This window comes from Nelumbo lutea, chromosome 3 (genome assembly GCF_056320005.1).
Source record: "Nelumbo lutea isolate HS-2025 chromosome 3, American lotus-T2T, whole genome shotgun sequence".
In the NCBI taxonomy this organism is placed as follows: domain Eukaryota; kingdom Viridiplantae; phylum Streptophyta; class Magnoliopsida; order Proteales; family Nelumbonaceae; genus Nelumbo; species Nelumbo lutea.
Genome location: NC_142686.1, coordinates 101748706 through 101820794, shown reverse-complemented (window position 1 = coordinate 101820794; position 72089 = coordinate 101748706). Strand labels below are relative to the sequence as shown.

Sequence of the window (72089 nt, the reverse complement as noted above, 5' to 3'; positions counted from 1 at the left end):
TACGGGGGGTCTAGGAAAAGAGGCAAAATCAATCTTCATGGGGCTCCCCGCACCCACCTTCAACATGCTCGGCAATCCTGGTTGGCTCGACCTCCATGGCGTCCTCAACAACAACAACCTCATTGGTCTCTACGACCTCATCGACTGTAGCCCTCTCCACTCCTCCCTCGCCAAATTCATCATCACTTGCTTCCTCCGAGTTTGGGTCATGTTCAGCCTCCGTGGCCATGGCATTAGTGACTCCAATAGTGGTAATGGTGTGGAGGTCAAGGTTGGGGAACTTGTGCCTGGTCAACCACTGACGCAGCTTGAAGCCCTTCCAATAAGCGCATGTGCCAATGTCCATTCTCATCTTACGAAATGTCTCCAAACTCTTGTACTCAGTGACAACGGCCTCCCTAGAACCCTTAATCTCTTCGCAAAGGCGGTCTCATGCTCCTTCAAAGTCTTCTTTAGCTCATCAGCTTCCTTCATCAAATGCTCGATCAAGTCCGGATGTGTGTGTGTGCTACACATTGTTTTTACTATCTCATATATGGTTTTTATGATAAATTTTAATGGTTCTTTCCCTAATTGAGATGAATTTTAGGAAAATAGGACTTTGGAACAGTTTGGGGTTGATAGAGCATGAAGACATGGTGATATTGCTGCAAAGAAGCACTTCAGCCTAGGAGAATGGAGGCACAACTGCATGTTATCTGGGAGGCTCCAGGAGGCGATTAATTTTAGCAGAGTTCGAAGAGGAGTATGACTCTAAAGCTGCAAGAAAGAGTATAAAAGAAAAAGAAAAGAAAGAAATTAGGGTTCAACTTCTTGTCACAAGAACAAAAGGAGAAGTGCTGGGAGTAAAATCACAAGGCTGTCGAAGGAGAACTAGAGAGGAGATCGAGATTTCATGCAGAAGTTTTAGGTTGTCTTCTTCTTTAATTCAACGATTCCGGTAACCTAGGTTCAACTAGTGTTTTCTTTTTGTTTGAATCTTTTATTCTTTCTACCATGCGAACCATAGGGTTTAGGTAATCGGACTAGCTATTCAAGGGAATGAATTGAATGTATCTTAGAGATAGTTTACATGATTCGGTTGGCATTCATTCAACAAGAACTGATATCATTCGATTTTCTCATCTTTAATGCATCTACAGCAATTAAATTCTTGATAGAGATATAAGGGTTATTACTTGTAGATAGATTGGCATATGCTCGAAAAAGACTATTCATAACAATAAGGAAATTGCCAACCCATAACTGAAATCAACTTCGGTTGGATAGTTTAATGAGATAATTAATGAACTGATTATGCGATCAATTGAGTTTTCATGAATTGCTGTCTCCATTCAGTTAGGGTGGTTTAATTCGAGAGCACCTAGAATATTTAGCGTGGCTCATTGTGACACTAGCAAGTGCACTAGCTGCTCAAGTAATAGAGTAGTGAGTAGAGTATCATTCCCACGAGGACTTATGTAGCAACTACTAGTAATAAATCAGTCCACTGTTATCTGATCAGCCGAAATGTAAAACTAATGAAAAACTAAAATTAAAGCTACAAAGTTATTTCTAACACATTGGACCAAACACCTTGTATGCAAGTGAGGAAACAGGCTAAAGATGCATGGAAAAATAAATTCAGCAACTAATTTTCTAGGCAATTCAAGTAGAATAAGATTCAGCCTTGGTTTGGTGAAATCCCAAAGCAATGAACAGCCTCTCTTGAGTACATGTTCAATCTATGCATGAGTGATGGTTCTTCTATCTCTAACAAGAATCTAATCCCCATGCATACATTCAGATCTAGCAATTCTAGGGCTTCATTTCAGCTGGATGATCATCAACTCAGCTAAATGAACACCAACCGAATTGTGCAAGTTACTTCTAACCTTGCACTCAATTCGGCTCTTGATTGGAAAATCTGAATTCTTAGAGTCTTTCTCAAGCACTCCAGGAATTCCAAGAAAGATGAACAATTCGGCCAGACTGAATTAAAGCTACCAGAATTCTTTCTCAAGTAATTCAGGTATTATAATTTCACGATCTGAAATCACATATCTGATTTTAAAGAATAGCAGTTCTGATCTCACTATTTCATGATCCAAATTTACAGATCTGATATTGGAAAATAGCAATTTAGACCTTGTAAATTCATGATCTAAAATTTTAGATCTGAGATTTCAGACTAGTAGTTCAGCTAACAATCAACAATTAAAATTCCAAACAAGAAACTTCAAGATTGAATCTACTTTACTCGAATAAACTTAAAAAACAAATTACATAATTGAATTTACATAAAACAAGCTTTGATTACAACAAGAAAGGAAAATTTGATGGAGAAATTAAATAAATCTTAGCTGAATTCGATTACCAAATGGTGCAGAAATCAGGTGAAGATGGAACCTTGATCTCCAATTGTTTTCTCCCCCTTCGAATTCAGTTTCTTCTTCTCTTGAAGTTGCTTGTTCCTCCTCTCTTGCGCCCATCTTTCTCTCTTTTTCTCTCTTAGAACAAGAGCTCAAGGAGAGTTTGAAATCAGATGTTGAATCCCTTTTCCATTGGCTCTCTTCTCATTTTATAGCCTTCTCCTCAGCCCCTTTCCTCATCTAGAAAGTTCTCTCATCTAGAAAGTTCTCTCCTCTAGAAAGTTTTCTCATCTAGAAAGTTCTACAATGCGATTTCAGATAATTCGGGCTCAATTTTGACCCCAATTCAGTCCGTATCTATTAAAACTCAAAACATGAAAGTTTTATAATTTTCTTTATCTTTCCAACTCATCTTGAATCATCTCAATCAGAGTCCGGATGAGAAAGTTATGCCCAAATTACTATCTAGGGCCGAAATTGTCCAAAATTACCCAATTAGCCTTATTTTACACTTAACGCCTCCTTTCTCTCTTCTAGAAAGTTTCCTGCCTTTAGGCTCCTTGGGCTGCACTTTGGGCTGCTCTTGATCTGCAAATGGGCCTCTTCATTGCTGGGCCGAATAGGCTCCATTGGAGAGCTTCGGTTGTGCTCTCTCTTTGGGCTTTCCCAAAGAGTGCAGCACGGGCTGCATGGGCCGAATGGCCCTCCTTTGACCTCTCGGCTGGGCCTTGCTCCTAGCTGGGTTGTATCACCTTCTATTTGGCCTCCTTTAGCATGACTTTATGCTCTTTTTCCCTAAACTTGTCTCCTTTGACAATTCCCAGAAATCAAGCTAAATTAGGGTAAGAATTCATACAAATCAGCATCAAAATCATGCATAAACACCAGAATTTATATGTAAATTGTGCACACATCAAACACCCCCACACTTAAGCTTTTGCTTGTCCTCAAGCAAAGACAACCCATAAACTGATCATCCCCCCTTATTCTCACCATTTACCGGATGAATTTTTAGGAGGAGGATGCATTGAGTGGTCGAGAAACTTGTGTAAGTACTCTGCTCCATTCCTATGAACTACCATTCTTATCACATACATAAGATCTAAGGAAATGTAGAATATGAGGTTCTTCATGCGCGAACATTCACTTCCATTCATCATGCAAATCAGCACCTTGACCTCTAAAATTAACCATTACTATGAGCTTGGTTTCAAATCTGTCACTGCATCTATCTGAGTGTTCAACCACATTTTTGGTGTGAGTGCATTTTATGCTCCATCTGGGCATTTTCTCTTTTTTCTTTCAGTGTGAGTGCATTTTATGCTCCATCTCACATGGGGTATTTTCTCTTTTTTCTTTCGGTGTGAGTGCATTTTATCCTCCATCTCACATCTCACACGGGGTATTTTCTTCTTTCTTCTTTTGGTGTGAGTGCATTTTATGCTCCATCTCACATCTCACACGGGGCATTTTTTTTTTTTAGTTATTGAACCTCATGCATTAACAGTTCAGATGTGAACTAGCTCGAATGATCATCAAATAAGTGCATTCTACACATGAGGGTAGCTAGGGACGGTCATGTTGAAAGTCATATTCAGCTCCCTTAACCTCATGCATTGTGCTAAGTTAGATCATTCACAAGAATAAATGAAAACACATACAGTGGTCTCCCTCAACTCATTGTATTCCCTCTTTGAATTCACCTAATAAACAGCAATGTTCTTAAGGGGCTTTCTAGTTTATTTGGTTATGTCATTGCAAGCATATGTGTGTTGGGATGATTGAGGTGCATGGCTACAGCCTCACTCCCCCACACTTAAGATGAACATTGTCCTCAATGTTCCTAGTGTTAGAGAGTAACAAAAAAAAATCCAACAATGAAGGTAATTGCATGAAGAGCATTATCAATCAATGAGAGGGGTTAGAGGACTTCCCTGAAGTTTCTTCTTAATACTGCAATAGCTCTTGTGATGGGAATCCTCTAGCTCCTAAGAATCGTATAAAACTATAGAGAGATATCAGCAATTTATTTAATTAACATCCTACATAAATACTAACTAAACTCAATTGATATGAATAAGAAAAGCAGAAACAAAAACAAGAGAGTTTATGACTAAAAATCTGAATTGGGTTGCCTCCCAACAAGCGCTTGTTTTTTGTCTAAAGCTCAACCTTCTAGTGAGGTGATGACCGTTGGCCTAAAAACATCCACCAACCTCATCATCAATGACACCTTTCGAGCTAAAGCTGTCATGTGTTCTCGAGACACACTCAACAACTTTTCTCTTTGCAAAGGACTCAAATCTGCTGATATAATTACTGATAATGTTGATGGAGCCTCTAAGAAAGCATACTTTAGAGGTGGAGGAGGTTGCTTCAGCTCAAGGGAGGGTGGCTCTTGGGTTGAAGGCTTGTTTATGGGTATTGGCGGGGTATCCAAGCCATCCAACTTGAGACACTCTTTCCCTTGAAAATGTGGATTGGCATTCAAGTATGCTGCCATGCCTTGCATCTTTTCATTCTCTTCCCTTGCAGCTCCTCCCTCTTGTATGCAAAGCTCAAGGATATTGGCTAACTTGTTAACCTTGTTTTCAGCCCTTGCCTTCTTCACTTCAGTACTCCCTGATAGAGTGCCCGGTATGCTTGCTGAAATCAATTGTGCCAACTGCCCGACTTGCTTCTCCAATTTCTTTATTGCTGTTTCGCTATTCTGAAATCTGGTTTCAGCACTAGCTATGAACTTGGTCATCAGCTCCTCTAGGTTAGATTTCTGTTCTGGCTTATGGAAGTTTTGGGGGAAGGGCTTCGACACATGCTGATTTGGCCATGACTGATTCGGGTATCCTCCCCATCTGGAGTTAAAGGCACAAGGGTATTGATTGTATTGCTGCCTTGGAAAGTGGCAAACAAAGTTTACCTGTTCTGGAGGCAGCATAAACTGATGTCCAACTTGGCATGCAGTGCTGATGTGGCCTCCCCCACACCAATCACAAGTCATGGACTGCACATGCATGGCTTCCATCTGCATTTCATCTATTTTCCTGCTGATTGCACCTATTTCTGCAGATAAAGTTGTATATGTGTCCACATTGTGAAGACCTTGCTGCCTTCTAACTTGTGCTCTTTCGGAATGCCATTGATGGTTGGTTGTTGCCATCTCCTCTATCAAAATAGTAAAGAAACTATTGTACACTAAACAATGAATGTAAGCTATCAAACAAGCAGCAATCCTAAGAAAGATGAACTGTTAAACACTAAGAGAGTAGAAATCTACAAAGCAAAGAAAGTTGAATGCTACCTAACAAGAAAAACTTCAAGAAAAAGAACAATCAGCCAGCTGAAAACTAATATAGACAGATCTGAAATTCGATATACAAGATTGAAATCAAGAAGACTGCACACTACCAAACTGATATACAAGATTGAAACAAGAATAGCAGCCTAAGATTTCTGATTTCAGCAATGAAGAGTAATTTACACAGATCTGAACTATAAGAGTTTTATAAAGTACACTGAACTACAAATCAACTATACTACCAAGGCCAAAACAGCGACCAAAGTCTAAAAAGAAAAGCAGCCTATAAAGTTCTATCAAATCGGCAATCTATCAACTCAGGCCTGAAGTCAGAAAGGCATAAAAAAATGTATACAGGTCTGAACTACTACACTAAAGTCAATATACAGAACTCAAATCAGTTAACTACTGAAACTAGAACTGCTATATTTTCTTTTCTTTTTTTTTTCCGGTGTGCTCAGATCTGATTTTTTATTTCAACACTGAAATCTACTGTATACAGATCTGAACTCCCGTGTTTTTATGAGCTATATAGACCCAAAAACCAGCTAAATAGCTAAACTAGCAGCACTAAAACAGTAATCAAAACTAAACAAACCAGCAATAGAAAAAAAAATAGAGTACTAATATCAATAATGAAGAATACTATATGCAGATTTGTACAGAACTGAAATCAGCTAACAGTTAAAGAAATCAGCAATGAAGATCAAAAGAAATTTTTTTTTTTTCTGTGAGCTCAGATCTGATTTTTTTATTTCCATAGTGATAGTTAATATATGCAGATCTGAACTAAAACAGCTGCAAAGAACCAAGCAAATCAGTCATAGGAAGATACAAATATGAACTACACCATAGAAATCAGAAAACACAGATCTGAAACCTACTTTAAATCAGAATTACATCAAATCTATTAAATCAGAAATGGAAGCTATAACAGCAGAAAATCAAATATCAGAAAATACAGATCTGAATCTCACTACAACGGAAAGAGAATTCAGATTAACCAGTGCAGAACTAAAAGAAAGAATTACCTAAATCAGTAATTGAGTGTGTGCAAATCTGAAGAACTACATCTACCAGCTACACTACTGAATTAGAACAGCTATGTATGTTTTTTTTTTTTTTTTGTGTGTGTTCAAATCTGAATTCTGATTTCAACAATGAAAAGTAATGTGTACAGATCTGAACCACACCCTTTTTATCAAATATGCAAGACTAGAATACAGCTACACTACTGAAACTAGAAAAGCAGAATTAATTTTTTTTCTTGTGTGCTCAAATCTACATTCTGATTTCAGCAATGACAGTAAATGCATGCAGATCTGAAACACAATTTTTATGAAGTATACAGAACAAAAGAAAACACAACTCCACTACTGAAACAAGAACATTATTTTATGAAATATGCAAGACTATACTACTGAGACTAAAACAGCAATCATTAATGAAGATCAGAAATCATTTTTTTCAGTGTGCTAAGATCTGATTTTTTATTTTAGCCATGACAGTTAATGTATACAGATCTGATCCACACTATTTTTATTAACTATGCAAACTAGAATGCAGCTCTACTACTAAGACTAAATCAACAATCGAAGATGAAGTAGATCATCAATGGGAAAGAGAACTAACTAGATCAACAATGGAGTTTCATGCATACTAATCTGAATTACAATGCACAAAATTGAAAATCAGATTAATAGTGGCCAATAGTTCCTAATATTGATACAACAAGTCCCCGGCAATGGCGCCAAAAACTTGAAGTGTGGCTCATTGTGACACCACCAAGTGCACTAGCCGCTCAAGTAATAGAGTAGTGAGTAGAGTATCATTCCCACGAGGACTTATGTAGCAACTACTAGTAATAAATCAGTCCACTGTTATCTGATCAGCCGAAATGTAAAACTAATGAAAAACTAAAATTAAAGCTACAAAGTTATTTCTAACACATTGGACCAAACACCTTGTATGCAAGTGAGGAAACAGGCTAAAGATGCATGGAAAAATAAATTCAGCAACTAATTTTCTAGGCAATTCAAGTAGAATAAGATTCAGCCTTGGTTTGGTGAAATCCCAAAGCAATGAACAGCCTCTCTTGAGTACATGTTCAATCTATGCATGAGTGATGGTTCTTCTATCTCTGACAAGAATCTAATCCCCATGCATACATTCAGATCTAGCAATTCTAGGGCTTCATTTCAGCTGGATGATCATCAACTCAGCTAAATGAACACCAACCGAATTGTGCAAGTTACCTCTAACCTTGCACTCAATTCGGCTCTTGATTGGCAAATCTGAATTCTTAGAGTCTTTCTCAAGCACTCTAGGAATTCCAAGAAAGATGAACAATTCGGCCAGACTGAATTAAATCTACCAGAATTCTTTCTCAAGTAATTCAGGTATTATAATTTCACGATCTGAAATCACATATCTGATTTTAAAGAATAGCAGTTCTGATCTCACTATTTCATGATCCAAATTTACAGATCTGAGATTGGAAAATAGCAATTTAGACCTTGTAAATTCATGATCTGAAATTTTAGATCTGAGATTTCAAACTAGTAGTTCAGCTAACAATCAACAATTAAAATTCCAAACAAGAAACTTCAAGATTGAATCTACTTTACTCGAATGAACTTAGAAAACAAATTACATAATTGAATTTACACAAAACAAGCCTTGATTACAGCAAGAAAGGAAAATTTGATGGAGAAATTACATAAATCTTTGCTGAATTCGATATTCAAATGGTGCAGAAATCAAGTGAGGATGAAACATTGATCTCCAATTGCTTTCTCCCCCTTCGAATTCAGCTTCTTCTTTTATTGAAGTTGTTTGTTCCTCCTCTCTTCTCCTCTCTTGCGCCTATCTCTCTCTCTCTCTCTCTTTTTCTCTCTTAAAACAAGAGCTCAAGGAGAGTTTGAAATCAGATGTTGGACCCCTTTTCCCTTGGCTCTCTTCTCCTTTTATAGCCTTCTCCTCAGCCCCTTTCCTCATCTAGAAAGTTCTCTCCTCTAGAAAGTTCTCTCATCTAGAAAGTTCTACAATGCAGTTCTAGATAATTCGGGCTCGATTTTGACCCAGATTCATTCCGTGTCTATCAAAACTCAAAACATGAAAATTCTAGAACTTTCTTTATCTTTCCAACTCATCTTGAATCATCTCAATCAGAGTCCGGATGAGAGAGTTATGCCCAAATTACTATTCGGTGTTGAAATTGTCCAGAATTACCCAATTAGCCTTGTTTTTCACTTACGCCTCATTTCTCTCTTCTAGAAAGTTTCCCGCCTTTAGGCTCCTTGGGGCTGCACTTTGGGCTGCTCTTGATCTGCAAATGGGCCTCCTCATTGCTAGGCCGAATAGGCTCCATTGGAGAGCTTCGGTTGTGCTCTCTCTTTGGGCTTTCCCAAAGAGTGCAGCATGGGCTGCATGGGCCGAATGGCCCTCCTTTGACCTCTCGGCCGGGCCTTGCTCTCAGTTGGGTTGTATCACCTTCTATTTAGCCTCCTTTAGCATGATTTTATGCTCTATTTCCCTAGACTTGTCCCCTTTTACAATTTCCTGAAATCAAGCTAAATTGGGTTAAGAATTCACACAAATCGGCATCAAAACCATGCATAAACATGGGCTGCATGGGCTGAATGGCCCTCCTTTGACCTCTCGGTTGGGCCTTGCTCCCAGCTGGGTTGTATCACCTTCTATTTAGCCTCCTTTAGCATGATTTTGTGCTCTTTTTCCCTTGTCCCCGTTGACAATTTCCTGAAATCAAGCTAAATTGGGTTAAGAATTCACACAAATCAGCATCAAAACCATGCATAAACACTAGAATTTATATGTAAATTGTGCACACATCAGTAATTCATTAATTTTTGGATTATCAAATAACAAAAGGCAGATTAAGTACTAGTTGTTGTTGGATTAATCCTCGTGGGAACGATACTTTACTCATCAGTATATTACTTGATTGGCTAGTACACTTGCTAGTGTAGTTCTAAACGCATCAAGTCCTTCTGAGCCTGTACATCATTCTCGAGCTTATGGATGAGACCGCGAGCCTTGGTTAGTTTGACTTGGGTAGTAGTAGCCCTTTGATTAGTGTCTTCAGCCTTCGCCTTGGTAGCTCGGGCCTTCTTCTGGTGCATCTTGGATTGATAAGCGAGGGAGTGGATCATGGAATTCACTTATGAAAAGGAGAATTAGCTCAAGTACTAAGAAGCAAAGAGAGTTGGAAGAAATCAGGTCAGAGGCATACCACAATACAGCTGCTAGCAGCCTTGCCCAATAGTTGTTCGACAAGCAGCTTGGCATACTTTTGGACCTCAGTGGGGAAGACCGCACCCTACTCTTCAGAAGGCTAGATCGAAGGTTCATGATGCTCGGGACCACCTCAGGACCCTCATTGGAGGAGCCAACTCCGGGTGTAGTGACCTAGCGCACTAGAGATCGGACTTCTTTAGGTGGGGGAGGTGGACTCCTTTTGTGATCTTCCTTGACCAGGTTGATGACCAGAGTCTCCCTGGTGCTAGTGGTTGCGGACTCACTGGTTGGCATACTAGTGGCCTGGCAGGGAGTAGCACTTCGGGACATGGTCCTCTTCTTCATATCCCCAAAGAGCTCGGCAAAAGGGATATTAGACATGGTTCCTACAGAGATTAACCACCAAATTAATCAAAGTAATCAAAAGAGAAAATGTGCATGCCGAGGTGGTGACCTACCTAGAGGACTTATCCCGACCTCAATGAACATCTTTTCGGCCAAGTACTCCTTTGTCGCTCGAGGTCAACCAAAAAGTACACCTCCTCTTGCTGTTCCACATTGAGCTTGTCCTCGGGGTCCTTAATGTAGGTCCTCCAGTGTGTCAGAAAAGGCCACCCCCCTTCAGTAGTAATGGTGAAGTACCTCCTTTTCCAAGTCGGGACCTTGTTTGGGTACTCGTAGAGGATTTTATATCTAGGCCGGTAGGAGATATAATAACTACACTTATCCTCTTGAATAAGGCCGGTGGAATTTTTTTTGACATCACAAAGCGAACTGAAGGTATCTAAGCTCAAGGGTATGCTGAACTCATGGAAAACAGAGATGGTCCCTACTATGGTTCAAACTGAGTTCGAGTACAGTTGGTCCACAATAATGCTGAAGTACTTGAGGACCTCGACAATGAAGGAGTGAAGAGGGAAGTGCAGCCCAGCAATGAGATGTTCCTCGAAGATGGTGATCTCGTCAGGGTCGTGTTGCCAAGGATATTCCTCCAAGGGGATAGAGTACCCGAGGTTGTTAGAAAGTTTATACTTGACGATCAGAGCTTGGAGTCTTTCATGTGACATAATTGAAGGAACAAACCTATCTAGACCCCAGGCACGTTTGGGGGTCAAAGTCTTTTTTGGCAATTCGAAGGACAATGCCCTCCTACCATTTGACTTATGCTCCTGAAATAAGGGGTTATCTTCGGCCGGACTGGAGTCTATAGGGCTTGCCGAAGTGGTAAACTCAAGCACACCGACCTCATGTTCTTGAGCCGAGGAGGTTACTTTGGCTGGACCGGACTCATAGTCTTCCTCAGCTCGACTAGACTTGCTATCACTAAGGAAGCTAAAGCTACTACCACTCATACTGGAACAAGGAAACAAACTAGAGCAAAGAAGGCTTACCCGAAAAGAAGAGAAAGCGACCTCAGACACAAGAGTGGACACCACCAACTTGGAGACCAAAGTGCGATCTCCGAATCACGACAATTCCAAAGCAAGGCGACAAAATGGGACCCCAAGGCCCCTCTTTATAGTCGCAATATCCAATCTTTGACGGTCCAAATCGAACCAATCCAACAGTTTTTGTAGAAACCAGTCATATGCCCCTCGAGGCGAAAACAGCTAAGCGTACGTTTTAACGTTCACGGCGTTTTGGAATCCGCATGAGGTCCACGAATTCCTGGTATGCGATCTGGGTACTCGGTTGAACCAGTCAGGCCGCTGACAACAGACCACCGAGCTCGGTATCGGCCCAAAGGAAGACAAGCCAAAATGACTTAACCTCGTTGTGACCTCCCCACACCAGGTCAAGACCCCTGGCACGGGGAGTGGGGGGCAACTAATGAGGGGTGATTTGGCTCGACCTAATAAGCAATAGAAATGTGGACACAACCTGGTGACTAGACGCATGACTCAGCACCCTTAGCCACCTCGACAGGTTGGGCCACCTCAGGTATCTCGGTCACCTCATATAGAACTGAAGCCCGAATCTCGGGATGACCAAGCCTACCAAAGTGACATGTAGCAAATTTCTAGAAGCCTTTCAGTTGTCTTTGAGCCCTTTGTGATCACGTTGCGTAACCATAGGACTTATCCTCATCTTGCCTTAATCGGATGGATGCAATAGGCCTTATCAGCTAGCACGTTATCCACCTTCTAGAGCGAAACGGACTTCTACGGCTTAGGCTAAGGATCTCGGGAGTGTTTTGTGAGACCCATGGCAGCCCAACTATATAAGGGCATCATCCCCTGAGACCCAGTACGTGCAATTACTTGCATAGGAGTTCTCTCATTATAAACTTTCAGCTCGCAATACATCTGGCACTAACTTAAGCATCGGAATGACCACACCGGGCTAACCATCCTAGATTCTATGATTCCATTGGTCTTGCAATTCGACCTATCTAATTAGGAAGATTTTTGACATATTCATTTCCGATACCCAGTTATAGCTTTGGTCTAATTTTTTCCTCGTAATGGTTGTTTACTTTTCAGAATATTCATCTCTTCATCTCCCTATCTCCAATGTCAAAATCAACAACCAAACCCCATCCGAAAGGAATCTGGACAATAATTCAACAAGTCAGGGCCCACCTTCTGTCCCTCCATCACACACATCCTTATTCTTTTGCCAACCTTTAAAAGTTTGAATCATTCTTCCTGGATGGCACCCTTTTAACTCCTTGTATATTCTTAACTAGTCCATATCTTTTCATTCATTAATGTTCCTTTCTTGAGGCATTGATGAGATATTCTCCAATAAGGAACCTTGATGGACTTTGCGGCCACTCGATCAGACAGAATTTTCTGTGGTTAATTCTTATCCACCCATTGTCCACACTTACCAGTTGAAAGGGACATAGCTCCATCCAATGAAATATACCAATTAATCTGTCTTTATATCATTTTTACTGGCAACTAAACCCATACAATGCACGGAGTTGAATAGAAAATTGATTAGATTTGAATTGATAAATTTGAGTTCTGACATCAATATGGGTATAAATTAAGGTTTATGTCTCTAGGTTGGCCCTTAATCCCATTCAATTCACCTAATTTATATCCCTGCTTTACTAAAGTCAATAGAAGTCAAGAAAGATTTAAGAGGAAATAAGGGATTTAAGAATGATCTTACATGGAGAGAATAATAAAGGAGAGGTAAAGGATTTAGGAACGATCTTATATGGAAAGAGTAATAAAGGATTTTTTTTTCAAAATTATGAGAGTTTTTATTATGATTTTTTTTTAATAATTTAACTTAAAAATAGATAACCACAAGTGTGATTTCTTATTTTTGGGTTTTATTTTCCCAAAACCCACCTATACTATTGCACCCCCTTCTATTTTGATTGATCCCCCCACCAACTTATTAACAGAAAAATTGGTAGTTTGAAGTTAAAAAAAACAGCATGTATTGTTTCTGTTGCTACCAAAATCTACAACAAGGATATGAGTGGAAATATTTGGTGTCAAAGTGGTGTCAATACATCCCTTAGAACATAGTATCTACGATTACATAAAACCTTGAAATACAGTTCCGAAGCTAAGGAACTCAGTATGTGGACAAGTTAGTAGGTGTTTGGCATCAGTGCATTTTACAAGTAGACCCTGATTTATAAGTGTTTCGCTTTACATGTTTTTTTTTAAAAACACACAAAATAAAACACGGAATGCAGGTTGATTGGACATTCAAAGTAATTTAATTTAATATTATAATATATTTATAATGCAATTGTATAATATCTCAGAAAAGTAGCTAGTTTTTTTTTTAAATTTTAACGTGCCAAGACAATTTAAGAAACTTCAACTTGACGTTTCAAAAAACCCCTTATTTCCCGAATTCCAAAACTAGTCATTATAATATATATATTTGAGAAACAGGGTTAATTAAATCTGATGAGATATCAACAAGAATGAAACGTTTATAAAACGCACCCAAACACCCACCTAAAGAGCTTGGTTGGTGAGAAGAGATATGCCGAGGTGTGTGGAGAGCTGTGGCATGGAAGATATGCCGAGTTGTAGCTTCAAAGTGTTCGCTTATTTATGGGAGGAACCTTTGTTTGTCTATGACAGACACGTCATCTGCACATTATCGGTTGGTGGGCCTGCACTAGGCGTGTTAGCATTTCTGTCCTGATCAGCTGTGTAGCAGCCAACGGAAAAACTTTGGCTGTTGGGGCAGCAGCCTTTCTTGTTGAGAGAGTTTTTGGATTGGGCACGTTATCATCAGAGTAGATAAATTAATAATTATCTATTAATTTATTTTGAGTAAAAATAAAAATATACCCGTAAATTGATAAATTATCACAAACATGCCCGTAAATTGATAAATTATCATAAACATGCCCGTAAATTGATAAATTGCCGTAAACATGCCCAACCCAGAAATTCTTTCAAAGGAAAGGCTGTCGGAATGCCTTACATCTGCACGTAGCACATAGTCTAGGCCACGTATGTGCTTGGCTTGGCCACGTATCTACTCAGTCTGAATACGTGCCTTAGTCGAACTGTTAAAATTGTCACCTGGTTAGGATTCTGGGTCCGGTTTAGTGAAGACCCGTTAGACAGTTAAATATCATTGATTTGGTTAAGAATCATTCGACTCGACCGGTTCACTCAATCCAGTGATCAAGTCATGGATTACACACTCAATACATGCAAACATTCTAATGTTATAACTTTACACTCTGATATTCCATTGGGGATTTTTTATTTTTTGATTTTGAATAACCTTTTGAAATGCATCCCAAGATGCCATAAGCATCTTACCTAGCTATTTTCATAATAAAAAAAAAACTCTTTAATCTCAAATTATAATTTTTAATATTTTTATAAACAAAAAATTAAAAACTGAATTTAAAAACATATATTAAATATAAAATAACATATGACATATCTAAAATATATTTATAATTATTTATTGGTAAAATATATAATATATATATATATATATATACTGCCATGGTACAATTTGAACCGTTCGATCCATGATCTAGAGGCAAAAACGGTTCCACATCGGATCGGTTTCTAAAACATTGCATTCGGCCGAATGGAGTAGCCAAGTCAGTTAATGTAAGGTCAATTCGGTCAGAGGGTGGTGCCACGTGTATTACACCCAGATCGTTTAATGAGAACGTAGCAATGTCATCGGATGGAATGAGGTGAAATTCTTATTTTGCCCCCAATCCAGCGCCTCATGGCATCTTCTCAGTGGAGGTAAGATAAGTTTGGCCATATCAGTGTACAAACTTCTGACAGTAGTTCCACAAGTTCCAAAGGTAGGGTTTTGGTGAGCAAGCCGGGAGGGCACGTACAGTATTTATTGTCAAATGTCAATAACAACAAAAGAGTGAACGATTTCTGAGGAGCACAAATTGAACTTTACAAGAAGAATTTTGCCTTTACAGTTTACACTATTCTATTTATCTGTTCCGGTCTTTATCGACGTTTCGAGGGAATCATGCTGAAGCTTTTATGTGGCAGATATTGGGTGTGGGGTTGTGCATTTCTGCCAAGTTGGTAGAGCTCTGTGCCTTGTGGTTTGGCCACCACCATCTGCATCTGCATCTCGTTTTCGAATTTATACTGCAGGGAGTGGATTACTCACTTCCAAATCGAGTAAAAACAAAAATATGTACAATACAAATAGGATAAACTGATGAACTTTTCTGAAGTTGTTAATCGTTGTTGAAATCTATTCTGAAGTTTGGTAATTATAATTATTTCCTCTAAACTTTTTGACTTAATTACAATTTAACCCCTTATATAATACGAAAGTGTTCAAAATGCCTATTAAACGACTTTTGACAAAAATGTTTATTTTCCTTTTTTTTTTGTATAAATCACTACTTCAAGCCCTTCAAATCTCTTTTCTGAAATTGATTTATTTTTCAATTTCTCTTTTTATATCAATCGCTTAAAGGTAAAATTGCATTTTTAAACTCTCTTTTCTTGTTGTTCATAAAATCTGTATTGTTTTTTCTTTAAAAATCAGTCTCAACAGTAGCTACATGAGTATTTTGGACATTTTTCATACCTCTTCTTAGAGGATTCTCATATAAGGGATCTACTTGCAATTAGGGGTGACCATGAGCCTAGTTCTTCATGATCTACTTGAGCTCGGCTCGGCTTGGCTCAGTTTCAACCGAGTTCGAGCCCAGATTACATGCTCGATTAATAAACGAATCGATCTCGAGCCTAATAGAGTTTGACTAAATTATAGAAAATAATATATATAATCAAAATATTATAGTTCTTATTTTTTAATATCAAATAAAAAAAATCTTATTTATATTTAATTTTTAATTTTTATAAAATATTTTTTCTTAAATCGAGCTTAAGCCGAGTCAAGCTCAAGTTTACAAGGTTATGACTCGAGTTGAGCCCAAACTCAAAATTTTAGGTCGAATCGAGTTCGAGCCTTATACTTTCTAAACAAGTTGAGCTCGAACCTCATACTATTCGATTCTATTTGACTTTGAAAGGTAATTACAAGTACCAAACTTAAAAAAAAAAAGTATCAACAACAATTAAAAAACTTGAATTTCAGCGATTTACCTTATAAAATTATTAAAATACAAGTTCTGCATTTTACTTATTAGTTTGGAAGGGAAGGAGTATAAAAATCAAATATATAGTCCTATAATACCAGTGTACATATTTATATTTATATATCTTCAACGCGTTTGGGGCGCAGAAGAGACGTTGGGCCCACGTGAGTTCATTTTCGCTGCATTCCAATTTCCAAATAAAGTCACTTTGTCCAAGTTATCATGAAAAGTTTAAGATTCTCTTGAATGAACGACGTGTGACTCCATCAGCATTATCTCTTTGGAGCTAAGAATCGAACTTTTAATGGTTTATGTCATTCAAGGAATGTCAGTGTAAAATACGAGGTGGGATTTGGGCTGATGTAGGATAAAGTAGGTGAATGGACACGTAGCAATCCAGATGCTTCTCTATCCAATGGATGATTCATGTAAACTGCAGGAATGTTCTTCCACGTGGCAAAACTTGTGAGCCAGCAGTTTTAACAACCCAAGTCAGTATTCTTTTTTCTTGTATCTTCCACTTTAACTCAAAAATAAATATCTTACTCTTGGACTGAACAGGAGACTTGGATGGAGAATCAACAAGCATATATCTGCAGCTTAACTCTTTTTAAGGTTAAACATGTAATAGGATTGGGGTGATCATTTCAGCCGGGCCCATATGCATTTCCTTGAATTTGATTGCTCGATAAAAATAAAACTGTACTTTTTTATTCATTCAAATTATTTTTATTAAGTTATTAATTCTAATTAATATTTGATATAGTAAAATTAGGTGTATCAATTGGATTGGATTTGGTCTAATCTGATCTAATCTAATGTGAATTCATTACAAAATGGACCAGGTTCAATTCAATAAATAATTTAGACCACTTTGAACCAGTCCAATTCAATGTTCAAACCTTCCAATTTGTTCAAATTCATTTTAATTTAGATTGGTTTCAATTCAAACTTGATCTATTGACACCTACATTCTTATCTTATATCAATGGACTAGATATTGTCTTAATCCAACCAAATCCAATATACAAATGGACCAGGTCCAATCCAATCAAATAAATATTTTGGACCAATCCAATGTCTTTTTGGTCTATCCAATCTGTTCAAATTGATTTTAGATGGAATGGGGTCCACTCCAAAACCGGTCCATTGACACCCTTAGGTAAAATCAACCTTTGTGGTGGTTGGACACATGGCAACCATAGGAGCATTACAGCTTGACCCATGAACCGGACCTTGAGGGCATAATGCGACCTCAAGAGGATAGAGTCCAGCCCGGATGGTTATAGGTCACCTCACCTCGCTGAGCATGGTTTTCTATTGATGAGACGAACTCACCCCATATGAGCTAGCTTGGAATACAACTCGAGCTATAAGTATCAGGAAGTATTCTGATACTTCCTGATACTTATACTTCCTGAACTAAATAATAGCTTGGAATACAACTCGAGCTATAAGTATCAAGAAGTATTCTAATCCTCATCAACATTCATTGAATCATATTCTTGACTAGAATACCCTTATTTTTTAAAATTTGATCCCTTTATGATTTTGAGGGCACAAAAAGTAATTTTAATTATTACATTTCTTTCCATTTAATCCCCTCTCATTAAGTCTTATATTTAAGGTATTAACTCCCATTCTTTCATTGAATCCTATATTAATCGATTATATTAAAGAAAGATAAGTGTGGTAAAGATAATTTTTTATTAACAATAGAAATAAAGTACAAATTTCAAATCAAAACAAAAATGGAATTGTTTTCTTAGATGGGATTCAACAATTCAATCTTTTATGTCAAATGTATAAACCCTTGATGTCATAATTAAATAATAATAACTAAAAGAAATAAAAACACACAAAGATACAAAAAATATAGAAGATTTTGAAAACATATTATTTTCTATCATCACCATCAAAAATTGCCACCATAAAAATTGTCATCTACAAGTCACGTGCACACAAAGGTATAAAAATTATAGGTCCAGAACTAGGGGCCAGGCGGCCCAGGCCTAGGCCATGATCACCCTTAACATATCCATAAATAAAAGATATAATGGAAAATATAATTAACATCAAAATTATGGGGTAAGAAAAATTAAAGCAAAACAACATTTGACATTCTCAATTGAGTTAAGCTGTTCAAATATCCATCTCACGCATTGTTATTTGGGATTTGCCTAGCTAGTCTAATCGAAATGCAACTTGCACCCGTGAGAGTGGCCAATTTGAATTAATTTGAACGGTGGGAAAATTTTAGTATATGTTTGACATCAATGCTAAAGTTGCAGCATCGGTGAGAAAACGGTGCTGTTGATGTGTGGCTTGGAGTACCGTTTTCTTAGAAAACGGTGTTTTTTTTATTTGAAGTCATTGCTGCGAGGTAGGACGTTTCTTGGAGCAACAACAACTTTTTCTGTTTGGTAGCAATGCTCGAGGAAACCTTTTATGCACTTCTACGCATTATCCATTGCCACATCACGCCCTGTTGGCAACAACGAGCTGCAGCTCCAAGAAACACCAAATTTGGCATTGCTCCAAGCCATGCCTTCCCGGTTTCCAAGGTGTGGCTTGGAACATTGTTTTCTATGGAAAAACGGTTCCAAACAGATGGTTGTTTTCTGCAGTAACGTTTTTTCCTACATGGCGCTAATGTGGCACCATTTTTTGGAGCAACAACAACGGTTCCAAATAGATGCCTAGTATGTTTGGCATCAATGTTGCAGATGTAACATTGTTTTCTGTTGATGTGTGGGTTGGAAGCACTGTTTTCTGAGAAAACGATGTTTTTTTTTTTTTTGTTTGGAATCACTGCTGCTAGGTAGGTCGTTTCCTGTAGCAACAACAAGTTTTTTTCTGTTTGGTACCAATGTCCCAGGAAACATTTTCAGCACTAGTACCCATTATTCAATGCCATATCATTGCCCTATTGGCAGCAATGAGATACAGTTACAAGAAATGTCAAATTTGTCGTTGCTCCAAGCCATGCCTTTCTGGTTTCTGAAGCATGGCTTGGAGCACCATTTTTTATGGAAAAACAGTTTCAAACAAATGATCATTTCCTAGAGCATGGCGCTGATGTGACACCGTTTTTTTGAACAACGGTAACGATGCCAAAGAGACGCCTAGTAAAAGTTAAGTGCTCTTCAAAAACAATGTTATATAAGAAAGACCTGATTATGCTAATTCTTTGAGTGGATAAGCTCTATGGTGATATTTGTGTCACTTTATATAATACAGTTACATTGTTACTTTCTCCCCCTCCCCCTCTACCTCCACCCAATTTCTCCTATTTTTTTGGGTGTTTGTGTGAGTAGGATTGGGAACACATGCCCATGTAGTCATGAATGTGAGCCCCAAAGCCGAGACAGATTTCCTCATTGTGAACCTGAAAATTTTTTTAGACACCAAATACAAAAAGCTACTGAACCCAATAAGCTTATAGGAAAAGTTCAAAGGATGGTATTATGGGATTTATCTTTCTGCAACTGTCGTCAAGAGTGGAGAGGCTTCTTTTTTGTTACAACCTTTTTATATTATCGTCAGTATCTCTCTATTTATAAATAAATAAATAAAACTTTCAAGTTTCAACGGCTATGGTGCAAAAGAGAAAGTAAAGATATAACAAATTCAAAAAGTTTGCTGTTTCATGGGTGGCGTTTTGCCATTGTCCCTCAATGTGGTACAAAATGGGGGACTAAAGTCCAGAGAACCTCGGTAAAGGAGACTTGATCCATTGGATTTACTGATCTTATTACTGAGATCAATTAACTCTACACAAACTTCTTTTTTTTCTTATACAACCTGTATGGGGGGCGTAGCCGATGGCAATGTATTGTTGGCAAGGTTCAAAATTTTATCACGTATGGTACATAGTACCAAATTCAATGTGCCATATCTATTCGTCGTATCAAGGCCATATCATGCCCATATCATACCCGTATCATTGAGTATCGGTATGTTTTGGCACTATATCGGCCAACGATTTCACTATGGTGGAAATGCAAATAAAAATCTCTTCGAAAGAGGGTTTCTAAACCCATTTCAGAAACCATCTTTCTTTTTCAAACCCTTCAAAAAGCTTTTTTAACTTTTTTAAAGACTCAAATCTTATAAAAATTTGCCAAGACATCTATAAATTTGCAAGATTCAAAAAGTTTTTCAAGGTTATGAAAGAATGAGTAAAACTAAATATGTTTTTTCAAATTTATTTTAATTTTCAGCAAATGTTAGAAAAGATAAGGGGAAAGAAAGTGGTTTGCCCCCTACCCCTTCAGCTGGGGGGCTTCGCCTCCGCTTCGACGAGACCCCCCTTTTAACAACTATTATGCATTTTTATTTTTCTTAATATAAAAGTTTTATTAAAGATAAAAAAAAAAAATGAAATCCCCCCTTCCTCCTTCCTCCTTCCTCCTCTTAAGGAAGCTTACGCCTCTTGCATTATGAACTATGCTTTACGCCTCTAGGTAGTGGAATGCCTCTGTGTTTTAAAACATTAATATTTTTTATTTTTAGAATAAAATATGCAAAATAATTATTTCATCTATTATGTCCATAAATCCATTCAATTTTTTGTTACATATTTACTTTTCTTAATTTTAATTTAATTTTTAGAATAAAACATGCAAAATAATTATTTGAATAAAACTAAATAATTATTTAGCTTTTAGAAAATTAGAATAAAATATGCAAAATAATTACTTGATCTATTTTATCCATAATTAGATAGTATGTTTCTATTCCCAACTTCCCGTTTATTGATTATAATGTGTTTTTTCATAAAACCCACTAAAATGTGTTATTTTTATGCATAAATAGCTCATTTGTCTTACATTTAGTGATATTAATGTTTATTTATGATTTATTAGAGTATTTATAGCATTTCCATGTATTTTCATGTATATCTTAATTTTTTGTCCGTATCCAAGGCGTATCCCGATACAACTCTTAAATTTGTCTTTTCGATAGGCATAACATTTCCAATACTTTGAATCTTGATTGTTGGTACTTGGTATGTAGGTTGAACCGTTGGAGATAGATGTACAGATGTACACCTAAAAATAAATTAATAGTCGATGGCTTCTAATCTTCTATTTACCAAAAAAACCTTGGAAATTATATACTACTTCTGTCTATACAATTTAACAGATTGTATACTTGACAAACAATATATCATTTTATTTCCTAACAGAAGAACAAATTGTGTAAATACATATATACATGCTTAATATATTTATAAGCATTACATATTTACATATGAAAATTTGATACAGGCAGGATCATATAACATACTTATCAGAAAATTAGCTAAAAAAAACTAATAGTGTAAATTTTGGTGAAAACCCATCTGATTGTTTGTAATATTTTTTAGTAATATGCTGGTTGATTGGTTGTAATTTTTTTTCAGTATCACATCTTTCCAGCATTGTATAGTCGAATCCAAATTAATAATATATAATGCTTTAAGTGGCTGCCTTCCTACTCAAAAGAAGCCGTTTTCTCAAGTAATAGTCTCTAATTTAGGGACTGTTTGACAAGTCTTTTTGGGAAGATCTTCTGATAGTTTTGATAGCTAAAAGACGCATTAAGCTTTTATATTAAGATTTGAGCTGCCTAAAACCTGTTGATGAAAACATATCTTACCGTGCACCTTTCCGTACGAAGACAAATAAAAAAAAATACAAAAATTCTATTTAAAACTTTCCAAAAATCGCCCATTTTAGACTTCTCACATCTCATCAGCTTTTGACGGCTAGAGAAATGCACTTATATCATTGCAAAATTGCCTCAATTCAAAGCATTTACACGTGGTCGTTTTAACCAGATTTCATTCTTGATCTTATTGTAAACGACAAACCTTCTTAAGAGATGCGTAATGCTTTAATTGAAAAAGAAAAAAGGCCTCTAATTAAATTAAAATCATATTTAATGGTAAACAAAATCTTAGTCCTTTATTAGGAATAAGTAGCTGCCTTTCATAGTCAAAAAAACAAAAAGAGAAAGCTGGAATCATTGCAGTAAAAACTTTCATATCTACCATTGCTCTTTGTATTCTCAAATCAGCCGGCCAAACCTATTAAGGCTCTGGATGGTTCAGATCTGGCCCGATCACTACATTCAAATTAATTTATTTGCCGCGAATAAGCATGGCGTGAATTGGGGTTTTTCCCTCCTCATTCTATTTCTGCCTTCTTTCTCCTTCCCCCCTCATGTCACAGAGAACCTCGTAGCTCAAGCATCTTAATATCTTCCATAAGAGGAGCATCCACCTCGAGGCCTTCTTCTTCCTATTCAGGGATAGCAATCCTCCTCGAATTTGGAGAGCAGTGACCAGACTCTCGTTCAGAAAACTGTGAATATTAGTTGGACTACCATATGACATTTCTTTACATTGGCTGATCTGAGTTTGTTTTGAGTTGTCATTTATGCGTTGTTTATATTTGGACGGATCTTAAATACTTATATATTTGAGTGTGTGCAGTTGGAGGAATACAATCAGAGGGGTCCAAAAGCCCTCTAGGTGTAACCTAGATGAGAGAACTAGGAAAAGTTGAACATTCCTTGATGATTGCACAAAAAATACTATAATTTTTGGCATAATGCATCAGATTTGAAATTACAATTGTTCATGGAAATCTATAAGAATTAATTTAGCTATTGGCTAGAATTAATTTTTCTGCAAGCATGATGTGTATGAAACTGAAGAAAGAGCTGAGTATGAACCTTATGAAAGGGCTGTAAATAATTATAGAATAACTTGCTATTATACCAACTGATGTAGGTCAACTTGATTTGACACAAAATTTATGTAGGGTTCACTGCTCATATACAAATTAATGATATCACTTGCTCTAATGCCAAATGATATATAGGACTGACTGTTCTGATACCAAACTAATGTTGGATGGCTATGACCTAGAAGTGACTAGGAAGGTATTGATTAGCTAGAATAGATACATGATTTCAGAACTAAAGGTATAGATTGGTTAGGTTATGAAGGGCCTCAGAGCTTATTCCCAAGCAAGGGGAATACAAACATTTTGGTCCCAAGGAGTGGAAAGCCGAAGGCTTTATGGCCAAGAATATCCAAGTGCAATCATGATTCTCATGAGGGGTCAATATATTCATACTGGGAATTATAATGCCATGTCAATTCATCTTCAGGAAGTAGCTCAGCTTCACAGGACAGGTTGTTTGCTCAGAGTGAGGATCCCTATGATAGAGAACCTTTGAGGTACTCATCTCAAAATAGAAGCTATTTGTTGATGAAGTCTTGATTTGAAAAGCACCCAAAATGGCATTGTGAAGGAAATATCTCTTGTACTATCAATTTGAAATTAAAATGTATTTGTGACTCAAATGTTTTGAATGGAGAATAGAATTTTAAATTGTATTTGTAATTGATGTTTTGATTTTTGTATTTCATTTCAATTTAGATGAATGTAGAGAAACAGGTTATTTGAAGAAAATTAGAAATAAAATTAAAAAAATACGGGTTATATAAAAAGTGTATATAGATTTAACAGCAATCGCGACTACCTAAAGATGCCCATGACTGCCATTAAATAAATTTTAGCAGCAGTTTTTTGCTTTTACTAGCAGCTGAGAAAACTACTGCTAGAACTTCTAGCGACACTTCTTTTAGCGGCATTTTCCCAGTTGTCAATAAAACTTCTAGCGGCAATGGATAGGTCATTTTGGTTCTTTAACCTATTGTCATAATTATTATATTATTATATATAATAATATTATATATATATATTAAATGTATAATGTTCTCAACAAGTTTATTATAATCTGATCCATCGAGTAAGACCCAATTGTCCTAATAAATTATCAATTCAATTCTAGATCTAAAATTACATACCCTAAAGGATTTGGTCAATTCTGATTCCTTGATATTTCTTGTCAAGTTGATTCCAATTCTATCCTATCATGACCCAAAAAATCCGATCCATTGGTAACCCTACTCTATATATAAAAATATGTATGCAAAGATGCAAAAATTCTTTTAAAAAATGAAAAAATAAGGGTAGTTCTGTCTTTTGCAAGAAATGTAGGTTTTCCTATTTAAAGGGTGTTAGGAATCAAGGGCATTTATTAAATAAACGTTGCCACATAGATGACACTTCAACATTTCCCCCATTATGTGAATCCATACACACATAGACTTATAATAATAGGCTTCAATTTGTGTACGTCTACCGTTGAAAAAAGTTTCATTTTAACGCTTCCCCCAATGAATAGACATTTATTCACTATTTTACTAATTTAATGCCTAATAACACTTAAATATTAACAAAGGGATTTATTATTGTTTTTCTCCACTTTCCAAAAAAAATCAAATACAAAACATTTAGTAAATAGACGTCCACGGTTTTAATGACTACAGCGCCCCATTAATAAAATATGCGTTGTGCATGAATCCACCTTTATTTTACTCCAAAGTTGGTGAAGGGATTCATAAATGAATGCATGTTTTGCGGGGAGTGGCAAAACGAGTAAAAATGAAGAATTTGACTGCCACCGGAAGGAATAAAAATTGTGAGAAAAGGAAAATATGAGGGACTCCTATTTAGTAAGCTGAGGCTCGGCTTTCAATGTATGTCTGGATATGAAAAATAGAGACGTTGGAGATTCGTGGGGGGAGGCTCTGGTTCACACATGGGCGCCGAGTCAGACTCGGTTTAATTAAACACAGCAACCTTGCGTACATAAAGCGTACGAAACAAAGCTACAATACAAAGCTGAACCCCACTTGAGCCACGACCCTTCATTTTCATTTCTTTCTTTCTCTCTGCTCTTTCGTGGTTTGATTGAATTCAACTCCATGCTAGATTTCAATCAATATTTCAAATACAAAGTAGACCGTAGTTATCATGGCTGGTTCAGCCATTCACTATGTTTGAGTCAATTCGGTTGGATCGGCATATCAAATTGGATCATTCAAACATGATTTTGATTTTCTATGTTATCATGGTTGGTTCAGCCATTCACTATGTTGAAGCCACATCAGCGTTAGAGGAATCAACCTTGAAATTTTTATTTGGTTAGCCGAATTTGCTGATTTTCAAGAAATTAGTCAAAAATTGATTGTTGAAATCATCCTTTTCAGGGATCGCTTTTTTTTTTTTTTTGATGATTTTCTCATTTTTAGCTGATTGTAATTTTTTGAAGATGATATGGCATTGAATAATGACTCTAATACAAAAATAATCATTCCTTGAGAATTAAATAGATTCAAAGCTAATTTTACCAAATAACAAAATTTACTGATTTTCCAAAACAAATCAACATCATGTGTTTAGAGCTGTCAACGGGTCATAAGAAAGACCTAAAACCAAACTAATTATTTATCGGGACAATCAAGTCTGATCCGATTCTACTTGGCATATACTAAGCAAAATACTAAACTGTTTATATGTTGATAAAATATGTGTTTTTAATCATACTTATCTTAAATACTGTTTATGAAATTTATCTATATAAAATGTAACAAAATTACAAAAAAATCAGGAGATTTTTATATATTATCATCCATATAATCGGTTTGGAACAGAAAAAACCTGTCCGACTCAATTATTAATCGGGACAAAACCAGAATCAAATAATGGGTTCCGTCGGTTCGGTTCTGTCAGATAGACCCGGCCCATTGACTTGATGGAAACGCTTAGTATGTCATCAAATTTAAGCATTGATTTGATGGAAAAGAAATGGTTCTGTATATAGTCATGGGACCCCCTCTTGTCTTTTTGACCGGGAAAAAAGATCAAACCTTTTTCTCTTCTAAGATGTAAAGATGGAGGAACCTTCTTTGGTTGTGATTTGTTAATACGAAGCCTCAAAGTATGAAGTCTTCTAACTCTGAACCGGTGGTGGTGGTGGGTGTGGGTGGTGACTGGTGAGAGGGGCTGAATCTTAAATTGATTTTTGCACAGTGGAGCAGCAGGCAGCAGTAACCAGTCAGCAACGGTAACTTTCGGCTTGGAAGTTCCTTAAGGGGCAATTTGGGAATAACAAAAAAGTTAACGGTAACACTAGTAATCAGAGAAATAATAAAAAATATTTAAAAAAGAAGGGAAACAAAGGAGATGAGTGGGCGGCAAATGCATTTCTATCCCTCTTTCTCCTCTTTGTTCACTTCACCTTTTGCTTTCCCTGCTTCTCTCTTTCACTATCTGCTTCAGCATCCCTCGGCTTTCTTCCTTCTTTCTTGTCATCTTCTTTGGGCATTTCACCATCTATTCTTCAGCTTTAGCTCTCTATCGATCCCCCCCCCCCCCCCCGCCTTCTTTCTGGTTGATTCATCCAAGTTCTATCTAGAATACATCTGATAAGAGCTTGACAATCTTTCTCTCTCTCTCTCTCTCTCTCATAGCGTCGAAGAGAGACACCCATATTGTGATATTCTATAGGAATAACAAGCACTGTGAGTTAAAAATCAAGTGACTGTAATCCATGGAGGCACCAAAACCAGAAGAAATAAGCCACCCACCAATGGATCAACTTCAAGGCTTCGAGTACTGTATCGACTCCAATCCTTCTTGGGGTAAGCTTCTTTCTCCACCTTCCCACTCTCCATCACTGATTGTTTCATTGTTTGTCCAGTTTGTTTTCTTTTATGGTTTCTTTGTTCTTCTTTTGAGTCCTTTTATGTGTGTTTGTAACAGGGGAGGCAATTGCTCTGGGTTTTCAGCATTACATCTTGGCTTTAGGCGCTGCAGTGATGATACCCACTTTGCTTGTAACAATGATAGGAGGAACAGATGTCAGCACTTACAATGCCTATCCTTCTTTTCTTTGATTTTATCATTATTTCTTCTTCGATTCATTAGAGTAAAAAGAAGAAGAAACTAAGTATTAATCAATTCGACCAATAACCAACTGAAAGACAATATTTTTTTAGTACTGTGTCAAAAGGAAAAATGAAAAAGAACTAAAATCAGTTTTCCTTTGATGGGTTTATCTGTTCATTGATTTTTCAACGCGGGTATGCTTAATAATCTTCATTGTTGGCTGTTACATATAGTGATTACGGATGAATTTTCTGTCACCAGGACGATAAAGTGAGGCTGGTTCAGACTCTGTTATTTGTGGGAGGAATTAATACGCTGCTTCAGACGCTATTTGGAACCCGGTTGCCAACCGTTATTGGAGGTTCTTACGCCTTCCTCGTTCCGATCATCTCCATTATCCATGATTCCTCCTTGACGCAAATCGCTGATCCTCATGAGGTTGGTGAACCCAATGACTCTCTCTCTCTCTCTCTCTCTCTCTCGTTGTCCTAATATTTTCGACTTTTTCGTTTCTCCTTGGTTGGGTAGCTGTAAGCCGTTTTCGCTAACGTGCGCATAAGAGACCCGTTTAAGTTAGTATATCTACGTGGTAGAGACATGTTTGGACCATGCAATCGTGGCCTTACTTGGCAGGAAAATTCCAACTCTTACAGCAATCCAACAACCGGTCAGGCCAAAGTTTTTACTGTACTGCGTTAACCTGTGTGACTCGGACGAGTTTGGCGGTTCTTGTCCATATTTAGATGCTAGAGATGAAGCATATAATATGCAAAAGAACAATATAACATAGAAGATGATGTTTCCACCACCCTTTGTGGCCCTTGATCACAAAGGGTGGGACTTACTTCAGTGAAGGCCACCACGTGGCAAAATAACCTGTAAACAGTAGAAAGTCTAAAAAAGAAGGAAAAAAAACTGAAATTTGACATGTGGTCTTGAATATTGTTGTTGTAGAGATTTTTGCAAACAATGAGAGCAATCCAAGGAGCTCTAATAGTGGCATCAAGCATTCAAATTATACTGGGTTACAGTCAGCTTTGGGGAATCTGCTCCAGGTTTTTACTCTTAATTCCAACTAAACATTGAGCTTTTACTACTCCTAATCATGAAACCACCATTGCATCTAACATTCAATTACTGTGGTTTGGCATTTCAGATTTTTCAGCCCACTTGGAATGGTTCCAGTGATTTCATTGGTGGGTTTTGGTCTATTCGATAGAGGCTTCCCCATGGTATGTATACACTCACAGTACTGTTACACTTGCCTTCAAAGTTGTCAAGTTTTCCCAAAAAAAAAAAAAGAAAAAAAGAAAGGTGAACACATTTACTGCTTCTTCTATTCTGAATCTTTTTTATAATGTGTAACAGGTTGGAAGATGTGTAGAAATTGGAATTCCCATGCTTATCCTATTTATTGCATTCTCCCAGGTAAAACCGCTATTTTCTACATACATTAATCTAATCACATCAAGTACTGGCTGATGCTCTTATGCTAATATTGTTCCTTGGGTCCTCTTTAAAACTGTGCAGTTTTATTTCATTCCATAGACAATAGAAAAGGTGTTTAAACAATGTCTGCCTTCTGACTGAGAAAATCCCAGAATGACCAAAACAGTAATTGATGACTTCCGGGTGGAAGGACCCTTTCCAAGTTTCATTAGATACAGTGAAGCATAGAGCTGGGTAGCTTTGGTTGGGTCTAGCTAGGCTGCTTGTGCTTAGCAAGTGGCATTATATTATCTTGGCAATTAGCATGGTTATTTTTGTTATCATCTTGGGCTATGGGAGTTGGGTTGTGAATAGTGATCACTCTCTTCAATCATTAACAAGAGGCTAAAACTGCAAGCAAAGCACAGTGAACCTGGCAATCAGTTGCTACTTGTTGAAGTAGAATAGTATTGTCTTTAATGCTATATCTTCCTGGGCGGTGGTTTATATCAAACAGGTGGTGACCCACCATTATGGATCAGTCATTTTGGCAGCTCATGTGGCCGGTCAAAGCTCAAAGGTGTGTTACCCTGAGGCCTGAGCTGTGATTAATCAAATACGATATGTGGGTGCAGCACAGCCGTACTGTCAGTTTTGGCACTGGGGACTATTACAATTAGTGACACATAGCCTGCACCTGCAGTGCATCCAGTGACAAGTGAACGTTGTCTCTCTGTCCATATGCCAGCCCAGGATGTTGGGAACTTGGGATTGCCCAACCAGAGTTTAGTTTGGGACCATGGCCCCATCGTTCTGTAAGCCCTGGCTCATTCTAGGCCAGCCATTTATTAATTTTTTCCCACCGAATTAGTTTACAAATTTCAAATTACTTGACTCCACCAGGCACCATATATTAATTCTTGGACTTTTGCTGAAATGTTGACCGGTTTGCACAGTAGTTGAAATAATGGAGCAAAAATCTGACTCTTTCTCTCTCTCAATCTGTCTGTGTCTCTTGTGCTGCACTTTGCACACAGTATCTAAAACATTTTCAGGCAAAACATATCCCAATATTGGAGCGTTTCGCACTCGTATTGTCGATCACATTGATATGGGCATACGCACACCTTTTGACAGCGAGTGGTGCATACAAGCATCGCCCTCACACGACCCAACTCAACTGCAGAACCGACAGGGCCCACCTCATCTCCTCTGCACCCTGGTTGGTATCAAGGATAAACTGATTCAGATTTCAGAACAGAGAGTGAACACACAAACAAGAGTTCTCACCTGTTTTATTTCTTATAATATGTATGGCAGGATCAAAATCCCATACCCACTGCAATGGGGTGCACCCACTTTCAATGCTGGCCATGCTTTTGGAATGATGGCTGCAGTTCTAGTCTCCTTGATTGAGGTATATAAAACTCACAGCCATATAGAGATGGAACAAGCAGAGTAGAGAAGGGCCAAATGATGTTAACCATGAATCCGTGTTTCTTTTGGCAGTCAACAGGAGGGTACAAGGCAGCATCTAGGCTGGCAAGTGCCACACCTCCGCCAGCTCATGTTCTTAGCCGTGGTATTGGTTGGCAGGTGTGCACAAGAGAAGTTCAATTTATTTATTCCTTGAGTTTCTCTGAAATCTTGGAATGAACATCTGACCTACAAACATGACTGAAACAGGGAATCGGGATCCTATTAGATGGACTCTTTGGAACAGGGACCGGCTCCACGGTGTCTGTGTAAGTAGCAATGTAGCATTTACTCCTATGTCTACTAACTCGTAACAAGCTCTGCTGCACTGGGTATTTAATGAAATTATACATAAAATACAGAGAAAATGTGGGTCTTCTTGGAGTAACTCGAGTTGGGAGCCGCAGAGTTATTCAAATCTCGGCTGGGTTTATGATATTCTTCTCAATCTTAGGTGGGTATAGATCCAAAGTTCTCTTTTTTTCCTTTATTTTGCTAAAGAATGATGATGATGGAAGAGATAAACCAGATCTCTTGATTTCACAATAACAGGGAAGTTTGGAGCACTATTTGCATCGATACCTTTCACCATCTTCGCAGCTGTTTATTGTGTTTTATTTGGAGTTGTCGGTTTGTACTCTCTCTCTCTCTCTCTTTGTATTTTATTATTTACATGTGAACTGAACGTTAGTTTTCTAACTCAAATATTCTATTATTTGCTGTGGCAGCATCTGTGGGGCTGTCATTTTTGCAGTTTACAAACATGAACTCAATGCGGAATCTCTTCATCACGGGCGTTGCCTTCTTCTTAGGATTATCTATTCCTGAGTACTTCCGTGAATACACCACTAGTTCCCTTCATGGTCCTGCTCATACCAAGGCTGCATGGGTGCGTTCTCTCTCTCTCTCTCTCTCTCTCTCACTCTCTCTCCCTCTCTCTCCGAGGGATTACGTTGTGCTCCCGTTTATCTTAATACTACACATACAACAATCTTCCCCGCAACAATTGCTGTCAATTGGTTGTTCATTTGGATTGCCTGTGACAATATATATAACTCATGCACTGGATTCTGTTTTCTGTTTGCAGTTCAACGATTTCATAAACACCGTGTTCTCATCCTCCCCAACTGTGGCACTAATCGTTGCGGTTTTCCTTGATAACACCCTCGACTACAAGGATACAGCTAAAGACAGAGGGATGCCATGGTGGGCCAGGTTCCGGACTTTCAAAGGAGACAGTCGGAATGAGGAGTTCTACACCCTCCCCTTCAACCTCAACCGTTTCTTTCCTCCGGCATGACTTGATGCCATTAATTATTAATTAAGAAAACGAGGAAGCAATGTGTCATTAATTCTACTCTATGATCACAATCCTAGTGAGATCTGTGAGATTTTGTATGTTCTGCTCCAGTGGCATTGCTGCTTCACTTTTTTCCCCTTTTTTCGTCACTAATTCTATGTATATTCAAATGGGGTTATTTGAGTGAATTGAACTAATAAAACTAATTATTTTCTCTCATTACTTGGGTGTTTCTCAATCATGCAGTAATAAATGAGACACCATTGATCAAGATTTTTCATTTGTCCCTTTCCCACTGATACTCTGGAAACAAAAACTTGGCGCTAATGACTGATACTCTGGAAACATAAAAACTTGTCGCTAATGAATCAACTAAAAAGCTAGAACAAAAAACTTTATACAGCAAAAGAATAGATGGCACTGATGAAATAGACCCAGTACCAAGACTGGCTGGCTGAGGGCAACAACCAAAACTCCTGTCAGTGATCTACCTAGCATACCCATACCCATATGCCTGGCTGAGGGCTTCTTATTGATTCACGGCCCAAAAAAAATTAAATTTTATCAAAAAAAAGAGAGATCTGATGACACAAATAAAGGAAAATGTTTGGTGAGGGATGAGGCTTGTTATATTAATGACCCTTGCACATGCATTCTGGGCACCTTGGCTGTCGATAAATACTTCTACCAAAACCCCTTATGCGTACCCTTTGACCTTCATCAATCATCTTTCTCACCCTATCTTGAAATGCAGCCCATTCTATTGTGCCATTTTCAGACAAAATTGCTGCTATTCGCTTCTTGTTGGGCCTCAGTGTTGGAGCGTGGCCACCACCATAGTAAACCCGGTAACCAGATACCAGGGATGAAAACTGACTTCCTGAATCTGTCATTGCAAACACATCGGCAGTTGCACAGGCGATTAAGTCCAGTGCTGCCAGCTGCATCCACCACATTAACATTTCTCAATTCAGAAATTGTGAATGGTTCTAAGCCTGAAGAGTTGGCACTAGAGCCTGATTTTCAGGACAGTCATGGCAAGAAATGAGTCTTAAAAGGCAGAATCTTACTGTGGAAGTTGTGGTTCTATCCCCCACCTTTTTTGGGGGATGAGTTTTTTCCAACATTTCTTCCTTTTAATCTTTTATGTCATTATTGGTAAAAGGAAAAATAAAAGTGTTGAAGATACAGTTAGTGGTAATTATAACTTATTATATTTTTTCCTCTTGAGATATATATATATATATATATATATATATATTCTGATTTTTATTGTTTTCTTCACATTTCTATTTGAACAAGTTGAGTGGTTCAACCACACAGTCGAACTTGTGACCAGTGACCAATAAAATTCTACATCTGATCTGAAGAAAAGGGAAAAGGATTCAACATCCGGATTCAAGGTGATAGAAACCATCTGATGATATGATAACAAAGAGGAAAAGGAAACTGACATGGTGATCATGCAGAACAAGTTTCTACACCAAGAAAATTCTAGGTGGTGTTTAGTATTGTTTCTTTAGTGACAAGATTCATGTTTAGTATTGCTAGGATCTTACATGATTGACCATCTGCACTAAGTACCTACAGGATTATCAGTCAGATGTCAAATGCAGAAGTGCCAGTACATCAGAAAACTGTAATGTTTTTTTTTTTTCTAAGTAGATATTTATAAGCAATTTATGTTCCGCAGTAGTGCCAGTACATCGGAAAACTGTAATGTTTTTTTTCTATGTAGATATTTATAAGCTATGTTTCGAAGTGTAGGGAAAAGGCTCTATAAGATAATGAAAAGAAAAACTATTCATCAAAAAAATGATAATGAAAAGAAAAAATAAGAATGGAAAAATAAAGGATATAAGAGAAGAGGAGTACAGTGTGCAAGTGAGATGAAGTTGATCAAGCTACTCACGGAAGGGGATTCAGAGGTTGTAATTGGCTGGCTGCTGAATAGTGAGAAAGCATTATGGTCCTATAGGCATGTACTCAAGAAGATTAAATGGCTAACTAGGAACTGTAAAGTGAAAATCAAATGGGTGCAAATGTCCACTAATGCAATGGTCGGTGCATTAACAAAGAAAGGGGCAGTTAGGGATCAATTGTTTTGGGCTCAGTTGTAAAAACGAATTTAAACTAAAGGGGAGGAGATATGCCTCATTCCCAAGGATTGTTTGTAAATCTTGTATAATTGCTGGTTATAAATGTCCACTAATGCAATGGCTGGTGCATTAACAAAGAAAGGGGCAGTTAGGAATCAATTGTTTTGGGCTCAGTCGTAAAACAAATTTAAACTAAAGGGGAGGAGATATGCCTCATTCCCATGGGTTGTTTGTAAATCTTATATAATTGCTGGTGATATAAAATCCTATATACCTATCAAAAAAGGAAAAATAAAGGATATGACGCACTTAGGTTGGAGCTCAGATTTGTGCAACTTAGACCAGGAACCAAAGGATATGATGTGGATGCAGGATTCCTTTAGCTAATAACATATGGCCAGGAAAAAAGACTAATGATGATGATGTCAATAGTGATGAAAGATGAAAGCACTATTAGATATGGCCAAGGATTTAAGTTTACCTGAATGTCACAGAAAGTTCAAAAACGAGAATAAAAGCCAGATCATCAGACCCCCAGTCTACATGGATAACAAACCAACTTGCAGCATAGAAATTCTGAACTAGGTTACTTCTCAAATATTATAATACACTTTTCTCAGAATTAACGCATCAAGTGTCAATCGTTTGAACATTTTCTACTGTGTAGTGTGAAGCATAGATGAACAACTCTGCCACTTAAGTAGAATCACTATTTTGTTTGTAAAGTTGCTTGCTTTCTGTCCCAATTGCCAAATTGATGACTAACTTTGACAGCAATCATATTCAGCTTCTACAGAAGATGGTCCTCCCACAATTCCACTGTTTCTTTTCTATTCCTTTTTCTTTATAGAAATGCATTTCACCAACCACAAAGCACTTGTTAGGAAATTTTTTCCAAACACCTGTCTAGCTATGTCATCAAAGAAGGTCCAAACCAGGGACCATTGCATCCATTAACCAGATGCCCATTATCATCAGATGAATGTATCCCTCTTGATTGATAGATGCTTTCTCTTCTGAAATTGGTGTGCATATGTCATGAAAGTGTTCAATTCATGCACAACCAGTTCCATCTTAAATAAAGCCCCATAACAACAATAACCATCACCATGATGGTAATTTATTTGAAAACTGTTGAAAATATATATTATAGTTCTATAACTGTAAGATTTGTATGATATGAAAAAGGAAGGTCAGGTTACCTGAGAAGAGAAATTCCTTAATGGTGCAAGTTCACTTGGTGTGAGGAAATCTTCCTTTGTAACTAAATTGGGGTAAAGGCTAGTGAAGGGATGCATCTTGGATTGACCCCCATATATATTAGACCCAGCAAGATAGATGTATGTGCTACGTTTGAAACCAAGGGCAGAGAGCATAAGTGCTGCTTCTTCCGGTGTCAATGGACATTTACCCAACTTCCTTAACTCTTCTGGAGAAACAGATCTGCTACAATTGTCAATGAAAGGGAATGAGATACATTTCAAGAAATGACCATTAAAACTTCATTAAATAAATCATCATTTGCAGGGTAAGAAGGAAAAAGATAATTAACGTACCTAGAGTTTTTCAAACGCTCAACCAACAAAGGAAAATGACTCTCCCTATAGGCCTGGAGTTCCTTCTTTTCAGTTTCTCCTCCTCCAAAATCACATATCGAATAGGCCACCATATCCATTTCAAATCTCATGTGCAAGGCAAGATATTTGGATGACCCCGTTGAAGCATAATGTCCTTCAGGAGAAAGATCAGAAATATGGTTTCCAAGCAGCTGCTTATCTAAAAGACTCCGTGCACCATCATGTTTCCTTATCCTTTTAACCAATAACGAACCAATTTCCTGAATTTTGGGCACAAACTTTAAAGCATGGAAGTTGCAATTGCATCTTAATCTCTGAAATAGATTGAAGAATATGTCAGTAGAGGATAAGACATTGCATAGAAGTGAAGTCATATTCGTATCTTGATCTCTAATCTTGATTAAAATAGGGAAAGAAAGACATTCAAATAAAGATCAAGACAATAAAAGAAAATTTAGAAATCATATCATTTAGGGCATTAGACCTCATAATTGTTATGTATATGCATGACAAAAACAGTTCATTCTCTTCCGATTTTGTCCTATCTTTTTACAAGCTAGCTTAAACAACAATTTGATCCTTTGTTATCCCCAAAAATCACCCCTTGTTTGGCTAATCCATCAGCAATCCAAGGTGGTGGTCAAAAACAGCTCTTACCTCAAATGCAGTACCAGTAAATAAGGTCCAGGATTTGTTTTGAATCTAACAGACACGCGGATATATTGCATCTAAGGCATTGCAATTAAAATCCTATAAAACTCTGAATCAGAGATTAGATGGTGTTAAACAGAAGACTAGATTGGAGAACTTGAGTACTTCTATGATAGTGACAAGGGTTTTATGCCCATCAGTACAAGATGGAGAGAGACAATAATCATCTTCAAAACAAAAAAGGCCTATTTGGTGACCTGAAAAGAAGGTTGCTTATGTAATTTTTAATGGTTGTTTTGAAATACTAGAGTAGATAACACTCCATTTTCAGAAAGTTGAAGCAACAGATGTTTTTGACTCTTTTTTATCAGCAAAAGAAATCATAACTATATTAATTGGTGAAAAATTGAACGGTACAACAGGTTGGTTTCAGACACCCAATAACACATTAGCCAACCTCTATCGATGCTACAGTAGTGCCCAAAAACAACTGCTGTCTAGTTTTTCCAAAACAAAGTTACAGTCGTGCCCAAAACAACTGCTGTCTATACTGTAGACCCCTTGTTTTGCTAAAATATCAGCTATCCCATTTGCAGTCCTTACCCAACTGATAGTTAACACTCATCTCCTGTGACAGGCTCTCTATTTCCCTAAAAGCTAGCCTATAGGTCCATGGCATTTGATGTCTACTCCTGGCCCAAGAAACAACCAGTTTTGAGTCTCCTTCTAGCTACAAGTGTTGGAAATTGATTGCTTTGCAAGTCTTAAACCTTGCAGCAACGCCATCAGTTCAGCCTTCAATGAGTCTCCCAATCCCAAGGGTCCCGAAAACATGGCAAACACCCTGCCTGCACTATCTTTAAAGACACCTCCAATACTTGCCAAACCTGATCTTCCCACGAAGCTCCCATCGAATTTTAATCTTATTCTGTTAATTTTTGCTATGTTTGGATTTAGTGTGACGGAAAAAATTTGTTCAGAGGGCCCATTTTGCAGTCTTATTAATTGGATTTCACTCTGTTATGGTTGAATTGAACAATTCATGGTGTCTAGCAGAGCTTTTAGTGTCATGAATCAAGCTAATATAATGATGGGGCTAATAGCTATGACAAGGTTCAAAGTATCAATACACCTATCAGCAGAGGTGTATCGGTACTTAAAACCTTGCGCTTTTATGTTTTTTTAGTTTTGTTTCAAAACTAAAACAGGTGTTTCAGGAATCAAAAGATATAATACAATACACCCGAGACAAGGCGTATTGTATCGATATTTTGAACCTTGAGATATTCAAACTGTATCTCTGGCTTTAGAACATATACACCATGGAGTAACTGCACAAATGGGGGTGGGGGTGTCCTATCAATTTGGACAGAATCAGCAGTTTTTACCACTAAGATGTTTAGTCAATCAAGTGTGCTAAATTCGTATCATGAATATTTCTTGCATTCTATTGAAAATATTTCTACTTCTGATGCAAAACCATCCAAATATTAATGTCTGTTTTGATTTGTCTCCATGTTTTTTCTTCCAAAGTAAAAGGACCTTGCTTTGAAGTAAAAGGTGGGGAAGTGGTGTTTCGAGTCAAAGTTCCCAAGGGCCATTGCTCCCAAGGGAGATTGATTGTATTAGATTTGCTATGAACCCTTAATAGGCTCATCCATTGAAGACCAGAACACTTGGAAAGAAAAACCAGATGGGCTGTTCACAGGAAGTCTTTTTACAACAAGCTGGAAAAGGGACAGGCTGTGTCCCATGAAGCATATGATGGGATTTGGGGATCACCAATCCCTCCAGGAATGCAGCCCTCTAATGGTTGGTAGAACTAGGAAAAGGTTCCAATGGTAAAAAATTCAAGAGGCAATTTTCCAAATTGGAAAATAAATGAACCTTGTGTGGGCATGAGAAAAGATTGCAACAATTTGTTCATCGATATGCTGGTTTTCAAAGGATATTCACGAAGCCTTCCTATTTAACTTCTTCAAAGATGACAGAAATGTTCATGTAGTCTTCTCACAATTCAAAATTCATCAAATAATAGTTTTGAAGAAAAGACACAAAACCATGGAGGATTACCCTTTGCAGTTTTTTGATGTATTTGAAAGGAGAAGAACAAAAGAATTTCTAAAAACAAGTCAAGCCTGCTCCTTAGTATTGCAAGGACATTTGTTTGCTCATGTTGGACTGGACACTGGTATTAAAATAGTTCAAAGACATGCATTGGATTTGTTAAAAGTCGGTTACTATACTCAGATTAGTACCACAGGGGTACTATTGTAACTTCTCCCTTTCTTTTTATTTGTTTATGTCGCCCTAATATAAATACCAAAAGCTGGCGCTGCCAGCTTTAACTTTTGGCTCTTAAATCTTTTTTCTCTCTTCTCTCTTGCCCCTTCCTTCTCTTCTGGACAATATGGTATCATGAGGAGAAACAGATTCAGCTCCCTCCTCTTCCTAATCCTCCTCCCTTCCATGTTTACTTTCGTCACCACAAAGGCCAACCATGTTCAAGAACTATGGAGCACCTAGAAGCTGTACCACCAATGCCATTAAATTCTCCGGGGGTGGATCCTATCTAACCAAGTACCCTGTTTCCCATTGATGTTTCTGACCCTATTGCTATTGGTACCTCCATTGCTAATGAACTTGACCTTCCTATTGCTCACCGGAAGGGCATTAGGTCTTGTACCACCAAACATCCCATTTTGTTTCCTATGAGAACATTTCACCTTCCTTTTGGGCCTTTCTTTCTTCCATTGACAGTGTTCCTATTCCTAAGAATGTGGCAAAAGCTTTGTTGGTGCCTAAATGGATAGATGCAATGAAGGAAGAAATTAATGCTTTGCATAAAAATGGTACATGGGAATTGGTGGATCTTCCTGAGGGAAAGGAACCAATTGAATGTAAATGGGTTTTTACAGTAAAACATAGGGCTCATGGCACAGTAGAGCAATATAAAGATCGTTTAGTGGCAAAAGGGTTTACACAAGTGAATGGAATAGATTATATATAAACATTTGCACCAGTTGCTAAGATGAATTCCATTAGAGTCATTTTCTCTTTAGCCGCTAATCTTGATTGGGACCTTCATCAACTAGATATCAAGAATGCATTTCTAAATGGTGACCTTGAAGAAGTGTACATGGTACAACCCCTAGTTTCTGGGATCAAGGTGATGAACAAAAAGTGTGTAGGTTAAAAAAGCCATTATATGGCCTGCAACAATCACCAAGAGCCTGGTTCAACAGGTTTCATGTAGTTGTTCAACAAAGAGGTTACAAGCAGTGTCAATCTGATCACACGTTGTTTGTGAAAAGAGGGGAAGGAAAAATTGCAATCCTAACAGTGTATGTTGATGATATAGTTATCATTGGTGATTGGAAAGATGAAATTCAAAAGTTGAAGGGATTTCTTGCTCTCAGTTTGAGGTGAAAGATCTAGGCCCTTTAAGGTACTTCATTGGAATTGAAGTTGCTCGCTCACAAAAGGGTATCTTCATTTCCTAGAGAAAATATGTCTTAGATCTATTCCAAGATACAGGAAAATTGGGAGTGAAACCTATTGATTCTCTTATTGATCATAATCACAAATTAGGTGATTGTCAAGGTATATTCATCAAGGATGTGAAACAATTTCAGAAGATTGTAGGAAGAATTCTATATCTATCTATGACTCAACCAGACATTGTTTATGCAGTGGGTGTTCTTAGTCAATTCATGCATGCCCCTAAGACCACCCATCTTGAAGCAGATTGTCAAGGTAAATTCATCAAGGGTGTGAAACAATTTCAGAAGCTTGTAGGAAGAATTCTATATCTATCTATGACTCAACCAGACATTGCTTATGCAGTGGGTGTTCTTAGTCAATTCATGCATGCCCCTAAGACCACCCATCTTGAAGCAGCTGAAAGAATGCTCAGATATCTTAAGAAATTTCCAGGTGCAGTTTATTGTTCCAAAAGCACGGGCATTTGAAGGTTGAAATGTATATCGATGCAGATTAGGCAAGACCCCTGAGTGATAGGAAATCTACAAGCGGCTATTGTATTTTTGTAAGAGGGAACCTCACCACATGGAGAAGCAAAAGCAGAATGGGGTGGCTAGGTCCAGTGCTGAAGCTAAATATAGAGCAATGTCTCATGGTGTGGCTGAAATTATGTGGCTAAAATATTTGTTGAGTGAGTTGGGATTTATAGTTGATGGACCTATGACTTTATATTGTGATAACAAAGCAGCCATAAACATTGCTGCTAATCCAGTGCTGCATGATAGAACTAAACACATCAAAGTCAACAAACATTTTATCAGAGAAAAGGTTGTCAAAGGGGAAGTGTGTACCCCCTATGTCAATTTGAAGACTAACTTGCAAACATCTTCACGAAGGGGTTACATCACTTGCGGGGAGTGTTAAAAGCCTGTTAGTATACTCAGATTAGTACCACAGAGGTATTATTGTAATTTCTCCCTTTCTTTTTATTTGTTTATGTCACACTAACATAAATACCAAAAGCTGGCACTGCCAGCTTAACTTTTGGCTCTCAAGTCTTTTTTCTCTCTTCTCTCTTCCTTCTCTTCTTCTTCTCCTCTTCTGGACAATAGGATTGATATCAGGAGACAATGAAACAAGATTGTGAGACAGGTTTTTTTTTCTATAAGAGTCTAAGGCAGATTACCTTGGTGCTTAGTGGATTGCATTTATTGCACATTCTTTTCTGTATTTCATGTATAACCTTTTATAATGGGACCCTAGTTATAGTATGGTGGATCCTTGTTTTTAAAAAGTCCTTATCTTTCTTTCTAGATGGTCCTACTCACTTTATTTCTATACTATAGTAAAAGCATTTATTACTTATGTTTTTAAACAGTCTACAGATGTTTGGAATATTTGGAATAGGGATTTTGGATATTTCAGAACTTCAATGGTGCTGAGAAAAAAAGTGTAAGTGGAGGCTATTTGATTTGAGGAGAGTAAAAATAAACTTTAAGAACAAAGAAAGAGATGATCTCTGCTTCAGAAAGAAATGTTCTGCCTAAATGCAGAAATGGACAGGAATATTAGTTTATTCCACCCATATCCATTAGAAAGAAGAAAGCTGAAGAAAATTAATAAATTAATTTGGAGAATGGAGTATGGATAGAAGACAAGGTGTCATCAAGAATGAAGGTGCAAACTGGCTCAGTTGGTAAGGTCTTTGGTTGGTTGTAATGGAGACTTGGGATCAATTGCCACCTTCACCTGGGTTGGGGGGCTCCAGGTATGGGAGATAGGCTACCCCCCATTGTGTAGCCTAGGAAGCCAAAAGATATGTGATCAAGAATTAAGCTGTACTAAACTTGCTCATTTACTTCTAAAAGCTCTTTTGGGGATAATATACACATACATGTTTACTTGAGGTATCGTAACTCCAAACCAAAAGGATTTGCTAGAGGCATTTTGTAAAAGACAGAGACAAAACAGAAAACTCATAAATGGCAATTTACCCTATATTGCAGCGTAGAGTACTTGACATTTTTTTCATGTGGGGAAATTTTTCAGTTCCTCCCTCATCCCCCACACCACCCAAAAGATAAGGAACTATAGTATTACTCAGCTAGAGTAGGAAACTCATATGGTCTTTATACCACCTAAAAGATAGAATGGTAAGCTCCAAAAAGTAAAGAGGTCACTCATCAACCATAATAGAAATGCCGGGGCATCACATGTAAGTTCACATCTGGACTTATTTTTAAGAGAGCATGGCAAATGTTGTCCAATTTTTATTAGTTGTACTCAGCAGAATCTTTAAGATGATTTCAGAAAACTTCAACAAGAAGAGAAAATTTTAATAAATTAAAATAATATGCATGCTGAGCTTCCACAGAGTTTTGATAATGCCGTATTTAAAGCACTAAGTGGCGTCCTTAACTTGAAGGTGAAAAGGCAATGGATCAAATCCAAGTCGATTGCCAAATCCAAGGAAGTGAACAACTCCATTTCGCAGCAGTAGAGGATATACAATCTTAACAAAATCAATGGGTTTTGCCTCCTTTACAATATCAGCATCTGTAATCTGAGCAGAAAGATAAGAGATCAACATGAAATCTTAAAAGCCATGCTTTTTTAAGAAAATGAAGCAAAATATTAACCAGAAAATAAACATACTAGACTGCCAATTGCCTCAAAGTCCAGTGATTGAAAATGAGGAGGTAATTCCTTTACAATATTCACTTCATCCTTCAAAAGATCCATGAAATATTCCTCTTGATAGATATCTCCAAACTGACTACATCCATCCAGTAACTATAAGTATACCAAAAGAAATAACATTTGAATGTGAAAATGGATGTGCATAAAAAACATGGTGTAGCAATTTTTTTTTGCAGACACACCAAGATGACAACATCAAGCATATGTGCTAATGTTGTGCTTGGAAGCTATTACATCTTTTTGATCAATCATGAAACAAAAAATGCTTGAGACACCATTAAGCCCTTGTGCATCTAATATCATGTTTGGCATTGCATATTTCTTGATCATAGAACAAGGAATGCGCAAAATCATTTAGTGGATAATCCAATTTGTTTTATCGATGACAGTTCAAGATGTTATTAAGTATGAAAATGATGTACAGTAGTAATTATCAAAAAAAAATGATGTACAGTAGTCTGCCAAGAACCCCAAAAGTGCAGCTATTCCTTACTATCCCCCACTGTACACTTTTTACAAGCCCCTGACCTCAGGGTTAAACCCCAAAACAACCATTTCTTATTTGTCCCTGTTCAGTGGGCCATCAGCCAAGAAATTGGCTCACCTTGGGACTAGACCTGTTCATGGGCCAGGTAGCCCGATGGCCCGGCCCAGCCCGGCCTGCACCCCGGTCGAGCTTGGTCATGTAATTAGGCCCACGGACTAGACCAACTGTGTTTCGGGCCGGGCTCGGGATTTGTCAAGAAAGCCCGGCCCGAGCCCGGCCCAGCCCAATTCAGCATTATATATTTTATAAAATACATAATGTGTATTTTAAATATTATATAAAATATATAAATAATATAATATTTATTGAAATATATATATAATTTAATATATACATTTTTTATTTTTTTTCTTTATAATTTCTCTCTCTCTCTCTATTCAGCCGCTTCGGCAGTAGTAACAGCATGGGCTAAATTTCGGGCTCGGGCCCAGGCCCGGGCTTCAGGCTTTTTATGAGGGCCGGGCTCGGGCTCGGGCCTTAGAAAAAACTGTTAATACAGAGTGAAAGCCCGGCCCGGCCCATGAACAGGTCTACTTGGGACCATCTTTTAGACTATATGTACTTATGTTCATCAACCCATTCCTCAATCTCCCTCAAAACATGTCTACACATCCACAAGCATGTTTTTATTTTCTTTTTTGTTAGCCAAACCATAGTCACTTTTGAATCCCCTTCCACCATTAGATCTATAAGACTTAAGGAATTGACTTATTTTAGGCCTTGTCTAACTGCTAGTAGTTCTGGTCTAGTTGATTCTCCAATGCCAACAGGTCCAGAAAACAATGCTATCAGTTTTCCTTCATAATCTCATAGCATTCATCCAGTTCATGACATTTCTAGCTTCGTTAAACTCCAGCCATCAAAATTTAGCTTGATAAAATTTGCAGGAGGGACCCAAAAAGTTGCTGTAATGTTCCTTGCTGGATAGAAAACTACAGCCTGTCAATTACTTTTGATGGACAATCTAGTTGGCATTATTTCTACTCTTTATCACATGTAGTAGTCTTGCAGTACAGTACTTGTAACAAACGAAAAAACTTGTTACACTGATTTCATTTTGTTTCTTTTTTAATGATTTATGCTATTAAGATGGTTTCAAAAGATTTCATATTAGTTTTTTAAGGTCCTGCCTATAACTTGCTACTATAAATGTGCATGGTATAAAATGCATGGGTTCCTGATTGCTCCATTGAGGCAAGGATGGGGCACCCAGTGGCTGAGAGAATCAAACATAAATTGACAGGAGTTTGGGTGCAGACAACAGCTAAGAGAAATCTTGATCTTAGCAAGGGAGCTCGGGGTGCACTTTAGATGGGCAAGAAGGTCAGCAAATGGAATGGCTGATGCTCTGGCTAAACAAGGAGTAATTAGGCAGGAGTTGTTTTGGATTTGTTTGTAAGACTGACTTTGTCTAAGGGATTTCCTTCTGGCCTATGGATGGTGAAAGCTGTAATCTTGAACTATTGTTATCAATGAAAATTACTGTTTCCTAACAAAGAAAAAAAAAAAGAACCAAACATGAATTGGCTATGGAAGAGTAAGAGAAATCTAATATGGATGGTGAAAATACAATACAAATATGAGTTGCATTTTGCCAGAGGTGTGACAAAAATGAAAGAGAAATGGAAGATAACCATATTACACCAAACTGGGATCCAAAGAAAGCCCACACTTTTCTAGAATTATAAAATCAATACATGAAGTGCAATAGTTTGGTACATAGATGGAAGGGAAATCCTCCATTTAAAATTTAGGGAATGTTATTGCCTCTCCACTTTTTGCTATTTCTGTTCCTCCCTTCATATTGTCATGATAACATTGACTTGATTAACTTGAAGGAATGTTCAAAAGGGAAATGACAATGACAAAAAGTAGATTTGCAAATAGGACCACCCAGAATTTATCACATTGAACAGAACTTGTGGGGATGTCAATCACATGAAAATTGCTGTACTCAAAAAAATGAAGAAAACCTGGTGGGTGCAGTGTTCATAATCAATGGCTGTCTTTAGCTATGTCAAGCCAATAACAATAGCATTATTATTTAAACACCATAACATATAGAGATCAAACTAATACACTGAATGTGATACCAAATTTAGTTTCAGACCTTGGATCATTCCACACATTGCTGTAAAGAAACTTGGGAAGAACTAAAGTTGCATTAAGTAATGATGCTACAGCAACCGCATTGCAAATCTGCAAGCATGGATAATTCACCAGATAAGTATGTTCATTTAATGAGAGATAAAACTGAATAGCTTATAGAGTCAACAGATACATATTAGATGCTTCCTCCAAAACAAGTTCTAATATTTCCCTTAATTCAACCCTAATATTTCCCTCTATTCCTTAATACCCTTCTTTGCAAGGGCATAGGAGGGGGTTCAATGTCAGTTCTAACTTCTAAGTAGTTATGACTGATGAAGGCAGGAAATCCTAGGTCTTGGATTCTACTAACAATGACTTACTACTAGGCTAGCCAGTGTTCCTTGCTAGAGTCTATAGAACAAACACCTTCCCTTTTACCAGAAAAGTAATTCAGCAGAAAATTCACCGTTATCCATGTAGCTATAAAATGATTTAAAAACCACTCCATGTCACTGTTTAAACCAGTGTTTCTTGGAGAAAAACAAATGGAAAACCTTCTACAACGATAAAATCCAAGCATTATAACAATAAAATATCATTATTCTTATCCTTATCAAACAAAGCTATAATTCAAGATTACTAAAAGTTCTCAAAAGAACTAAAAAGGTCAAATGCAATTTGTTCATAATGCTCTTTTATAATTATATTATAGGCCTTATATATAGTCCTATTGTCCAATCTAATGGTGTTCAATATCATATCCAAATGGATAAAGATTCCAAAGCATAAACTCTTAGGACATTTTTAACAGATCAATTCTTTGGATAAACTTTTCTAAAATAAAAATCCCTACGATCAATGTAAAAACTTTTTAGCAATAATAAATAATGTGACAAACTTTTGAGCTCGAGATGGAGATAAATATGACTTACATCTCCATAATAAACTTTCCAAGCTTCTTTTTCTAATGCTATCTACAGGTACTTGATATCTTAGATACCCGTCAAAGTTCAACACTATTAAAATCATTTAATCACCTTGTTAGCATATATTGGATGAGATGGCTAACAATTTTTAGCTTATTATAAACTGGCAGCTGTTGCATTAAGGCAATAAACTACGAGAAGATAAGCTTCACTACTTGATCTCAATGAGAAAAAAACAAAAAAAAAAAAAAAAAAACAGGTAAAAAGGAAATGGACAGTATATCATCTAAGCAAAATCTTGTCAAAGCTAGCATTTATCTCTAATCTTACCAACCAAAAAAGAAGAATAATAAAAAGTTTTCTATTACCCAACAATGATATAAAGGTCATTAAAGAATTTAGGGCCTCACAGCAACTCGTTGTTGATTGAGACCGCCATTTGCACTAACCAATATAAAGCCACTGCTTTTTGTGAGCTTTCCTGCACCAAAAACAGAACAAGCTAGAACTTAGAACTAATCAACACAAAACTGGAATTTACCATAAACAATCAAGAGAGAGAGAGAGAGAAGTTATCAAAGACTAAATAAATCAACAAGATAATTACAAATTGGGTCACAATATCATGTTTTATCAAGTAGCTAATAATTATTAATACTAAGAGAAGTCAAACAAACTGACACGAATACCTCAATGTTATGGTCTTATTGACTGTATTCAGCAAAGTCCAACAAAACCAACAAGAATACCTTGGTATAATGGACCAGTTTTATCAGCACAAGGTTTCCATTGAGATGCCTGTTTATGTGGCTCCTCCCAGAGTTTTGCTGAGTCACCTCTGAATTCTTTCTGTTGCATAATCAAAGCAACAGATACTGAATTAATAATTAACAAAAGAAACCTCTTTCAAAACCCATAACCACTAACACATCAATTATTAACTTAAAACTGTTCACATAAAAATAACAACAGGGGAGAAAAGGAGAAAAGGTAGCAAATATCATACTAAACAATTATGTATTTAAACAAGCTTAAACAGATTGCACATGAAGGAGATTCATTATATGATTTTTGTATGGCAAACCTCTGCAAGAGCACTATAAGCCAGATTTAGAAGCCGACCATACATAATTGTTGGTCCCTTTTTTTCATGGGCATAATCCATCTGCACATCCTTCAAGAATACATGCAAAAAACAAAAGTCCAAGTAATTATACAGTGGTTGTGAGCATTCCCCAACTCCTAGCATAATAAGATGAACTATAGTGCAAACTTATAATACAGTAGATAGTCCATGTTAATGACTAAAGAATGTATAGGCGCTACAGACAGTATAGACCAAATTAAACATAAACATGCACAACCATATTTTATAGACCGAATTTTAAATAATCATGAAACAAGATGTAATCAAATGAATATAACCAAATAAGGATGTTGAGATGGCAAGTCCAGTAAGGGAAAATGGATATGACATTAGTAGGTGGTAATTTTGTTAAAGTACAAGGATCTAAAGGGGAAAAAAAGATAGATGAAAAATATGTTGATTGAGGTAATGAGATGGTTTAAGCAATCACAGGACATAAAAATATAAAATTCATGATTTCTTACATTGATAATCATGAGCTTATTTTCAAGAAAAACAAAGATTACATTTAAGAGATAATGTTATTATTTAAGCCTCATTGTTTGATTTATAATGGATGGGAACCATTTCTAAGGTTTCGTCCACAAATCTAATATTAAATTGCTGTTTTTCTCGCTAAGTTGGAAGCCATGTATTGTTTTGTTCAATAGAAATCCTCTCACCTCACTTTTCCATGAATTACTGAAGAAAAATTAGAGGGAAAAAATAGTTCAATAATTATTTTATTGTTCCTAATGCCTAGGTGAAGCATCACCTAGGCATTGACTGGGCAACCACTTATATGTTTTGGAGTTCCATTGCTTTGGTGACCAACTAGGCAGAAAGTATAGATATAAACATCTTAGTTGAAGCAAATAACTAACTGTATCCCATTTTTTATCAAAAGAATTTTATATAGAGCTATTTTTATTATTACATAGAGATAAAGTTAGTGACCTTAATCCTTTTCTATCTGTATTTTCCTTTAAACCACAGAGGTTATTTGAAAATCTTGTCATTATTTCTAAGATCAACTGCAAGCAGTAGTTTCATCACGTTTTGGTTTAATGGCTTATAATTAACATGAAGCCTTTGGTAGTTATGCATGCCTACATATAGGGATGTCAATGGGTCAGGTTAAATGGTAAACCCAGCTTAACTTGACCCTATAGGGTCGGGTTAGGGTCAAGTACATTCGATTTAGGGCCGGGTTAGGGTTTAGCTTCTTCAACCCGGGTTGGGTTCAGGTTTTGGCTGACTTGCCCCGATGGGTCATGACACCATGCATATATACAAAGTATTCTTTTAATTTTTGACTTCTAACTCTATAGCCTTCAAGGTTAAGATTTTTTTACATTTTGATTTTGGTTTTCTTCATTTTTTAAATGGGAAAAGTGACACCTTAGAATCTATAAAACAATTTCCTAACATGAATTAATGGATTTTATGTCTTCAAAGCGTGTTTAAAGCATACAATTGAAATGTTACAGGTCTGGTCGGGTTCGTATTGGGTTAGACCCTATAGGGTTGGGTCGGGTTTGAGAATTGTGCATTTTTTAAGTCGGGCTGGGTTAGGGTTGAGGCAAACCCGTGCCGAACCCGACCGTTGACATCGCTACCTACATACATTATAAGATATGTACATACAGGTATGCATGTACATACAGGTACGTATGCATGTATGTCCTTTTTTTCACCTAAGTGACGACCAGGCAATCCAGTCCAAAATGCCTATTCATGGACTAGTTGACTCTACAGTGGTTGGTGGCATATTTGTCCAATTAATTCAAACACATCTCTTCATTGTATAACTATATTTAATTATGTAGTATTTAAAAGAGCCAATCTGAATATTGAACAGTCAAATAACTAGTTAAAATTTAAGTAGCCCAAGACGGGAAAAAAAAAAGGGGAAACTTTTCACAAATCTTTTTTTATTGTTAATTGTCAAGATTAATTAGTTATGAAATAAATAATGATATATGTACATCACAGTGAAAGCGTCCACTTTTTTGTTAGGCTAGCATCTGCCACCTAACCCCCCTTTTTTTCTCAGTTACCAATAATCATTACAAGATAAACCCCTAGAATAGATGATCCCTATCCACCCCTTAGCCATTATGTTAGCCAAACTGTCGTCTGAATTTTGAACTCATCTGAATCTAGTTTCCATTTCCTTTCCAGTTGCTGTTTAACTTCCACAACTACCTGAGAATCCCCTTTCACCACCATATTACTAAAATTGAGAGGTCTACTCAGCCTCAACCCCTGTAAAACAGTAAGTAGTTCTCCTATATTTTGAAAAATGATTGACAACTAATATACTTCTTTGGTCATATATGCTAATTTACTGAATGCAATCCTAACGAAAGCTAGTGATAAAATTTGAAGATTAAATGTAGACATGTAGCAAAAATCTGTTAGTGTGATCTAGATTGTGAGACTTTACAGCAGCAGAAGGGGTCGAGTGGCCAGTATATCCAAGAAAAAACCAAAACAATTTAAAAAAAGAAAAAAAAAAGAAATTTTGGTACCGCTGAAATTGAGTTCTAAATTTTGGTAAGTAGAATTGACTTATATGCAGGACTATATGGAGGAAATCCGAATGAATGGAAATTCATAATAACTACCAATGTAAAAGAAATGAGAACAAGACGATAAGATAAAATAGCAATCATAGGAAGATGGGCAGGACAACCTATATTGTTGTAGCTGCAATTTTGAAAGCAATATCAAATTCCAATGAAATTAAAATCCAAAACTAACTCCTCTGATAAAACTTTGCCAAGACAGGGTCATTGGACAGTCGATTCCGCATTGGATAGAAATTGGTTCTCCAAGTAATCTAATGCAATAAAATGCAAAGCCATACCTTCAACCCATTTGGTTCTCTCTGGTGAGAACTGTTCTTGAGATTTATGGAATGAATAATGGAGAACATAAGGGAATCGAGCAAGAAAAGGGAACCCATCAACCCAAAGGCAAACACCATCAGCCTCAAATGCTTACCAAGCCACATCTGCCTTTTTCCACTAAATGTGCCCACAGAACCACCAATTCTTTTATCATCATCCTTCAACCCATTAAGCAGCATATCCTTGTTCCATGAGTGGTCTCCCCCTGATGCTCTCCTCCCAAAAGAAGGATCACTGCCCAGTAGATTTTCCAAGCACTTATCCTGGTGGTTTTTCATCCCAAAAGATGGCTTTACATGCATAGATGGAGGACGTGGGCTTCGTGGAGACCCTTTCTTTCCCATTAAAACAAATAACACCTTATACAATTCCGATCACAAGGAACTATACCTTACGGGGGCTCTCCACTACTAAAACAGTAAAACTATCATCACCTATGCATTACCAGTGGTCTTTTCACTACTACTCGTAAGAACCAAACTCCAACAGCTGCCGACTCCAATTAGAATCCTCAAGATTAAGCAAAAGCATAAACTACAATAAATTTGGAGAACTACATAACATCTGCTTACATTACAAATTAATTGAATCATCATTTCTGTTGTGTTCAACATCTAGATATAAAACATAAGTTTGGAAATCCAAACCAACTCACCAAACTCAATAGACAATACGGACATTTTTCTTGGTATATTTTAGTTCTTCGCCAATCAATCACGACGCCAGGGTCTGAATTGAAACTCAAGCTAAGAAGTAGGTATGGATGACAGAAGAGTGAAAGGAAAGATAGATTTACATAAGAAAATTAAATTAAAGAAAGAAAAAACTAACCTTTCAGTATGGAGAGAACAGGCAAAGAATCACATCATCAACAACAACTACTGCAACTTCCTACCAAACAGATCCAACGTCAATTTAAATTTCGTGTGTTTCCATTCTCCAATTAAAGAACCATTTGACCGAAGAACGTCGAAGAACAGAACCCTAGAATCCGCCATAGAAGAGCACTCACTGACAACTCTCAGAAAAAAAAAAACTCACTACCAACGCTCAGAAAAGGCGGGAGAAAGAAGAAACCGTAGAAACAACGCAAAGCAAAGCAAGGCTTCGACGGAGGAGAAAACAAAGATTTCTTCGTGTTCCTCGTGGCAGCTGGCGGGGCCCGTGAATTACACGAGGCCGTTGGTTATCTGAAAATTATTCTTATGGGCTTTCAATTCTGAATTTACAAATGAAGCCTTTACCAAGTACCAATGGCCATTTTTTGGACTTAAATTATTACGTTACGTAATACGTAATCACGGCGTACTTAGTGGTCAACCCATCCACCCGGGTTAGACCGGATTGGTTCGAATTGAGACCATGTTACGCATATAAGATATACCAATATTCCATACTAATGTCACAAAGAAATGCCATCGGCCGTGTCCCGTGCTTTGCCTGAGGCTTCCAATCCCAAGTCCTAACCCAGACCATTTGGGACGGCTTTCCGTACCAGGTGTTCAAATTCGGTTATCAAATCAAAAACCAAATCGAAATCGAATTGATTCAAATAAATCGATTGGGTTTCGTTATTTTAGTTTGTGGTTCAGTTTGATTTTAAAATTTTAAAAAATTCGTTTTTTAGTGTTTAGTTCGGTTTGTGAAAAGAAATTCAACTAAATCAAATCGAAAACTGAATTAATCAAAATAAATACATATATTTATATTTTAATTTTTAATTATAAATACTCCTATTAATATTAACATTAATATAAAATACATTTTATATTTTAACTAACCAAAATAATCAAATTTTCAAGTCTAATTTAGTTCGGTTCATGAAAATGACCTAACCAAAACGTTGGTCAGGTTTTATTTCCGAACCGACTAAATGAACACCCCTAAACAATGTTTAGAAAATTAGCTTTCCATTAAAGCTAGTACCTCCATGACTTGGTCTTGAACACGTATCACATGTTGGCAGAGTTTCCGGTCAACCTCATCAATAGGCTTGCCTTATATAGTAATGACCAGTATTCCAGCGGAGATCAGAGACTATGAAGCCACCAAAACTCAGAGAGACATATCACACTATGAATTAAGGCTCCATCCATCTGGCCTTGGTGCAACAGTTGGGTTGTTCCATTCTTCAAATCTTGAAAACAGACTCTCTCTCTCTCTCTCTCTCTGTGCAGGACAACATCCAAACCCGTAGTAGGCAGTAGCCCCGTACATTAGACATTTTTATTCAGACTCAGTCATTAAGATAACATCAAATAATTTTATATATATGAGGATCAATAACATTTGATGTATCAAAGTTAAAATCACATACTGTTAACAACATAATTCCTTCTTAATTTTGCAGGTTTTTATTTCTACTGAAAGTAAGACAGAGAGAGATACCCTTCTAATATCAGCAACTGGGTTGATGGGGATCTGGACATTCTTGGCATAAAACCACCATAAGACGACGGAGGCAGCCAGAGTCATCAACAAGCAAACAGCCACTCTAAGCATCTCTCCTCAGTCTTCAATGAAGAAGGGAAGACCGCGCTTGTTGTAATGCTGCAAATCTGAAACCAAATGATCCAATTTTGGTATACCCCAAAATTGGAGACAGAAAATGTGATGCCTCAATCATGCTATACCCCACAAGTCTCACAAATTTTGGTGGGCCATCTCTAATGAAGGGATCACAAATTTAGATGTCAAATCTCATGGCAAGTAAGGGAGGAAAAAGGAGAGATATGTATGGTGGTTCGTATTATTTCGCCAAAATATTGTCTTTTACTATTGCAATGTTGATGGAGAAATCAGGTGTCGGGCGGATACACGAGGACATATCCGGATACACAAATTCTACCTACCTCTACCCACATAATACGGTATTATGCAGAGGGAGATATTCCCAATTTATGGGGATGATGCATTTTAGGTAGTCATGGGCAGAATGAGATCCGGAGTCACATAATACATCACATTTATGAAAAAGAAGAGGAAATACTCTCTTTTAAAATAGGCTGACACTCACATCAAATAGAAACAGCTTTGATTTTGGTAGGATAAGACTATTTCTGCTGGATTCAGTGTTTTCAATTCGTGGTTCACTCACTCGGTTGGACCATTCAACCAGTGGCTCAATTATGATCTTGGTCTAGATTAACCTAACATCTGACATTATTTTAAAAATCATTGATTTGGTCAATGATCCACCTGAGGCGGTTGAACCGCTGACCCACTAAACCCGGACAGTAGGTCACAAACTACAAATCAAGAATACTTCCAGACGCCATAAACTAGAACTCAGTGGTTTGGTTGGGACTATCCTTTTTTTACAACTTTTTGCAATCTAGGCAATGCAAGGTGCCTTGGCCCACTAATTTTGCCAATTTTTTACTCAAATCTCAATTTTTAGCTATGGTACTGCAAAACACTTAGGAATAAAGACCAAGGGGTAACTTAATGTGACTCTTCCTTGAACTTTAATTGAGAATGAGGATGAATTCATAGAATTAGAGCAAAATGGACAAATGGTGGAATGCATCTAGATTCTTATATGGAGCAGAGTGGTAAAATTAACAAGTATAATGTCAAAAATAAAGTCTTACGAACCTAGAAATAACTCCGATAGGTGATCAAATGTGAAAAATTAATATGGTTTGGTCACAGGCATAAAAAGAAGCTGCAAGATTGTAAATGATTGATATTAAGTTAATAACAAATATCCTTTTACATCATTTAAAAATGATTTGAGCATCCATAATTTAACAATGGATTATATTGAGCACAATATAATGTGACAAGATAGACATTTTACTGACCTCATATCAAGGTTCAAAATATTGGAAATCCTATGCGTATCAGAAAGGCAAATTTAAGAGATGTATCAGGATACGCTTTGGATACACATGAATACAAGCGAAAAATTAAGATACATGTGAAAATGTTATAAATACTCTAATAAATCATAAATAAACATTAATATCACTAAATATAAGACTTAAACAAGCTATTTATACATAAAAATCATATATTTTAATGGGTTTTATGAAAAAACATATTATAATCAACAAACAGGAACATTGACATACTATCTAATAAAGTACTTGATTCAGTTCCAATCTTCCAAGTTCCAACTTCAAATTTTAAATCTATTATAATTTACAAATTCAATATTTGAATCCCAATATGATTTTTACAACTTTACATGAATCACATAAAAATTCAATTATTATATGAATTATCCAATTTTAAGTGTTAATATGTTAGTAAACTAATTTTCAATTGTTATTATGAAATTTAAAAAAAAATAAATATTTTTTAAATTATTATGTAACACAAGTATCCAATTAAAAAATTATAATTGTTTTCATATTTTTTAGGCCACAATTATATTCACATTCAAATTATAGATTATCATGTGAAATACATCAATGCCTTTTATTCTGTAGTTTTTAATATTTTTAAATATTACTAAAAGTTCTTTTTAATTGCTTTAAACATTTTGCCTAGTGTTATCTAATCCAATTAAACAATTAACAATTATTGAATCAAATAATGATGTAAAATTTGTAATTATTGAATCAAACATTTTTTTCATATCTTTTAAATAATTATCTATTTTTATTCAAATAATTATTTTGCATGTTTTATTCTAAAAATTAAACAAATATTTTCTTGAATGGCTTCATGTACATCTATTATTTTTATTCTAAAGTTAATACTTATTTTGCATGTTTCATTCTAAAAATTTAATAAATATTTATTTTTATTCAAATAACTATTTTTCATGTTTTATTTTAAAAATAAAAAATAAACATGTAATAATAAAATTGAATGGATTTATGGACATAGTAGATGAAATACTTATTTTGCATGTTTCATTCTAAAAATTAAATAAATATTTATTTTTATTCAAATAATTATTTTGCATGTTTTATTCTAAAAATTAAATTAAAATTAAAAAAAAGTAAATATGTAAGAGAAAAACTGAATGGATTTATGGGCATAATAGATGAAATACTTATTTTGCAAGTTTCATTCTAAAAATTAAATAAATATTTATTTTTATTCAAATAATTATTTTTCATGTTTTATTCTAAAAAATAAATTAAAATTAATAAAAAAAGGTAAATATGTAACAGAAAAAATTGAATGGATTTATGGACATAATAGATGAAATACTTATTTTGCATGTTTCATTCCAAAAACTAATTAAATATTTATTTTATTCAAATAATTATTTTCATGTTTTATTTTAAAAATTAAACTAAAATTTAAAATGTAAATATGTAACAGAAAAATTGAATGGATTTATGGACATAATAGATCATCCATATATTTACTGTAAATATTTATTATTAGAATTTAAACCATAGCAAAAAATTAGAGAAATAAATAAATATTTATAATCTAAAAATTAAAAATTAAAGAAAAAACAAATTAATTTTTTCACATGATATTTCAATATATTGATGTCAATCTTAGCTCTACAACATATTCAACCTACAGGGTTAGATCACATAAAATTGAAGAAATCATCTATACATTATATATTATTCCAAAATTTGAAAATTTTTTAAAAAAATCAATTATTTACAAGAAATTTCAAGTAGATTATCCATAGATCTACAACATAGTCAATTTTTAGAGGTGGATAACAAGAAAAACCTAAAATGTTCATTTCTTTCAGATTTATTTACTATTCTGGAATTTCTTCAAATATTCACAAAGATCTACATATAGGAGCAAAATAAGTGAGGTTTTTTTCACCAGAATAGCATATCAACAAACAAAAAGATGATTCTAAGCATCCAAACTAAAAAAAAAAAAACACAACATTGGCTTTGATTGTAAAAAAAAAATACATGTTTTCGTTCATTTTTAAGAATCTTGAAAAACTTCTTGGATCTTGCAAATTTATAGATGTTTTAGTAAATTTTGGCTATATTTCAATCTCTATGAATGGTGTGAAGGTTTTTAGAGGGTTTGGAAAAATAAAGGGCTTCTAAAATAGGTTTAAAAGCCTTCCTTTGAATAAAGTTTTTCTTAATTTCCATAACAATAAATTTGCATTATAGCACCAAAACAGGCTGATACTCACCAAAACATTACCAATACAGGCATGATACGCTTTCCACACGACAAAAAAGAATACAGGCCAATACGTAACGAAATTTTGAACCTTGCCCCATATAGGTGGGACAAGGCTTAGATTATTACAAAATTTACAGAATAAAAAGGCCGCAGGATGCATCCCCATTCTCCTTTGAGTGTTGGGTAATGGACATGGGACTAACCATGTAATGCAAGAGTTTGGTACAAAGCGCAAAAAACAAAATGCAAGACGGGTATAAACACATCTAATCTAATATCAAAGGCCCTCTTTGGCGTGCTGTCCTATTGTGCATTACAAGCATTCTATGATTCTACTTCATTTCAGTTGAGATCAGTGGTCTCCGTTTGCTCGGACATACATTGTTTATTGCCTCATTGATAGTTCTCATCACCTTTAGCATATTATTGGGACTTTGGGAGTAGTCTAGCGATTAAAAAGCTGAAAAGCAAGTAACTTAGGCCACCCCAATATTGTAACCAATATCACCCTCATTGGGAAACTGTACTATATTGCACCATATAAAAAAAAAAAAATAAATAAAGAAGCCACCTAAAGCTTTCCTTAGGCTACGTTTGGTTTGAAGAAAAAGGTAAGGAAAGGAAGGGAAAGGTAGGGAAACCTTTAAATAACTTTGTATAGATTTCCCCGCCTTTCCCTTCCTTTCCCTACCTTTTCCTTCAAACCAAACACAGCCTTAAGGTAAGACTTTCTTTAATTTCCAAGAGAACTGCCTACAGTAAACATTGTTCTTGTATTCCACAATCCATTCTAATGTCCATCTTCACGCACTATAGAAAGAGCAGGTCTTTGCCACTCAAATTACAGTGGCTACCAAAACCTCTTTGACAATGTCAGTGAACGTTTCTTAATATTGTTCCAAACCATGTGCATCGATCAGTCACCTCCCACCTGTCTCTTCCAGGTATCTTCCACAATCAGCTCATCAACTCCCCAATCTTCATAGCTGCCGAGTTATAAAGGTGTTTAGAAATGCCATGCACACATTGGTTCCTTCGCTGTTAAGAGAAACAGACCCACAGAAGTGAAGTTGGACCAAGAAACTTACCTTCCATCAGGCAAGTAGCGTCGTATGGTGAAGGGTATCTTTCGCTCTCGGAGTTCTTTCATTGCAATCTAGAACATTAGAAGACAGATAATTGAGTGAATCATCTACCTTGACTAATATTACCATACCAATGCATATCCTCAAAATAAAGAAGCCTCTGTGTGCCATCTCCCCCACCAATACAACAGACAATGACCAAGTATTCCTAGGGGTGGAGTTGAAGATTTTACACTCCATTGGACCTAGGCTTTCAGGCCAGACCAAGGTTTTAAAAACTGGACCGAACCGGAGAAGGAACTGTTCTGGGGACTGGTTCCCAGGTCTAATGGTCCGACCATCCGGTTCGAATGGATAGCCCATTCTGACTTAAAAATAAAAAATAAATGGCCAAAACCGTTGCTTGGGTTGACGGTTCAACCACCCAAGTCAGCAGGTCACTAACCAAATCAACAGGTTTTAGCCAAAAAGTGGTTTTAGGGTGAAACAGAACCAGTTACCTGACCGGTTCCCGGGTCAACTAGTCCAACCATCCAGTCCAGTCCAGTTTTCTAAACCATGAGACAGGCCCATTCAAATTGTAGTAATTTCCCAACACAGGCTCACCCAAGTTGCATCCCAAGTATCTCCATTAAAATGTGATAAGAAAAAATCCATAAAAAAAAATTGTGATAAGAAAAAAATAGAAAAGAAGAAATCAATTGGAACAGACATGTTGTATTGGTGTACAATAGCATATATCTGTTCAAAATAGATCGGACGATGGGTTTGATCTGGTGATGCACACTACAAATAATCAGAGCGAATATCAGCTAAAATTTACAAACATGAGATCCAGCCTCCAGGTCCAACCTATGAATAATTCAATCTGATAAAAAAATTATTCATTTACCAAAAAAAGGTGAAAATTGAATCGGCAATTTAATAACCAAGGAGGATTTTTAGAGAAGGCAGAAACAATTTTACTTGTTATAACAGTCAATTATTTATATTTATTTATAACAACTTGATAGAAATGTTCAGTTTAATGGAAGAAAAATAAAAATTGAGAATTTGGGCAATATGCATGTTCAGTACAAGACAGCATTCGTAGAACAAAATATGGAGTCTGGAGTTTGGCATGTCATGGGTCATGAGGAAATCTCAAATCCTAATCAGATAATCCAAGCATAAGATGCAAATTATCAGTTTGTCACTTAACCATCCACCAATTAAAATTCTTCTCCATTTTCCCTATTAACCAGAGAATTTGATACACCAGGAGGTTTGAATCACCTAGTGTAATTTTTCTGGTAATAGAGATTTCTTAAATGACAAGAATATGATACACCAGTGATGATAAAAAAAAAAAAGAATATGATACACCAGGAGGTTTGAATCACCAGAGAATTCTTGCTCCCTTCACAAAGATGTCACACATACAAGAACATCTTCTCACTAGGACTAATTGTATTGTTCAAACAATGAATTGGTCTGTGATTCACACAGTGGGACATTCTTGATAAATCAGAACAAATTCATATTTGGTAAAAAATAAAGAAGCAGCACAACCACCTTCCTATGAGTAATGAGTTAATCGACACCTAGAAGGCACAAAGGGTTAGGTAGACATAATCGAAGTTATCATGCCATGAACAATCCAAATACATGGTTCATTTCCATGGAGAGGGAGAACAGTGCACAGTATCTGAATGTGCCTACCTGATAATAGGGAAAAATTTGGCAAAACAAACTTATGAGGCAGTCAATGCTTTTAAAATAACTAATATATCACCCTTGATGCACATAGACAAAGCCAAGTGGCAACTAGGAAATTGGGGGTAGAGGCGGGGTGGGTTGTTAATACTTTTGGATAAAAGCACCCTTACCAGTTACCATAACATAAAATTATATGAGAGAAAAATGCAATGCCTTTTTAACAACCCTACAAATGCCATGTTCAAAAATCACACAAACTTTTTTCTTACAGTGCAACTCTAACCCATGAGTAGCTGTATCCATTTTTTCTTCATTAGGTGTAGTGTGGATGCTTGTGCCAGTTGCTTTTCATTCTTTCAAGTAGTCTTTGTAAGAGAGCTTACCTCAAGTGGATCAGTCTCACCCTCCAACTCAACCATCACAGGTGCATTCATACTGTTCAGTAGGCACCATAGGTCATTATAAAGCTTCATAGTTATTATCCTTTAACAAAAATTTTAGAATGACAAGGAAGCATAAGAATGAAACCTGATCTGCAGGGCACGTGTACCCAAGATACGAGCACGTTCATACTTAGTCATATATTTTGATGTCTTTCTTCGTCGCTCAACTGATTCTTGTTCCTCCTTCTCTTCCGTTTCAGCCATAAGAGGATCAGGGACGTCTTCATTGTTATTGTTATCCACATCCTCCTCTGCTCCTTCCTAATAATTAGCCAATATCTTGATCAATTCAACTAGACATATATAACAGTTGATGCCTTGAAGACAATTTAGAAGCACATCCAAAGATTTATTTGTTTAGTTCTTTTTACCTCAACCTCAGGTTCTATTGGCTCATCTTCATACCTACAGGAATAAGTTTCTTGTCAGCATTGGTACAGAACAACAGGGTCATACAAGGTTTAAAATGCTTTAGATACAGAACAGAAACTACACAACTTTGGTCATTGGTACAGAACAACAGGGTCATACAAGGTCATATGAATGAGTCAAGGAACCTAGGAATATCTCCAATAGGTGATAAAATGAGAAACAGTATATGGCAATGGTTTGGCATGTGCATAGAAGATCATCTATGGCACCTGTTAGGAAAAGTGATCTGTTAATGTCGAAGGAGCTAGAAGAGCTAGGGGGCAGACTGAAAAGGACTTGGGTGAAAATAATAACTAATAAGAAATGATTTAAGTGTCCATAATTCAATAATACAGAACAGAATGGCAAAACAGGACTCATGCAGCCAACTCCATATAGTTGAGACAAGGCTATGATGATGATGTGATTAGGGAAGGGGAATCAAAAATAGTAATTTCCTGGGCAGCAAACAGCAGCCATACCCCGTGGACGTTTAAACATGTGATAAGGGAAGTGGAAAAATTGCAAAGGAGGTTAGGCTGAATTTAAATGGGTCCGAAAAAGTGCAAATGGGCTGGCTAATGTTTTAGCAAAACAGGGGGCAGAGACAACAACTATTTTGGGCTGCACTGTAATGAGCGATAGAATAGAGTGATTAAAGGGATCAACAGTCCCATCACCATATTGTATAAACTGTTCACAATCTGAAATTTAATAAAATACATGTTTACTGATAAAAAAAAGGCTATGATGATGATATGCAGACCAAAAAAGCTGTACTAGGTCAGACCGGATTGATTCAATGGAAAACATCAATCAGCTCAGGCTGGAACAAGAAAATTACTGAAATGTATATCATATTTTGAAATATTAACTAATCAACAAAGCAAGATTGATCTATAGACATAATTGATGCCTAAGAAGGAATGGTAGGCTTGGTCATTCTTAAATAGCTAAGGCTTCAAATTTAACAATGTCAATTGCAAGTTTCAAGAAAGATGAGATAATCGCAACCACTGGAAAAGGTCGGCCTGGGCACTAAGCCTCACAGTTCAAATCCAACTGTATTGAGCTCAACAAAACAAGTCCAGAGTTCAAGCAAATCGATCGCATTTTAGCATGAATAAATGCAAAACTATATAAAACTGCAGTACGCCAAATGGTAGTCACAATACTAGTTTAATTGATCATGTAAAATTTTCTAGCTCTACAAGATTATTTAGAGGCAACAGAAGACTGAAATTTTTTTTTTTCTTTGACACAAGATATAAGGAACCAACGACTTTGGCCTAACACAAATAACATAGTAGATTATTCTCCACTTACATTATTCATATGATTAATTCTGCTACATGACATGGAACTATTTAATTATTGAAACTCTATAATCTACCCTCTGCAGCTACCTATGGGTATTGATTTAAACTGTCTTTACGAGTCCGTACTAGCAGCATTTGATGGACAAAACACATAAAATAAATATTTCGTGTTAAGGGAACATCTCCATTCCACATGCAAGATGTTACTCGAGAGCGAAACACCATAATGGGAAAAGCAAGTGTCCAACTCAATCTTTTACTAAGCTCCTAAATTATTGAGGATCAACTTCTTAAAAGAAAAGTTTTCATCTCTAGCTGACTAGCTATGTGTTTTGCTCAGAAGTGGATGAGTTAACATGTTGGAATATCAAGAATACCAAGAACAGTTACTATAGCTGCCAATATCAAGATTAGTTACCACAGTTGCCTCACTTGCCACGTGTACAAAACTGTTATAACAACTGTAAACCCATGCCTATATATATCACATGTATCTTCCTAAATTAATTCAATTCAATAATTCTTCTTCTCTGATACTTATCGTCATGGTATCAGAGCGATAGTTCCTCCGCCACCACCACCACATCCTCTGCTCCAAAATCGTGCATCAGAGTTCCATTCTCACTCTCCTCAAATCCAGTGTTGAAAGCTCTAGTTTCCATCGTCTTCCTCCAATTTCTGCACCGGAGCTGCTCTGTTTCTTCTCCTTGTTGTCACCTCTTGTGCTCTGTTTTTCTATCTCCTCTTTTTTCCACTTAAGATCTAGACTATAACCACCAGTTTGCAATAGAGAACACAGTAAACACTCCATACTTCTTGCATCCATTTGATAGCCCGGGAGCTACTCTTGTATCATGCCAGCTCACCGGAGACAATTTCTCGATGTGGCGACAAGGCATGACCAATGCTCTGAGGGCAAAGAATAAACTCGTCTTTGTTGATGGATCTTTACCATGTCCGGCTTCCAATGAGCCAGATCTAAATGCCTGGGTTAAGTGCAACTCCATGGTAGTTGCATGGATTTTCACTTCACTGAACAAAGAGATACGACAATGTGACCTTCATCAAGTTTTCTGCTGATATTTGGAAAGAGATCCAAGAATGGTTTTCTCGGGCTAATATCCCACATATCCATCAACTGAAGCGAGACCTTGCTCTTCTTCAACAAGGAAAATCATCGGTGACAACATATTTCACTAAACTGAGGACTCTATGGGATGAACTCAGCTCTCTTGCAGAATATCCAAAATGTACCTATGGAACATCCAAAGCCCTTGCAACAAAGCGTGAAAGAGAGCAACTACATCAATTTCTCATGGGATTCAATGAGTCCTTTAATGCCATTCTGTCAAGTACCCTCAGGTCCAAGCCTCTGCCCTCACTGAGTAAGGCTTATGCCCTTATCACTCAAGAAGAAGAGCAACATCAATTGGTGGTTTCTCCCCGTGTACTACAACCTGACCTGAAGTAGAAGCTCTAGCAGCAAATACTTCCAAGAATGGTAATCTCCGATCAAAATTCATGTGACCACTGCACACACACAAGCCACACCAAAGACCGGAGCTATGCTCTCATAGGCTATCCTCCCAATTGGAATCGTTGCCGAACTAACAAAGCTCCAACACATCAAGCCAATTCTTCCAAGACTGATCGACCAGCCTCTTGTGCCTCTGCTGATGACAAATCTGTTGCATGTGGATCAAACATCTCCAATAGTAGGTCTTACCATGCACCAATATTCACAACTCCTTTCCCTGTTAAACCAAGAGTCATTTGACTTCGTTGCAAATGTCACCGCTGGTAAGCACTCCACACCTCCTATTGAATGGATTGTGGATAGTGGTGCATCTAACCACATGATATCATCTCCCTCTTTTTTCTATCATTCTAAACCTCATACGTCCATTCGACTACCCAATGGTTCAGTCACTCATGCATCTCTCCAAGGCTCTGTTCTAACAGAATATCTTTGTGTGTGTTGTGAATTTACCAGATCACAAGATAGCCTCTTACGCTAGCAAATAAAGGGTTGAGTAAGAAAGGGAAGCTCACAGAGCAATATACCCGTTTTGTTGTCTTTCTGGTTGCTTTGGAAAGAAACAACTGCGATCATGTTTTATATAGGGTCGCCTCTCAGGAAGTCGTTCTAAGGAAAAGAAACGGATTGTTTCATTCCTAGCTATCTGTCAGAAACAAATATAGAGAAGTTCCTTATGTCCTTGTTTAGATAGAGCTATAGCTAAATTTCCTAACAGGCGATGACTAGATCAGTGTATCACCTGAATGTACTCTATTTGTATATTTTATCATTTTGCAAAGTAATACGAATCTTATATACTTTTTGCAAAGAGGAAAAAAAAGACTCGAACAAGGAATTTACATACCAAATAAGAAAGAGAACAGGGTCGAACAAATAGGAACTAAACCGTAGTACGTGGAAGAAGAGAAAACCCTAATTACTATATCTCGAAAACCAACAGAAAATAGGCAAGTGTTTTAGTGTCTCCACACACACACCAGAGGAGAGGGAGAGAGAGAGAGAGAGGTACAAACCCCATATCCATTTCGTTGTAGTCCTCGTCCGCCATAGTCGTCTACGCAGCTTTTCTTATCCCGCAATATGCAAAGCAAAACCCTAACAAAGTGGGAAACAATTGCGGCGGTGGTTTTTAATACAGGAAATAGAAAGGGGAAAAGAGAAGCCGGATCTTCTGTAGCCTAACAGCAATATCCCCCTCCTGAGTCGATTCCGACAGCACCTCGACCACGGAAGAACCAAAATAAATCAACTTACCTGCCTGCTAATCGCAATCGCAATATGTACTTCCCGTCTCCGAACTCTGGTCTCTCTTTTACTCCCGAAGCAGATTTAAAGCATTTGAGGACAGTTAAAAAATAAGTACTTTTTTTATTTAGTATGGGACCACACATTAAATTGTTTTTAAATACTTACCCCCGCGAGATTATACCTCCCCCTTCTCCACTTATTTGACCTTCAAACCCCAGCAGCAGTGGCACATCAGTTGCAGGTCCACCGGCGACGATCGGCGGTGAAGAACCGTGGCCAGCGGACCTGCCGTTTGGTCTCTTTCCTCTATACACTCCACTCTGTGCTCCCAACTCGGTTTCTCCCCTTGCTTGAAGAGCAAACCAGAGAGAGTTCCATTCTTTATTAGCTCGTAAACCAAATCCGGTGCTTGTTCTCATTACAGAAGCCCAACAGGCGAACCAGATTCCTGTGATGTGTTCGACCAATAGCCGTCAGCTCCGCCTCAAACTCCTTCTCGACTTGTTCAGCAACAGCTATCTTCTCCGGAGCCTTCACAGCAATCTCAATCTGTTTATACTCTATGATCAGGGTCCCGCTGTAAACCATCCCAAATGATCCTCGGCATAGTCTTGTTGTGAACCCACATGTTGCTTCATGCAGCTCCTCAAATGTAAAAGCTCTCAGGTTAATCAACATAGCGTCCACATCTGCAGAGGGCCTTCTGGATCGTCTGATGAGTCGTCCAACTAAAGGGTGATAGTAGACGGCAAGAGCTGCGAACAACAGAGCAAACGCAACACTTGTGAAAAGACCAGCTTTCAGTAGACCCCGACTTACAGACTTCTTCCCGCCATGATCACCATCCAGAATACCTCCTCCATCACTAATCTGTTTCGGCACTTTGATTAACGCCTTATACCCATTTGTAGAATTGCGGCTAATTCTAACATTCAGAATTGGCATCCTCTTATTGTAACAAGTTGAATTGACAAATGAAGCAGCCATGCAATAACAGTCATCCATGAGTGCCTTCCTACAGCCCTCCTCGTCTGTTGGTGTTACTCTTCCCAAATTTGCAAAACCGGCATTAGGAAAATCAGCATCATCGATCATTTCCACCGTGAAATTCGTCAATTATGGCTTCTCTATACAATGATCCGGCTTGATCTTTGGGTAGCATCCCTTAGCAATGTTATTGGGATCTAAGGGGCGGTAACCCGAGAGGCAGTCACAGCTGACTGTCTCATTATCTGGTGAAGAGCAAATCCCGTACACCCCACAAATAGCATACACCGTGCAGGGCTCGGTTATTACTCTCCTCGCCATTTTCCATTGACTGTTTTTCTTCTTCTGGTACACATGTTGCTGCAAATTTCCATGGCTGTTCAACGTCACTCTGTCCTAGTAGTCCTCGGTGGGCATTGGCACATCCTCCGTTAATGAAAGGGTGATGTCTATTAATTATTTACTAAAATTAGTTTTGATTTGAATCAATATACTTCACCCAAATAGATATAAATCCAAATCAACATGATCCGAGTTGTACTTCTAAAAAATTCTTTCACAAGTACTTAATCATCTATTAGGCTTGTTTGATAATTAGGTGATTCTTAAAAAAATGTACTTGTTAGAAGTACTTTTTAGAAATACTTATTTTAACAACCACTTAAGACCGATAATCCATTTGTCAAATCACTTATTATGTTTTTAAACACTTATTAGGGTGGGGATATTTGGTAAGTTATTTTCCCAAAAAATGCATATATTGACAGAAATGACAATTTTAGCCCTTACTCATGCATCGGTTTTAATCAAAATATTGCACTAAAAATAGTTTTAAAACAAAGGCGAGGGAAGAGGATGGTTGGCCTGAGTGTTGCTGGCGAGAGCAAAGTGAGAATGCCTGAAATCGCCCCAAAAAAACCAGATCTGGTAAAGAGGGTTTCAAGCATTTAAAATCTCAAAAAAAAAAAACAAAATATTCAAGAATATATGTAGAAAACAAGTTCAGACGTGAATTTGACATGGTCGCTGGTGAGTTTATAGCTCGTCCAATGATTGCCGATTGCTCCAAAGGAAGGTGTTGCCGCTGGTATGTTCGCTCCTATTCAAGTGAGGAAGAAGGGGGTTTAAGGAGAGAGACAGGGGAATTCTAGGTATTTAAAAATAAATAAATAAGGACTTTTTAGTCCTAAAGTTTTTGCAAGTCCACTTATTAACAAGTACTTAAAAAAAAGTAACTCTCAAGTGGCTTTTGTAATAATTACTTCTTTATCAAATAAGTACTTTTTCGGTACTTTTTTACCAAACACCCACAAATGCTTATTTTCCGCTTAATGTATGTCCCCAACACTTTTATTAAGTACTTATAAAAAAAAATACTTGTTTGAAGTGAAATCAAACAGGCACTTAACCTCACAAATCAAAGGTCAGATGAACTTTGGAACCAGCTCGAGTAGTCTTGTCCTTCAGGCACACGGCCTTCGAAACCATAGACTCTCTCCACTTCTTCCAATCTTTTTAGTGAATGGGAAAATTCTCGATCAATAATTGTAATTTGGGCCTAGTGCCACTTTGATTCCCGAAATTTACAACACAACAATTTGATATCTGAATTTTTAAAATGTACCAATCCAGTACCTGTCGTTAAGTGCTATTTGAAAAGACACAAATGTCCTTCGAGTGTCATCTAATTTTCTTTATCAATTATCTAACTATTGATAAAAAATTAATAGTCTCAAATCCTTGCCTCTTCTATTCAAGAAGGTTGGTATCACTAGAATGCTTACTGACATGACCCCAACTTTCTTAAATAGAAGATGTAATGATTTGGGACTATTCATTTTTTATCAACGTTTGGATGGTTAATAAAGAGAATTAGATGATACTCAAAGGGCATTTGTGTCTTTTCAAATGCCACTTAACAGACTAGTTAATGGTAAGTACTAAATTGGCATGTTTTGAAAGTTTGGGTATTGAATTGTCGCATTTTAAAGTTCAAGGACCAAAGTGGCACCAGGCCCAAAATACAAGGTACTAATCGGGAATTTTCCCTTAAATAATCCACTTCCTTTTTTTAATAAAAGGGAAAATTCCTTACCAGTACCTAGAACTTTAGGGGTTGTTTCAAGTCAGTCCCCGAATTTCAAAACATGTCTATGTAATACCCGAATTTTCAAAATGTGTCTAACAAGTCCCTTCCATTAACATTCCATCAGTTATCTATATCATGTGATGACATGTGCGAGTTAAAATTTTAAAAAATGTCAAAACTACCCTTCTAAAATAAGACACTCTACCTTGAAAGAAGACACCTCTTTCTCGTAAGAAGATACTATTCATTTTAAGGGAGATTCGTTTGGTTTAACCAATGCAATGGGATTTAGGAAGCTTGGGGCAAATTTATGAACAAAAAATGCCGTCTAAGCAACTTTGAAAACATCAATTTTTTAAATTCGACAGAGATTTCTAGTTGTTGCTTTGGATCTTGGTGATTCACGCTATTATGCCAATCTCGGAGAGGAAATACTTCCTTCTAAACTTTCTTAAGCTATTCTGAGATTTTTTGGGTTTTTGCTGTATGCGTGCAGATCTGCGAAGCAACTTTGGTAAAAAGTTGGGGAGCTTCAGATCTCTGATCTTCTTGCGGTAATGGTTGTAGAACCTTGGGTTTTAAAGTGGGGAACCAGGTAAGTAACAATCTTAGACACACTCTTTTGCTCAAGGCTTCCAAGAAAAAACACCCAAAAACCAGAAAAAAGAATGCTCTTCTATAGGAGAAAGTCCATCTCTTGTTCAAGATAAAAGCAAGACCATTGAGATGGTCTCAAGACCATTGAGATTAACTTCAAGAAAGGCTCATACATATAACTCAGGACCACTTGACAAAGGCAAAGTCGAGAGGACAACCTCTAGGTTTGGATTGCCAATGTAAAGAAATGATGTCACGTGCCTGTCGCACTAACGCCAAATTCAGAACAGAGGAATATTCTCTACTACCTTTCTAAGCTCACCATTACATAGCAATCATAGTTAGTTACTAGGGATGGAAATTTTCCCCATCCCCGGCGAGGACCCGACTTCCCCGACCCGATGGAATCGGGGATGGGGATTGTTTTGGCGGGGCTGGGACAGGGATGGGGATTAATAGGAATCCCCGATCGGGATCGGGGTCAGGGATGGGGATTGAGGTCCCCGCCCCGCCCCAACCCCGATTGTGTATATATTATTGTTTTATTTATATTATATATAATAAATATATATTATTATATTATTTATATATTATATATATCAAAACATATTTAGAAAATTATTTATAATTTAGAAATTTTATTTATTTTAAGTAAATTTATTTTTTAAATAAATACTATTATCTAAAAAAATCGAGGATTCGAGTCCCCACGGGGAACCCATCCCCGTCAAGCACCAGGGATGGAGGACAAATTTTATCCCCAGCGGGGATTGGGGACGGGGACGGGGGTTACTTTTATAATTGGGGTCTGGGACGGGGAATATGATCCCCGCCCCGTTGCCATTCCTAGCAGTTACGATTTCTTATATTTCAATTATTATACATGCTAACATGGCAATGATTGTAACTCGAACACTTATAAATAATTGAATGAATGAATAAAGTGAGCACACTTTTCAAACAAAACCATCTTCTTCTCTGTTTTTGGCTTATTAATGTTTCCCCCTTGAGTGGTTTCGCCACCATAGCTCGGGGAAACCCAAACCTCTCTTCTCGGCAATAAGAAGAGGTCCATGACATCTTGGTATCAGAGCAAGCAGTTGCTCGGGTGGCCAAATGGCAGGCATTGAAGAACTAGTTAGTGGGTTTGAAAGGACGTAGAAGACTATGTAGAAAACTCAGGAGGCCATACATAAATAGCTCGCCAAGATTACAGAGCATATGAATCACACCAGTTCACACTTGGAGTCTCAAGAGGATTCAAATGCTAGAGAGACGGGTGGACAACCGGGGAGGAATGGGGAAGGTTCCTCTCAGACAGGAAGCAGGATGAGGGGACACCAAAAATTCTGGAAGGTAGATCTCCCTAAGTTTAATGGGAAGGGATTGGATGGGTGGTTGTTGTTGGTGGGGAAATACCTGGAGATCCAAGAGATTTTGGAGGAACGTTGGGTTACGGTGGAAAGTCTAATCTTTAAAGGAAAAGTAGTGGAGTGGTACAGTTGGTTGAAAGAATACCAACCGAACCCCTCCTAGGCATAGTTGGTGGCAGCGATAAAAGCCTGCTTCATCAAACCCCAAGGTAGTAACTATGCCAGATGCCTATCCAAGCTGAGCCAATCCACAGCAATGCAGGAATACATGGAGGAATTCCAACAACTCTCAAGTAGAGTGAAGGGGTTGTCAAAGGGCTACTTGGTGGAGTGCATTGTGTTTGGGCTCAAGATGGAGATCCGAGTTGGAGTCGAGAAGTTAGAACCACCAACTCTAGTAAGGGCTTTCCAATTAGCTTTGTTGGAGGAAGAAGAATGGAACACTCGCAGAACTCCTTAGGGGTCGATCACCAGCGATGACAATGGTGCCCCCTCTGAAGACACCCTTGGAGGGCAAGAAGACGACTCTATCGGAGATCCAGAGGTTGACCCTAGCGGAGGCCAAAGAATGGAAGTATAAGGGGTTGTGTTTCAACTACGACGAGCGGTATGTTCTAGGCCTCCGCTACAATCAACGGAGGTTGTACTAGATCATAGCCAACATGGAGGAATCTGAGGAGGAAGAGGAAGTGCAGGAGCCTGAACCCGAGACCTCACTCCATGCCATTAATGGGATGGACAGCCTGCAGATGATGCATATCCAGGGAATGATAGACTCCTACTTGGTGACCATTTTGATTGAAAGTGGCTCATCCCACAATTTTCTTGATCCGAAAGTAGCAGAGAGAGTTAGGGTGCCAGTGATGGAAGATGCTTGTTTCTCAGCAACCGTGACCAATAGAGAGAGTTGTTTGGTAATGGAAGATGTGATAGTGTTATACGAACCTAGGGTGTACTACTGCATGTAGACTTCTATCTGCTCAATCTCCTTAGTTTTGATGCAATCTTGGGGACACAATGGTTGCAGACACTTAGGGAGGTAATGTGGAATTTCTCTAGGCTGACATTGGGCTACCAGGATGAGCATGGGGTGAAATCTCTATGGGGACTCAGGTGTCGAGATTTAGAGGTGGTAGATGAAATATGAGCTCGACGAGATTTGGCTCATGCATGTTGTATATACCTTTTGTAGGTCATAAAAAGGGAGGCGGGAGAATAGCCATCCATCGACAATTCCCTGTTCCAACAGCTGACGGTTGAATACTCAAACGTGTTCTCTGAGCCTCCAGGGTTACCCCCCATCACCGAGTAGACCATGCCATTCCCCTCATCCTAGATACCCAACTGGTTTGTCAGAGACCATACCAACACCCCCATTATCAAAAAGGGGGAGATCAAGGTCATCCAAGAGCTATTGAGCAAAGAAATGATTCAACAGAGCAACAGCCCTTTTGCTTCGCCGGTCTTGTTGATCAAGAAGAAGGACGAAGAATGGAGACTATGGATTGACTACCAGAGACTGAACAACCTCACTATTAAGGACAAGCATCTAATGTTGATCATCAACGACTTGCTGGATGAATTGCACGGTGAGGTGATATTCTCTAAGATGGATTTATGCTCAGGCTACCAACAAGTTTGGGTCAGAGAAGAAGATATACCCAAAACGGCCCCTCGACCTTCCATGCCTTGATGCATAAAGCGTTTAATGACCTCTTGAGAAAGACCGTGCTGGTTTTTCTAGACGACATTGTAGTCTACAGCAAGACAGAGGCAAGACATAGAGAATATCTCCGGGAGGTTCTTGGTTGACTTCGGATTCACCAGCTCTATGCAAAAAGAAGAAAGTGTAGATTTGGAGTGGCTCAAGTGGACTATTTGGGGCACATCATCTCTTAGAATGGGGGGGCATTCGATCCCTCCATGGTCAACTTCATCCAAACTTGGCCATTGCCTCAAACTATCACAGAGCTCTGATGTTTCCTAGGATTAACCAAGTATTGCCGCAAATTCATCAAGAACCATAGTAAGCTTACCAAACCTCTCACGGAGCTTTTGAGAAGAGTGCACAGGGAAGGAGCCCCTCCGCAGGTCAAGCCTTCCGTAAACTAAAGCAGTCATTCACGACCGGCCCTATTTTGGCCTTATCAGATTTCTCCCAACCATTCACTTTACATTGTGATGCCAACGAGGTAGGCATTGGTGTTGTGTTATCTCAAGGAGGGAGACCGTTTGCCTACTTCAATAAAAGCCTTAGCACTCAGAATCTGGACCGATCCACTTATGATAAGGAATTGATCGCCATGGTGGTCACAATCTAGAAGTGGTGTCGGTACCTGCTCAGCCATAAGTTTGTTGTTCATTTAGATCATCAAAGCTAGAAGTATCTGCTTGATTAGAAGGTTAGCACTCCCTTCCATCAAAAGTTTCTCAATAGAATCCTAGGCCTAAACTTTAAGATACAATATCAGAAAGGGAAGGAGAATGCTGCCACGAATGCCCTTTTGCATGTATCCCCTTAGTTGATGTCAATAACTTGGTTGGTCCCTAACTGGCTGGACTTGTTGCGGTCCGAAATAAAGGCAAACCCTTAGATGACAACGTGGATGGAGAAGCTACAGAAGCTGGGTGAAAAAGGGGGAAATATCGAGTGTAAGACGGTCTGATATGGCGACAAGGACAACTGGTGTTAGGGGACAAGTTGTCGTTGCAGAGGCAGTTAGTCAACAAATTACATTCCTCCCCAACTAGTGGGCACGAGGGCTATTACAAGACCATGCACCAAAAATAAGGTAGGTCTATTACTGGAAGGGATATAAGAAGCTGGTCAAAGAGTAAATTAGGCAGTGCAATGTCTACCAAAGGAATAAAGGAGAAAATCTTCTTGTTCCCGGATTATTGCAACCCCTACCGGTGCTAGAGAAGAACTAGACCGCCATCTCGATGGAGGGATGGCAATTTTCCCATACCCGACAAGGACCTGATTTCCTCGACCCGATGGGATCAGTGATGGGGATTGTTTTGGCGGGGCGGGGACGAGGATGGGGATAAATAGGAATCCCCGATCGGGGTCGGGGTTGGGGATGGGGATTGAAGTCCCCACCCCGCCCCAACCACAATTATATATTTATATTTAAATGTTATTTATATTATTTATATTACTATATATATATATATATATATATATATATATATATATATATATATCAAAACATATTTAAAACATTAGTTACAACCTAACATTTTTATTTATTTTAAGTAAGTTTATTTTTCAAAAAGTATTATTATCTAAAAAATTTTAGGGATTCGGGTCCCCATAGAGAACCCATTCTCATCGGGGATCGGGGATGGAGGACAAATTTTATCCCTAATGGTGATCGGGGATGGGGATGGGGGTTAATTTCAGAATCGGGGGCGGGGACGAGGAATATGATCCACGCCTCGAACCTGCTCCATTGCCATTCCTAGATGGACTTCACCAAAGAATTGTCCTCTGATCTCTCTCTCTCTCTCTCTCTCCCTCTCCTTCTTCTTTTTCCATTCTTAGACCTCCCCCTCGGCCTCTTGTCTCTCTCTCCCCCAACCTCTGCTCTCCCCTGTTCCATCACCCACTAACGAAATTTTTGCCACTACACACTCCCACATCTAGTCTCTCTCTC

At 37.4% G+C, this 72089-nt stretch overlaps 4 protein-coding genes and 1 long non-coding RNA gene across 9 annotated transcripts; 1 reads left to right on the top strand and 4 right to left on the bottom strand.

Moving 5' to 3' along the window:
* The first annotated feature begins 26521 nt into the window (after positions 1–26521).
* Positions 26522–31663, top strand: LOC148867224 (nucleobase-ascorbate transporter 2). Its single transcript, XM_088978306.1, has 14 exons — positions 26522–26993; positions 27115–27212; positions 27502–27678; positions 28195–28295; positions 28397–28472; positions 28609–28668; positions 29706–29890; positions 29989–30085; positions 30178–30264; positions 30355–30413; positions 30507–30598; positions 30697–30774; positions 30873–31033; positions 31232–31663. The coding sequence occupies exons 1-14, from the start codon at positions 26903–26905 to the stop codon at positions 31442–31444; spliced, it is 1575 nt and encodes a 524-aa protein (XP_088834432.1). The 5' UTR covers positions 26522–26902; the 3' UTR covers positions 31445–31663.
* Positions 31664–31707: 44 nt separating this feature from the next.
* Positions 31708–50143, bottom strand: LOC148867223 (O-fucosyltransferase family protein). Of its 4 annotated transcripts, none has more exons than XM_088978302.1 (10): positions 49517–50143; positions 46603–46692; positions 46268–46367; positions 45929–45999; positions 44612–44700; positions 41910–42030; positions 41674–41817; positions 35100–35434; positions 34746–34989; positions 31708–32385 (listed from the first exon to the last, which is right to left on the bottom strand). In XM_088978302.1, the coding sequence occupies exons 1-10, from the start codon at positions 49901–49903 to the stop codon at positions 32077–32079; spliced, it is 1890 nt and encodes a 629-aa protein (XP_088834428.1). In that variant the 5' UTR covers positions 49904–50143; the 3' UTR covers positions 31708–32076. The 4 variants fall into 4 exon arrangements, with proteins under 4 accessions (XP_088834428.1, XP_088834429.1, XP_088834431.1 ...); XM_088978303.1 differs by having other exon boundaries at positions 34746–34986; XM_088978305.1 differs by lacking the exon at positions 31708–32385 and adding an exon at positions 34264–34385.
* A 247-nt stretch (positions 50144–50390) lies between these two features.
* Positions 50391–50748, bottom strand: LOC148867222 (uncharacterized). Its single transcript, XR_016109954.1, has 2 exons — positions 50637–50748; positions 50391–50543 (listed from the first exon to the last, which is right to left on the bottom strand). It is a non-coding gene; the product is annotated as an uncharacterized LOC148867222 (long non-coding RNA).
* A 5646-nt stretch (positions 50749–56394) lies between these two features.
* Positions 56395–63931, bottom strand: LOC148867221 (DNA-directed RNA polymerases II and V subunit 6B-like). 2 transcript variants are annotated; one of them, XM_088978957.1, is made up of 7 exons: positions 63391–63931; positions 63150–63231; positions 59238–59271; positions 58952–59127; positions 58807–58858; positions 56729–56796; positions 56395–56626 (listed from the first exon to the last, which is right to left on the bottom strand). In XM_088978957.1, exons 2-7 carry the CDS (start codon positions 63182–63184, stop codon positions 56557–56559), a joined length of 435 nt encoding a protein of 144 aa, XP_088835083.1. In that variant the 5' UTR covers positions 63185–63231; positions 63391–63931; the 3' UTR covers positions 56395–56556. The 2 variants fall into 2 exon arrangements, with proteins under 2 accessions (XP_088835083.1, XP_088835084.1); XM_088978958.1 differs by having other exon boundaries at positions 63395–63461.
* On the bottom strand, positions 63769–64479 carry LOC148867220 (G-type lectin S-receptor-like serine/threonine-protein kinase LECRK3). The gene has a single exon (XM_088976470.1). It carries the CDS (start codon positions 64477–64479, stop codon positions 63769–63771), a length of 711 nt encoding a protein of 236 aa, XP_088832596.1.
* Positions 64480–72089: the final 7610 nt, after the last annotated feature.

Excerpts from the sequence above, each read along its gene's own strand:
- LOC148867220 (XM_088976470.1), bottom strand. The coding sequence starts at position 64,479 with ATGATCGATGATGCTGATTTTCCTAATGCCGGTTTTGCAAATTTGGGA.
- LOC148867221 (XM_088978957.1), bottom strand. The coding sequence starts at position 63,184 with ATGGCGGACGAGGACTACAACGAAATGGATATGGG. Across the intron at positions 59,128-59,237 it reads CAATAGAACCTGAGGTTGAG|GAAGGAGCAGAGGAGGATGT; the intron begins GTAAAAAGAACT and ends GCTAATTATTAG. Across the intron at positions 58,859-58,951 it reads ACACGTGCCCTGCAGATCAG|TATGAATGCACCTGTGATGG; the intron begins GTTTCATTCTTA and ends CCTACTGAACAG.
- LOC148867223 (XM_088978302.1), bottom strand. The coding sequence starts at position 49,903 with ATGGGAAAGAAAGGGTCTCCACGAAGCCCACGTCCTCCATCTATGCAT. Across the intron at positions 44,701-45,928 it reads TCAATCAACAACGAGTTGCT|ATTTGCAATGCGGTTGCTGT; the intron begins GTGAGGCCCTAA and ends CCATGCTTGCAG. Across the intron at positions 41,818-41,909 it reads TTGAGGCAATTGGCAGTCTA|ATTACAGATGCTGATATTGT; the intron begins GTATGTTTATTT and ends CTTTCTGCTCAG.
- LOC148867224 (XM_088978306.1), top strand. The coding sequence starts at position 26,903 with ATGGAGGCACCAAAACCAGAAGAAATAAGCCACCCACCAATGGATCAA. Across the intron at positions 27,679-28,194 it reads AAATCGCTGATCCTCATGAG|AGATTTTTGCAAACAATGAG; the intron begins GTTGGTGAACCC and ends TTGTTGTTGTAG. Across the intron at positions 28,669-29,705 it reads TATTTATTGCATTCTCCCAG|TATCTAAAACATTTTCAGGC; the intron begins GTAAAACCGCTA and ends CTTTGCACACAG.